Source organism: Myotis yumanensis, unplaced genomic scaffold, assembly GCF_028538775.1.
Source record: "Myotis yumanensis isolate MYYU_CA2020_CCGP unplaced genomic scaffold, mMyoYum1.0.hap1 SCAF_14, whole genome shotgun sequence".
In the NCBI taxonomy this organism is placed as follows: Eukaryota; Metazoa; Chordata; class Mammalia; order Chiroptera; family Vespertilionidae; genus Myotis; species Myotis yumanensis.
In genome coordinates this window covers 9,242,072-9,312,634 of record NW_027223765.1, presented here as the reverse complement: position 1 = coordinate 9,312,634, position 70,563 = coordinate 9,242,072, and the positions used below count along the sequence as shown (strand labels likewise).

The following is a 70,563-nucleotide window of genomic DNA, read 5'->3' as shown; positions in this document are numbered from 1 at the left end:
GAAGGGACAGTGTCGCAGGCGGAGGAAACCGAGTGAGCAAAGACCTCAAGTCTGGAGTTTGCTCAGTGTGTTTCAGGAACAGCACAGAAGACAACCACACCTAGAACAGAGAAGGTGAGAGGAAGGGAAGGTGGTAGGAGACGGATCGGACAGGGGACCAGGAGCCACAGCTTAAGAACAGGTTGGCCACAACGTGAGCCACAGGCCAACTCAGTCAGCAACTGCAGGCGGAGTGCCCCATGCCTCTGGCCAGCCCTCCACGTCCCTGCTGGGCTGAAGGGAAGAGCACAAAGCACTAAGGGCTGCGAAAGACAGTGGCACTTTAATATTCTTCTTTTTCCCCAAAAAAAATTGCTGCACATTTAGAGAATATTAAAAATGCAGGAAAGAGCCATAATGCAAATACAGTAAAGTAAAAATATCAGGTAGCTGGGATTATCAATGTTTCCTCCAGTTTTCCTTCCAGCCATTGTAATAATGCTGCTATAATGTGTTTATAATATATATATGTGTGTGTATATATATATATATATAAACTCAACCAAAAGTTTTCTCAAAGAAAAATAACACTGCATTCTTTTTTAAAAAATATATATTTTTAATGATTTCAGAGAGGAAGGGAGAGATAGAAACATCAATAATGAGAGAGAATCATTGACAGGCTATCTCCTGCATGCCCCCAACTGGGGCATGTGCCCTTGACCGGAATTGAACCTGGGACCCTTCAGCAGTCTGAAGCTCTATCCACTGAGGCAAACCAGCTAGGGCACATTACACTCTTTTAACACCCCTTTGTTCCTTTTATTTGCACTCAAAATAAATTGCATTGGAACCCAACCTCCGTGAGATGAGATGCCACTAGTCCTCACAAAACTTTTGAGTCACTGGAGACGGCTGTGGGAGCTCAGGCAGGTTGCTCACCCTCTCTGAGCCTCCGTTACCTCATCAGAAAATAGATATCACATCCATGGGATCTTTGTGAAGAGTAGAGACGATGTGTGCAAAACACCTGACACATGTGAAGTACAAAATGAATGGTGGCTGCTTAGAGCTATCGGCAAATAGGCAAATTCATTCCATCGACAAATACTGAGCCTTTGCCTGTGTGGGCACTTTCCCTGTTCTGGTAACACTGCAGTAAGCAAGGCAAAAAATAACTTTTATCTTCTTTTCCCAAATTCCAACTGTCCAAAAAGACAGCAGTCAATCTAGGAAGCACAGGCACTATGCAATCCCGCTCTGAATGCCAGAGTCCTCTGCGTGTGCTGGGAAAGTGGGCAGAAAGCAGGTTGCTAGGACACAGGGCTGCCGCGGCACCACTTTTCGGTGAACTGCTTGGCTCCCCAAGATCTGTCTTCTCCCTCTGCTGCCGTCCCTGCTGCACCGGGAAGTCCCTCCTCTGGCTGAAACCCTAGGAGTGTCACCATCATTATATAGACAGTGGCCTGACTCAAAACGCACTCCTGGAAGATCGGGCCTCTCTCAGCCCTCGGGATTCATGACTTCGTGTTCCTGAGCTGTTCACCCGCCACACACTCAGCCCAAAACAGCCCGCCACCACAGACAGCAGACTCTGCTCCTGACATGCAGTGTTTTATTAATAAAAGCACAGGAGGTCACACTGTCCACCCTGATAGCACCACTTCCCAGCAGAAAAGTGATAAAGGTTTCAACAAAAGGGAAGCCTCGTCCTCACAGGAAATTAACCATTTCTGTGGAGACCAAGAACCATTCCAGGTGGCCAGCTGGGGCTGGACTGACAGCCACTATCTCAGGGCAGCCACCTCGCAAGCACCTCTGTGGACAGAAAGACAGACATCGGGCTCAGTGCATTTATCACAGCAGTGCTGCCAGGCAGGTAGCACCCATCCCGCTATTCAGATGGGGAAACCAAGGCCAAGTCCGAAAAATCGCTTACCCACCTGGAAAGAGGACGGGTAGGTTGGAGAACCTATATTTGGGGTGTTTTCACATCTTCCACAACCTGGTCTTACTCATTGTTAGAAATAATGGACAAAAGCTTCCAGTAATGTAACCGGCCAGGATACCTAGCAATGTAGTTCTGTTCAGGAAACTTGGCTGGTTTAGAGGGAGAGCTATTTGGTTGACTCCCTGTTTCTTCTCCGCCCCCCCCCCCCGCCCCCCCAGATTCAGGAATAGCTGGTGCCTGAGCACAACTTCAAACCACAGAGTCATCCTTGGAGTGAGATCAGGGAAATGTTTTTCGAAGGGTAAGAGGCCACATTGACCAGGAAAGTATTTTTTAAATATAAATCTGATCCGGGCACGTTATGCCTGGCAGGCCTCCCCCACTTACTAACCTAACGGGGGTGAACTGTCCCTGGACGTTTTTTCTACAGACCGGTCTTTCACGAACAGGGGCTCACTGCGCAGGAGGCGTGGTTTCGTGGGAGTGAAATTCCCCATCAGGCCCCACCCACCCCAGCCGCACATTCGCACCAGCCCCTTCCACTCAAACTCCAGAGAATACTTGGGCTTTTCCTCCGGGTTTGCTTGCGGTGAGAATACCGAGTGGGTCTATTGTGTTGGAGACATTAAAAACCAGCCAAACTCTCCAGATTTGAGGTTTTAAGAGACACCTTAGAAAGGCAGGAAGAACTAGTGGCCCAGGGTTTTCGGGAGAGGTGGCCTGGGGAACTCGTTCCCCTTCTCCCGGCCTCAGTTTCCCCTTCTTAAAACGAGGGGGGGTCCAGGCTCCCCCCGGCGTGACAAAGGAATGGTATCGGGCCCTCCCGCCGCCCCCCTAGGACGCGGTTCTCCCGGAGCGCCTTCTGGGCTCAGAGCGGAACTCTCCGGGGAGTGAGACAGCCGCTAGCGCGCAGACCTCCCGGACCCGGCCAGCACCACGCCCGGACCAGCCGACGAACCCCCATCCCGGCCCTGCCCACCAGCGGGTCTCAGAGCTCCAGCGCCGCACCCCGATCCCTCGGATGGAACCCCGCCCTCCACTAGTCCCCCAGCCCGGCGGGCGGAGGGCGGGGCGGGGCGGGGCGGGGCCCGCGGGAGGCGGAGCCAAGCCGGGGAATCCTGCTCCCAGCGAGCGCCCGACCCCGTAGAGCAGCCGCGCTGTCCGAGGGCCCCCGCGCCGGGGGCGGCGGGGAACCCCAGAGCGGCCGATCCGGGAAGGATCCCGGAGCCGAGCGAGGCGCTGCCACCGCCTCCGCGCCGTCCCCGCGGTCCGGCAGGTGCCCGGCCACCCTCTCTCCGTCCGGCCGCCCGTTCCCGCGGTCCCGCCGGCAGCTCGCCCTCCGGTCTCCCGCCCGCCATGCAGCCGCCGCCGGCACCGCGCGTGTAAGCGCCCGCCGCAGGCCATGCTGCCCCTCCTCGCCGCGCTGCTGGCCGCCGCCTGCCCGCTGCCGCCCGCTCGCGGCGGGGCCGCGGACGCGCCGGGCCTCCTCGGGGCGCCCCCCAACGCCTCCACCAACGCGTCGTCCGCGGGCGAGCCCGCCGCCCCGCGGCTGCTGGCCTCGGCGGCTCCCGGGCCCCCCGAGCGCGCGGGCCCGGAGGAGGCGGCGGCGCCCTGCAACATCAGCGTGCAGCGGCAGATGCTGAGCTCGCTGCTCGTGCGCTGGGGCCGCCCGCGCGGCTTCCAGTGCGACCTGCTGCTCTTCTCCACCAACGCGCACGGCCGCGCCTTCTTCGCCGCCGCCTTCCACCGCGTCGGGCCGCCGCTGCTCATCGAGCACCTGGGGCTGGCGGCGGGCGGCGCGCAGCAGGACCTGCGCCTCTGCGTGGGCTGCGGCTGGGTGCGCGGCCGCCGGCCCGGCCGCCTCCGGCCCGCCGCCACCGCCGGGGCGCCCACCGCGCTGCCCGCCTACCCCGCGGCCGAGACCCCCGGGCCGCTGTGGCTGCAGGGCGAGCCGCTGCATTTCTGCTGCCTGGACTTCAGCCTGGAGGAGCTGCAGGGCGAGCCGGGCTGGAGACTGAACCGCAAGCCCATCGAGTCCACGCTGGTGGCCTGCTTCATGACCCTGGTCATCGTCGTGTGGAGCGTGGCCGCCCTCATCTGGCCGGTGCCCATCATCGCCGGCTTCCTGCCTAACGGCATGGAGCAGCGCCGGACCACCGCCAGCGCCGCCGCCGCCCCCGCCGCCGTGCCCGCGGGGACCACCGCCGCCGCGGCCGCCGCTGCCGCTGCCGCTGCCGCCGCCGCCGCGGCCGTCACCTCGGGGGCAGCGACCAAGTGACTGGCTCCGCGCCTCCCCGCGTCCGCCCGGCGTCCGTGCTCTCGGGGTGCCTTTCCCGCCGGGAGGCTCGGCCCGAGTGCTTCGTGCTGTCGTGTCCGTTCGTTCTTCGGGGGAGGGGTCGCCAGAGAGGCGCGGGCGCGTTTGCAAAGCCAGGTTTGTGCGGCGCTCTGGCTCCGAAAAGACGCCAGCCCTTGTACCCCCCGAGGGGAGGGGTCCGCCGCTGGGAAGACGGAGCGGAGGGAAATGGGGCCCTTTCCCCTCTCTTGCATCTCCCTGCCCTCCTCCCTCCCACACCCACGTGCCCTATATTCATGGCAGAAAATGACCAAATCCTGTGTATTTGTTTTATATATTTAATAACTGTTTTAAATGAAAGTTTTAGTAAAAAAACAAATCAAATTGCTATTGCTGTAGTAAGAGAAGTTCTTTGTATCCGAACATAGTATTTGAAGTTCGTTTGTTTTTTGATTTATTTAAAAGGGGGAAGCGGCATGGGAATGATTTAACACTGATATATTGTTACCGCTGAAAATGAACTTTATGGACCTTTTCCGAGTTGATCTATCCAGTGACGTGTCCCGGTGGGCGTTTCTTCTTGTACTGTGTTTTTTTGGCTTTTAATACAGACATTTTCCTCCAGAGCTGCGTATGTCGCTTTTTCTTTCTTTGACTTACAAGATGTCCCCCTGAAATGTGGAGGGAGGGACTCTTCAAAAAGTTAGAGAGGGGCTCGTTCCGTCTCCCTTACCCGCCTGGGAGAGGTGGGAGATGGGAACCAGGTGGCCAGCCCTGATGGCAATGGTTTTGCCTGGCACCACACTGGCCCCATCCCCACCCCTCGGCTCACTGACGTTTGCCATGCTGGCATACAGGGTTTTATGTGATGTATCGCTTTACCCACTGACCCAAGCTCAGCAAAGCACCTAGCCAAGGGCCCAAAATGGAAAAACCAGTACCCTATTCTGAGCCGGGTGTCTCACAGAAGTGACTGCTTTTCAAAAGCATGTAGATTTCCTTTTCATAGGTGTAAACTTCAGCATATGGGCACATTTCAAAAGCTGGTCTTAAAACCTGAGATATTATTTTGGCATTAAGAAGATTTTTTTAAGGTAAACTGTTTGAGGACTAAATTGTTAACGATGGCAAGGCTTTCCTCGCTCACAGCGTCCGTGTCACAGTGCCTGCTGGGTCATAGTTCCAGATTCTTCCTGCTTTTCAGAAAGTAAGTGAGAAGTCCTTAAAGCGACTTCATACGAAAACCACTCGAGCAGCCGCTTTACCTCGCTCCCCCTGCCCATGTTGGAGTGAGTACTTGATATAGTTCTAGAGCTTCCGTCCTCAACGTATGGCCCCTGGCATCAGCATCATCCGGGAACTTGTTCGAGATCCAGAACGAGGGCCCCACCCAGGACCTACTGAACCAGGAACCGGTGGAGCCCAGCAGTCAGTTTTAACAAGTCCTCCAATGGATTCTGTTGCATTTCAAACCTGAGAACCTTCAGCATTAGTAGCCGCCTTGTATCTTGAGATACTGCTGTTACATAAAGGAACAGGATTCTTTTTTCATGGGAATCCATCTGAAGGAGAGGCTGGGTCATTGCCCTGCCACTCCAGCTGGCCCTCGGGCTCTGTGGGACCCAGGGCTATCTCTGGCAGAGGCCAGCCTCTCAGAGAGGAGCAGGTGATCGAGCTGGCCCAGACACTGCAGAGGTGCAATGTAACGCAAGTCCCCGAGCCTTGCAATTCCCCGTGTGTTATGCACTGCCCTCTTCTTGACCCTGTGCTAACTAGCAGGAGAAAATCAACAACTGCTCATCTTGGTCAATTTTAATATAAGCATAGCATTTGTAAGTCTGGGAGCCACATTAAAGCATCCCAGTAGGGGGCGTGCAGGAGATCGCCGCTTGATGTTTCTCTCTCACTGTCTCCCTTCCTCGCTCTCTAAAATCAATTTTAAAAAAAAACATATTTAAAAAGAAATGTTCAAATGCATACATTACACAAATTTTCACCCCAGCAGGTGCCTGCTTCTCAGGGCTCTGCTTTCCCTATTCAGGGACTCTTTGGCGGGGGGGCCCTCCATCTGCAGAAGGTAATGGGGGGCTTCTCAGGGCAGGTGGTTTACAAAGGCTGACACGTGGGTCAGAGGCCAGCTGCACAGGATATTGAAACCCATCCGATGGAGATGATGGAGATGGGGGTGAGGGAGATGGGCTATCTTCCCCACCCCAAGTTTATCACCTCCAGACACAAATCAAAGCCAGACCGAACTTCCCACCCCTCCCGGAGAAAGATCCCCGCTCTCCCTCTCGTGTTCGAGGCCCCAGATGTGGCTGATAAGGAACAGAACATAACTTTACAGCATGAACAATGGGATCTGTCTCCTCGAGTCATAAGCACGGAGCCGCCTTGCAGCGTCTGGGTCTATTTGATGTCTTCGGGGCGAAAATGAATTCTGAGATTCAATAAGCAAGGAGGATATTGCGTCTGTACGATGCTGCCCCCAAAGCTGTCACAGCTCCACGCAGCCGGGTAACAGCCACGTTCAGATGCCCAGCTGCAGGGGCAGGTGCCGAGGCCAGACCCAGAGGGAGGAAGGAGATGGGCCCAGAGGTGGGGCCGTCAGCCCAGGACAGGAACCATCAGTGGGTCAAATGTATTCAGCGCCCCTCGCAATAAATGGACTGTGTGAAGGTCTTCTGTGATGGACTTTGTTCCATCAGGATGGGGTTCCCTAGAAGCAGAGCCTGAATGTGGGGATCTCTGAGGAGGAGGGGGGTAGCTGGAGGGGCAGGAGAAGGGGCAAAGCAAGCATGTGCTCTCAGCTGGCATCGCTTCAGCCTGCCCCCACGGAGCTCAACAGCAAGAATTACACCCAGTGTTGCCCCACCTGGAGGGAAAGGGCTGGCCTTTTGTATTCTCGTCTCATTCACTTGGTGTTGGGAGCTGCACAGTCTCTCTCAGCTCCCTTCTTGCTGGGCCCAGATCCCCAGAGAAGGAACAGCTGAGAGATGTTAGCCGCCCACCCTCGGAGCAGTTGGGGGATAGTCCAATCTGCAGGCCTGAGAAGGGAATCTGGGCGGCACCCCAGCATTCACTGCAGACCTCACATTGCTCTTGAGCCCCATTCCCAGCCATGTTTGCGATTTCCACTCATGGAGTCATTCTGCCTGCAGAGTGGAGTGAGGAATGAGACCACGCACGTACAGGTGCTCAACTACTGGTAGTATTCTTACTCCCAGGCATCAATTAGTACTCCTGTGGGCCAGCCGTCTCATTCCATATTCAGAAAATACTTAGGCAGTATCACTATGTGTCACAGTGAGCCCTGCGTACAGAGTGAAAATCAAACAGACCTGAACTTTGCCCTTCATGGAACACACAGCCTATTCTAGCACCTCCGAGGACCAAAATATTAAATCAATGCTTATGGGCAATTGATGGAAACCTGTGTAAGTTATTCTTACTATTAATTACTGTTCTCAGGAGCATTGCCAAAGGGTGTCAGTGACCACTGGTGTTGTCGGTGATCTGAGCAAGGCAAGCCAGTGCTGTGAGAGTGTCGTAATGAAGCTGACTGCCTTTCCCCCTCTTTTTTTAAATGAAGAATTGGGGTGTCCCGCCCAGATTCCCTTCACAGGCCTGCAGACCTCCCCCAGCTGCTGTGAGGGTGAGCCTCCATCGACAGATAAATGGATAAACAAAATGTGGTACAACACACAATGGAATATTATTCAGTCTTTTAAAAGGAGAGAAATTCTGACACATGTGACAACAGGGATGAGCCTTGAAGACATTACGCTAAGTGAAATAAGCCAGTCACAAAAGGGCAAATACTGCATGACTCCACTTACATGAGATACTTAGAATATGCAAATGCATAGAGACAGAAAGTAGAGTAGAGGTTACCAGGGCCTGGGGGAAGGGAGTTACTGCTTAACGGGTGCGGGGTTTCTCTTTGGGATAATGAAAAAGGTTTGGAAATAGAGATAGGGTATGGTTTCAAAACATTGCAAATGTAATTAATGCCACTGAATTGTACACTTAAAAATAGTTAAAATGGAAAATTTTATGTTAAATCTATTTTATCATAAAAATGTATTTTAAAAATAATAATAAAGGAAAGGTTTACCTGGCTCCAACCGAGAACTGAACAGGGGCCAAAAAAGATGGGTTTTGTCCCCTGCCCTGTAGAGTGACCAGAAACAGCTCCTTGCCTGGAACTATGCTGCCCCGCCCCATGTGGGGCAGCCCCGCCCCTTATAGGGAAACCACGCCCCTCCGGCGCAGCTCCGCCCCCTGTGGGGAAGCCCCTCCCACCTCACGCGCTCCCACGCTGCTGGCCTGCTAGCACAGCGTGAACGAGGGTACCTGGGTTTTCTATTCCTGGTCACCGGCCTGACATTCAGGAGGGAGAGCCGAGCAGACCCTCTGTCGACTCTGATGCCGGCAATGGGACCCCGGCTTCAGGCTCCTGGCGGGCCTGCAGCAGGCCCCCGGGGCAGACAAGCGCCAGTGGTCCTTGTGGGCAGGACCGGAAATGAGCGGGAGGGACACGGCCCTTCCCAGTTTGTGCCAGTTCCCTTGTCTTCTCTCTCAAGCAGGTCTGGGTCTTGCAGGAAAAGAATGATGAAGCCATTCCCTCACTCTTTCCTGCCCCCGGGAATTCTTCGTTTATTTTCTTCTTCCAAGATTCCCAAGGCATCTCGGCTTTGGAGGCAGCCTAGGGGCTTGGACGGAGTTCTTGACCGTGCCCAGACTCAGGGCAGAATTTGAAAGATTTAGCCTTAACATTTTACAGAAGGAAACACGTTTCTGCACAGTCATGGTTGAGAGAGAGAGAGAGAGAGAGAGAGAGAGAGAGAGAGAGAAAGAAACTTAGTTCAGGCAGAGGATGAAAACTCTTGACTATCCCAGTACAGGCAGGAGCAGGCGCGGCAGCCCACTGGGAGACCAACACAGGTGTGATGGGACCCATGACTACGAGGAGGGACCCTACTCTAGGTGCCTCTGCTTCCTCATCTATGAAATGGGGGGACATCAAACCCCTGCTGTAGAGCTGTTGGCGCCTAGCACCCCCCACAGCACACAGCCCTCTGTACCCCTCCGGCTTACCGGCCATGCCACACTTAGGTGGAGAGGGGTGGGTTTGGTTGGGGCATTGATGGGTACTATGACTAATACTAATTGTTTATGGAGATGTTCCTAGCATCCCAATCTGTTCTGAGAGCTTTTATTATTGTCAATTTTTTAATCCTCACCCGAGAGAGTGGAAGAGAGGAAGAAAGACAGAGAGAAATATCTATGTGAGAAGTATCTACACGTCGATTGGTTGCCTCCTGCATGTGTCCGATCAGGGCCTTGGGCTGGGGAGGAGCCTGCAACCAAGGTACATGCCCTTGACCCGAATTGAACCAGTGAGCTAAACAGGTGAGGGCTGTTCTGAGAACTTCTAAACATGCATACAGAAGATTTTGGTGGCCGAACCGGTTTGGCTCAGTGGATGGAGCGTCGGCCTGAGGACTCAAGGGTCCCGGGTTCGATTCTGGTCAAGGGCATGTGCCTTGGTTGCGGGCACATCCCCAGTGGGGGGCGTGCAGGAGGCAGCTGGTCGATCTCTCTCATCCGATGTTTCTGGCTCTCTATCCCTCTCCCTTCTTCTCTGTAAAGAATCAATGAAATATATTTTAAAAAAAAAAGAAAAGAAGATTTTGGTGTTCTCCCACCCGTAGCCCCTCTCCACTGACCATTTCTGTGCATATTGGCTCAACTTCCAAATGCCATCATTTCTAAATCTATCTTAGCCCACTCTGCCCAGGCACCGAATAAGCTGAGGAATTAAGGTGCCCCAGGAGGAGCCCTCAATCAGGGCTGATGGGCATCGGTGGAGAAACATCCCAGCTAACAAATGCTAAGAGAGCCTGAGCAGGTGCCCCCAGCGGCAGCACACTTGCCGGGTAGGTCCCTGTTGCTGTCACCTTCCCTTCCCATCTCACGTCCCTCTCCTCCCAGATAAACTACTTACCTCTGAATTTCTCAGGATCTGCTTTGGGAGAACCTAAACTCAGATAATGCATAACCTCGTTTTATTCTTCACAAAGACCACAGAGAAGTAGGCCCTTTGAGCTCCCTGTTACAGATAAGAAACAGAGGCTGAGAGGCACTTGGTAACTTGTCTAAGTTCTCACAGTGCTGAAGCTAGGGCTTGAATTCCAGAGTCCCAGCCACACCCTCGCTCACAGCAAGCCAGCAAGTGTGCCCAAGGCAGTAGCTTGACAGGGAAGTCTGAGGCTGCAGAGCGCAAGTCTTCACCCCACACTTCTCCTCAAGCCCCATTTCCACCCAAATGCCCCCACCTCCACCCATATGCACCAGCCGAGAAAGAGTGGATGAGAGAGAAGATGGGGGAAAAGAGTTCTCCCATCCCGCTGAGTTCCTACCACCAGGTGGCGCCCTTTCCAGGAGGCTCAGGTTGGCTCAGCAGGTGATGGAGATAAGCAAGTTGTATCCCTAACCAGTTTGGCTCAGTGGATAGAGCTTCAGGACTGTGGACTCAAGGGTCCCAGGTTCGATCCCAGTCAAGGGCATGTACCTTGGTTGCGGGCACATCACCAGGGGGGAGTGTGCAGGAGGCAGCTGATTGATGTTTCTAACTCTATCCCTCTCCCTTCCTCTCTGTAAAAATCAATAAAATATATTTTTTAAAAACAATCACACAAAAAAAGCAAGTTGTGTTTATAGGTCTGATCCAGCTATTTGCAAAGAAGAGACAGAGGCCAGCTGTTGGAAGTGGGAGTGGACACAAACACACACACACACACACACACACACACAGCAGTAAAGGGGATCTGGAGGTCTAGGCAGAGTATTATAGATCAAAACAGTGAGAAAGGGAGGCTAAGTGTCAGTGTGACAAATCTTTATCTAAATCAGATCAGTCGTCCCCCACACAACCCAGGACAATTGCAAAGCCGGATTTTAACACTTGGATTGCGGGAAACGAGTTAAGTCGGCTCGCGTGAATTGCGCGTACTCTGCGGGAGCCGTCTTAACTCGGTTCATATAGATTTGCGGTGGAGTGCGGGAAACGTGTAAACTCGGGCCGATTGTAACTGCGTATTACCAAATATTTGTTTGTTTGCCGTTCACAAAGATACCTACCTGCGTATGCGAACTGTTTCATACCCATTGGGGTAATAGGTATCATAAAAATCCCTTGTAAGTAGAGAACACCATGCAGGCTATCGATGGACATGAGAAAGCATACGTTACAGGCAATTGTCGGAAGTGGAAAAAAGAAAAACATTTTGAGAAGGTGTCGCGTATGTTCCGTTCATAAATTGTGCAGTGAGACACGCTACATGTGCAAATTTTGCAATATACTTCTACATAAAGGGGCGTGTTTTGAAAAATATCATACGCTAAAAAACTATTAATTTCTATTTGTTTTGATTTATTATGAAAATTTTATTTTAAACTTTAAAAATATGTGTATATTTTTAGGTAATAAGTATTTTTTGGGTTTTTCGTATTTAGTTTATATATATCGAATTATTTATGTACTGAATAGATTAAAAAATGTCTGTGATTGAATAAATTTTCATTTTTTACACAAGAAACCGAAAATTTCATTTCAATCGAACCCATACTTCAAAAGATATAGGCATTTTAAACTAACTCTGATTTTGCGCGGGAAACCTAAATAATTGCCCGTGCCATCTTATATTTTGGCGGGAAATTCACCCGACACCGTAGTGTTAACAGGCTGGGCTACCATGAAGAACACACAGAGCAAGTGTCATTTAGGGGCAAAGAAGAAGACTACAAAAATCAAATCATATCTGAGTAGTCTGAGCCAAAAATCGGTATGGTCCCTGACCCATTGCCCTTGATCCAGGCTCACCTGGGGGAAGGGGAACCCAGCTCTCTGGGCTGCTTCTGGGGAGAAATAAACACAGCAGTAAGAATGAGGTGACGAAGAGGGGATGTAAATCGCTGTGTGAGCACTTTTGTAACTGCCATTGTCTAAGTGCTGCTCAGTTCAGAAGTCACTGTCATCGTGGGCGTGTTGGATGCAGGGTCAGGCCTACCCAGCGGCTCCTCTGAAAGATGCGAAGACTGGCTACACACAGGGGAGTGGGGCACCAGCCTCACGTTCTGGGGGTCCTTAACATTACCTGGGTATGTCCAAGCTCCCTTACCCCTGGGGCTTGCGGGGAGAACCAGCACCCCCACAGCCTGACCCCTGCTTTTTCTTGCCCTGTTTCTCAGTCCTTCCCCCAAGTCTCCAGATAATCCTTCTTCTTCCTGTGGGGTAGAAACTCCCCTTTTGTCATATCCACATTCTGCCCGCCTCTATGATTCACTAAATCATCACCCAACTTCTCTCCGCTCTGACTTTTGATGGGTGAAAACTCCAGCCTTTGGAGTTCCATAAGAAAACCCTTTTCTCTCTCTGCAAAGTCTAGCCTGCAAGTCCATTGCCTTGCCATGCGATTTGAAGTCGACTTCAAAACTCAAAGCAGAGAAATGACGTCTTAGACTCACACTGCAGCCAGCTCCTCTTGCTTAGGGAGGTCGCCTCCGCCTCCCGGCCCAGGCCACCGGCCCAGGCTGTGGGAGGGAAGATGGATTGTGGAGAAAGAAATACCTGCTAGATGATATTCAAAACGTTAGCCCACTGCAGTATTTAAAATCAGACACACATGCCAACGAAACCAACATATATATTACCTTCTATCGGTCAAGCGAGGGGAATGTTTTTAAAAATCGCCCTGTCCGATGCTGGTGGGGATGTGCCGAGGCAGGCGCTGTGAGAGTGTGGATGTGGGAAAGCGGTCTGGAATCTGATTTGGCCACATGTATCATCACTAAACCCTCCAAGCTGAACAAACCCTTCCCAGGAATGGCTGTTCGCAGGAAACAGACCTTGCCGTTCCCCATTTTCAGGGGAACACTCAGGAATAGGCTCGAGTCTTTCTGTGCCACCCTGCACATGGGGAGTGGGCAGGTGTGTGGCCAGAGTCTCTGACACATTCAGGATGGCAGGGGCAGTGATGATAACACCCCCTCCTCCCATGAGAAGGTCAGAGGGCACCTCCCTGGCAGGGCCTCGCTCTGGGGGTGGCATCACTCAAGGAGGACACTCACAGACCTAGGAGGCCGCCCCTCTCTGTGGGAGCTGGCTGGTTGCCTCCTGCTTTCTGTAACCGTGCCCACCGGTTTCCACGGCGTTCATCATTAGAGACGTGACTCTCCCTCTGCGCATGTCTGCTGCGGCTGTCCCTCCTGTGGTGACACCACGTCACAGGGGCTTCTCAACACAGGCTTCCCCAAAAGACTCTCTCCGCCGCTCCTGGAAAGACTGTGTTCCCATGAACACTCAGGCAGGGAATCAAAATGCAGAGCTGCAACCGTGGGGAAGGCAGGTCTGCCCCCAAATCAGAACAGCTTGCTCCACATTCCTCACCGGCCCTGTGAGGGTCGCCATGGGATAAACCAGCACCTGACATGACACCTGCTGGGCCCGCGAGTGAATTTCCTGGTGTTTGCATGTCATGTTCCTTTGATCTGTGCCTTGAGCTAACACCTATTTCTTGAGCATCAGAGAAGTTCTCGGCTGCTTTCTGTCTGTATGTTTTGCCTATTCCGGACATACAGATGGGACCATACAATATGTGGTCTTTGGGGACTGGTTTCTGTGCCGGAGCACCATGTTTTTGAGGTTCATTCATCCTGTAGCATGCTTCAGTACCTCACTCCATTGCACGGATGGATCCCACTGCTGTCTATCCATCCACTGATGGGCGTGGATGGGATTTTATTTGACCAAACCATTTCTGTAACTTAAAAAAAAGATTTTTATTGATTTTAGAGAGGAAGGGACAGGGGAGAGGGAGAGATAAAACATCAATGATGAGAGAGAATTATCCATCGATTGGCTGCCTCCTGCAAGCCCCACACTGGGGATCAAGCCCACAACTTGGGCATGTGCCCTGACCCGGAATCGAATCATGACCTCTTGGTTCATAGGTCAACACTCAATCACTGAGCCATGCCGGCCAGGCTCTATAAGTGTTTTAGTGATTCACCAGCATCAACATGTGCCATGATTTTATCTATATGTCCAGCTATTCTTAAGAAAGGGAATCTTGCAAACTGGGGCCTACCCTCGGGGTCCTGACCAGCACTCTCCCTGCCCTTCTCTGCCAGTTCCCTCCCTCCTGGCTGGAATCGCAGATGCCTGCCCGCCCCATAGGCACCCCACATCCCTGGCCTGACCCTCAGAGCACAAACCCAGGCTTTTGGGAGAGGGCAAAGGGGGAGAGGTCTTTCTTTCTTCTCTCCTTGCAAGAACAAGGCATAATCAATTCTTCTTTTAAATAATAAGTTTTTATTTACTTATTTATTTATGCATTTTGTTAATCCTCACCCAAAGATATTTTTCCATTGATTTTAAGGGAGAGTGGAAGAGAGAGGGAAAAACAGAAACATCGATGTGAGAGAAACACATCGATTGGTTGCCTCCTGCACAAGTCCCTACCAGGGCCCTGGCTGGGGAGGAGCCTGCAACCAAGTACGTGCCCTTGACCAGAATCGAACCTGGGACCCTTTGGTCTGCAGACCGACACTCTATCCACTGAGCTACACCAGCTAGGGCATAATCAATACTTCACGGACGATGATCCGGCCTCGAAGCCACCAAGCAGCTGCGGGCCACAGACAAGTCACTAACGTCTCTTCCCCAAGACAGGGATTCTGGGAGGGCAGGAACTGTCCTGGCTGGGCCTGGCCAGGGGTCAGCAGCCCCTCATCTGTTCTTCCAACTGTGTCTGTCCCTATGTCGACTCACAGCCAGACTGTGGCCACCCAGCAGCTTCCACAAAAAGACTCCAGCCACTCTCCGCATGTGGTGATCTCTGCACATCTTGCTCAGGTTGGAGGAATGAAACGGAAAGGTCGCTGCACAGCTGAGGACCCTGCACACCCCACTCCTCCCCCCACCCCCACCCCCCGCCCCCCGCCCCCTACTACTTCTCACTCCTGCCTCCCTCTCCACTCCAGGTCTGGCATTGTTAGGGGCAGAAACAGAATACTGGGGACTAGCTATAATTCTAAAGAATATTGATCATGCTCTGTTAACCATGGTCTGATCTGTTCTGATTAGAAAAAGCGCATTCTAACCTGACTGAGAGTTGTACACCCTGGGACACGGGAGCCAACATCGGAATGCAGTCCATCCTCCTTTCCTGAGAACTGCCTATCATTAGGGAAAGATTTGCAACCTTGAGGCTGGAACAATCTAGAACTGGAGGCACCCGCCCTCTGCAACCCCCAGCCCCTATTGCCTGTAATCTGGTCCTGGGGTGCCTGGAGGCGCTCACCCTCTGCGATCCCCAGCCCGCATTACTTGTAACCTGTAATGATTATACCCTGCCTATTTTCCCATGCCTGTAACCCTTACTTTCCACATAATCTTTGTCCTTCTACCCAATATAAGCAGCTGGTGGGGGGGGGGAGGGGGGCGCTACAGAGCAGATTCAACCCCGTCTCTGCTTAATTGGCTCAAGTAGTGACTGGCAGCTCGGACCCCGCGGTTGTCCGTTACAGCATCACTTTGCCCAGCAAAGGTGCATTTTCTCCCAGGCTAGTGGCTGGGAAAGTAAGAATGTGTCCTGGGGGCTCTCTCTCCCCCTGCAGGCCCGACAAGCCCCTTCGCATTTCATCTACACCCCGCTCCCCCCCCCCACGTATACACAACAAGAGCGGCACTTAGCAGCCCTGGCATCCGGCATTAGCTAATTAACACCCTCGCCAGCAGCGACTTGCCACTCAGCAGTAATTACAGACTGAGTGTTATCTCTGCAGAGACCTGCTAGGCACTGTTCGCTCTTTAAATAAGAACAGGAAATTATCTGCCCTCGGGGGTGGAGCGGTGTCTAGAAAATGCCAACAGTGTAGAATTGGGGGTTCTTTAATTCTTCTATATTATGAAATGATACCTTTCTTTTCTTTTTTCTTTTCTTTTCTTTTTCTTTTCTTTTCCTTTCCTTTCCTTTCCTTTCTTTCCCTTCCATTCCCTTTCCTTCCTTCCTTCCTTCCTTCCTTCCTTCCTTCCTTCCTTCCTTCCTTCCTTCCTTCCTTCCTTTCTTTCTTTTGAAATGGTATCTTTTGAAGAGTGCATGTGCGTCTATGGCTAAATTTCCCAAAATGCACCTAGCAGGACCTCAAATGGCTCTTCATCTCCACTCCAGAATGAAGTCCCAAAATCCTGCTCTTCACATTCCTGCAAGGCAGAGGGAGTGACCCGGAGCCAGCAACCCAGAGCTAGGCACATGGAGGTGCCAGGACACAGCCTCCATCCCCATCGGGATTCCGCCAGCATGTCCAACCATCACCCTGCCTGGGAGTTAGAACTGATGCCAAGCACACAGGAGGGAAGACCTTGGGACTCAGCCCCTTGCCCCCACCCTGCCCCACGCGCCCATTCCACAGATGGAGCTCCAGTAGCCTGCCCCACGCCACTTAGCCGAGGCTGAAGAGCAGGCCCTAGAAGTACCTGGGAAGCTTTCTTGAGCCTCAGGCAGACGTCCTCAAAGGCAGATCCCAAATAAGACCTGGTGGCCTGTGTTCTGGGGCGCAGATACCCTGATGGCACCAATCCCCACCCCTGATGCAGGCTGCACTTTAGTTCCTCAGTAAATGGCGGGTACAGGACTGTGGAACGAAAGAGGCCTTGAACCCTTGTGGCTGGGACTCCTGTCTCCACACGCTTCATATTATACTCTCTTTCTAAAAAATAATTTTCATTGATTTCAGAGAAGAAGGGAGAGGGGAGAGAGAGATAGAAACATCAATGATGAGTGAGAATCATTAATTGGCTGCCTCCTGCACACCCACAACCCTGCATGTGCCCTTGACTAGAATTGAACCTGGGACTCTTCAGTCTGCAGGCTGATGCCCTGTCCACTGAGCCAAACCAGCTAGGGCTTATTCTGCTTTTTCTTTCTAGAATCCCCAGCCCCCGGAGGCAGACCTCCACCCTAGAGAATCTGAGACATGGATGAGTCAGGACATTCTCTCCTGCTGACTCACCCTGCCTGCCTCAGACCAGAACCAGCCAACACCCATTCCAAACACACGGCTTACACCCTCCCACCGCCATCCTCAGGCTCATCACCCGGCTCTGCCTTTAGGCCCACGCCCTCTCTGCAGCTTCCCCTCCACTTTAACCCTCCCACAGAAGCACAGAACTGATTGTCCTGGCCCCTGGGAAGCACCTCCAGTTCTGGGGAGTCAGGTAAGTGAATAAGAAAGAGACAATCCACTATTAAGGCCAGGAATTGAAACAAGAGCACCAATGTAATAAAGCCCATGTGTGCTTGCCTGGCCAGGGGCAGGAATTTCTCCATCAGAAATCCTGATTTAGAAAGAGCACTGAATTAACACAAACATTTTGCTCTGAGCCTCCTAGCAGGCAAGGGGAAAAGTGATTTATGCTGCTTTCATTATAAATAAAAGAAAGTACAACTTTATCTTCTCAGGGACCTAAACTGTTAGCAAACTTTTCTAACCAGAGGGAGGCTTACACACACACACACACACACACACACAGTGTATGGGATGGGAGGGAAGCACTTACTCCTAGCTTAGTTGCCTTTTTAAAAAAAAGATGCAGTTTTTCTTTTTAAAAATATATATTTTATTGATTTTTTTTTTTTTTTTACAGAGAGGAAGGGAGAGGGATAGAGAGTTAGAAACATCAATCAGCTGCCTCCTGCACACCCGCTACTGGGGATATGCCCACAACCAAGGTATATGCCCTTGACCGGAATCGAACCTAGGATACTTCAGTCCGCAGGCAGACGCTCTATCCACTGAGCCAAACCGGTTAGGGCAGCTTAGTTGCCTTGACCACTCTATTCTTCTTAATTGTCACTTGGAGAGAGCATTGAATAAGCCTGGGCAGTAGCAGTCATGGCAAGTTTTACAAAATATGCTGAGTTATTTTTCCTGTGGAAGTTTCAAAATCACTGTGGAATTTGCAAAAATGACAATGGAGGACCTCAACCTTACCAGCAGATGTATCAAATTGGAATTTCAGGAGAGAAGGAACCAGGAATTTGCGTTTCTCCTTACATCCCCCTGGGATTCTCAGGCCCCTAAAATGGGAGAACTAAGAACTTCCTTACACGGGGAAACGGCACTCCAGGTTGAACACGGGAAGAACAATGACTGGGTCAGAAGTCACTGTGACCATTTGACAAGGGCTGTCCAGGCATTAAGAGACCTGCAAGTGATCACAGGGACTTTTTACTTTTGTTTTGTTTGTTTAATATATTTTTATTGATTTCAGAGAGGAAGGGAGAGAGAGAAGTAGAAATATCAATGATGAGAGAGCATCATCAATCAGCTGTCTCCTGCACACCCCCTACTGGGGATCGAGCCTGCAAGCCAGGCATGTACCCTGACTGGGAATCAAACAGTGACCTCCTGGTTCATAGATCGACGCTTCACCACTGAGCCACAGTGGCCAGGCGACTTTTTTTATTTTGAATTGATTGTTGTAGTTGATGCTGTTATTGTTATAAAAGTATTAGATGATCAGTGTAGAACATCTGGGAAAGTTGAAAGAAGAGAGTAAAAATCACCCATATTTCACCCACTTAAAGATAATCATTATCGGCCCTAACCGGTTTGGCTCAGTGGATAGACCGTCAGCCTGTGGACCCAAGGGTCACAGGTTCGATTCCGGTCAAGGGCATATACCTTGGTTGCGGGCACATCACCAGCAGGGGGTGTGCAGGAGGCATCTGATCCATGTTTCTCTCTCATCGATGTTTCTAATTCTCTATCCCTCTCCCTTCCTCTCTGTAAAAAAATCAATAAAATATATTTTTAAAAAAAGATAATCATTATCAGTAACATGCTGGTGTATTCCTTTCCTGTGTTTATTTTTCTTTATGTAAGTTTTAGGCTTTTTGCTTGCTTCAGTGCGTGTGTGAATTAACATAATTTGATGATACTCTAAATAAATTGGAGATCACAATTTTCCCTAAGCATTTTCCACTTTATCGCAAACTCCATAAATACCGAGTTTAAGAAATGCCTAATTTCCCATTGGGGAGGTGTATCATCATTCACTCGCCCATTATCCTATTTGAGGACACACACACTGGTGCCAGATTGTTGCTTTTAAAAGCATTTGCCATGAATACATTTGCCAGTTATGACTTCAAAGGCAATTTGTAAGTTGGGTAAACAGTAAAAGCTTGGAAACTCCTAATACAAGAGTTGGCTAATTGGTCTTGCTTGTGGAAATGATTAATTTAAAAACTCGTTCCTAGACTCACGAATGGGATTCCAATAGTCAAGCAAGTTCTTTTGTTCTTTTGTCTTGTTTCACTTTCTGACAATCAAAGAATACTGATTGGGAATCAAGACCCCCTGTTTTCTGATGGCTCTGCCTCTGTGTGACCGTGGGCAAGTCACACACATACACACACACACACACCCCACCCCGGTGGGATGTGATAAACTGAGCCAACTCCATGGGGCTGCCTCCCAGGCTGGCTCGGGTCCCTGCCCACATCTTTGTAAGCATCATAGACATCAAGTCTCCTCAGTCAGCACGTTCCTCTGTCTGCTGGCTCCTGCCCCTCCTGAGGCACACAACCTGAGGATGGAACTCTACAGTCCGCAGCCTGGGGCTGTGCCCTGGAGCAGAAAGTGTGTTCCCTGCACAAGTCATTAAAAACGATGATGTATGGACATGGAAAGATAATCAAAAATCTTGTTATGCTGCCCTGACCGGTTTGGCTCAGTGGATAGAGCGTCGGCCTGCGGACTGAAGGGTCCCAGGTTCGATTTCAGTCAAGGGCATGTGCCTTGGTTGTGGGCACATCCCCAGTGGGAGGTGTGCAGGAGGCAACTGATTAATGTTTCTCTCTCATCAATGTTTCTAGCTCTCTATCCCTCTCCCTTCCTCTCTGCAAAAAATCAATATAATATATATATTTTTAAAATCTTGTTATGCTGAAAGAAAAAAAAAATCCCTGAGGTGCCGAACAAGGTGACAGTGTTATCATTTGTGTAAAAATAAAACAGAGAGCCAGATGCATACCACACACACACACACACACACACACACACACACACGGCACTCAGGACTTGGAAAGCAGCAAAGGGCTACACAGTCACAAAAAGTGTGGGTGCTTCTTGCTCCCCGGACAATTACTTCATTTTAATATAATAATTAAAGCTATTAGTTCAGATAATCACGGGTAAGAGTTGGCTCGCTGAAGAGGTCACCTGGTAAATGACACAGGGCGAGGTTGGACTAAAAAAGCCAGTTTCCCCAAACACTCCCAAGGCCCCCAGGCTGACCCGTGGCTGAGAGCCCCACCCAGTCCCAACCCCTCCACCCTGTCCAGTCCCACCACCACTCCCAGAGAGGGGGAGAGCATGGGGAGGGAAGGGAGTGAGAAAAAGAGAGAAACACGGGACATCTTCTGAACAACCAGAAAGATCGTAGCAAAGTTTTGTTCCCTGTAGTGCAAACTTTCCAAAGTTGAAGTCTTTAAAGGCAGCCTGCCTCTCTCAATGTCTTTCTTCCCTTAGCAGCTCAGAAAGGCAAGAGAGGGTCCTGCCTGGGATGGGACCCGAGGCCCCAGGTCTCAGGAGGGGTTGGCACCAGAGTCCCTGATAGTTCACTCACTGTAAAGAGCTGCTCCAACAACCGGCCCAGGCTTTGGAGCCAACCATGGACCATGCTAAGGCCCAGGGTGGGAAGATAAGAAAGAGCAGATTCATCTTTGGTGACAGAGACATTAGATTGGACAGGGCAGGTGTGGGAAATGGATATGAAACAGACATCCTGAATTATAAGAGGAGGTAGAAACTGTGGGGATACGGAGTGGACAGAGTCCTGCCCAAGGCAACATGACAGGAGGGGACGCTGGAAGATAGTCAGTCTCCAGGCACCTGCACGCCACCACCTTTGAATCTTCCGGCACCATTTCTTTCTTTCTTGTTTTTTTTAAAATGTGTTTTTATTGATTTTACAGAGAGAGAAATGGAGAAAGAAACATCAATGTGAGAGAGAAACATCAATCTGCCGCCTCCTGCATGACCCCTACTGGGGATCAAGCTCAAAACCTGGGCATACGCCCTGACCAGGAATTTAACCGGCAACCCTTTGGTACACAGAACGATGCTCAACCAACTGAGCCACACCGGCCAGGGTGGCACCATTTTAACAGGCTCCTCCCCTTCAGGGGCCAGGATGGCTGGAGGACATGCAGTTCCTTGCTTTCTCCTCGCTACCTGTTGGCTGGGGCCAGTAGCTCCAAGTAGCAAGCCAAGGCCTGCCTGACCTCCTACCTCCTGTTCCCTGGCATCATTAGGGACCGAGCTTGCCAGAGTCTCCATGTCTTTTGTATTCTTGAAAAATGACTCAGGAAACAAGATCAAAATGTTGTCTTTCCAATAATAGCTAATGCTGTAGCATGCTTGCCACTGTGCTCAGTGCTTTACGTGTAATATCCGATCTGATCTTCACAGCAACCCCATCAGGTAGGCACTATTGTTTATCCCCAGGTTACAGGTGAGGAGACAAGCACCGAGAGGTTAGGTGACTTGCCCAAGACCACACAGCGCCAGGCAGTCTGGGAGTGTGTGTCCTTTATCTCATTACTGATAAAGCAGATCAGAGGACTCAGCTTAGACCTGGGGCCAAGGGGCTCATGAATACATCACTTACATTAGACTGTCCTGCCCACCAGTCACAGCTGGTCATGCCAGAAGAGGGTGGGAGCGGACCCCAGAGCACATCTCACAGAGGAGCAGAGGACACCTGCACCCCCAAGAAAGAACGGCCACAACCCCTGAGCAGAGTTCCCCAAAGTGGGTGAGGGGCGAGAGTTCCTCCAGCGCCAGGGCCTCCCCACTGGGCGAACGCTGGAATATGGAAGCACTGAGCTAAGTTCTGGGGGGAGGTCCCCCAGACACATCAATGGGATTCTTGCCAGCCACATAGCCAGAAGGTCTGTATTTCATCAATTCTGAAATGCATTTTTTAAAAACTGTAAACATCTCCGAAATGGGGGTGCCTCTCCCAGTCGCAGCCATGAGCGGTGGTCCTGGCTCGGCTGTGGGGCCAGTACATGCTCGCACTTGGCCATAACTGCTCCTATCACACGACCCTCCGTTGAATGACCTGCACGGTTGGCTGGTCCTATGCATGTGGATGGGGTTTATCATTTAAAATAGCGTCAAAAATTACAATCCGATTCAGGATGGAGACAGAAACTTGGCACGGGCACAGAAAGGCCTGGGAATAGGGCAGTGAGACACCGACTTAGCAAATATGTGTCACTAGAGGAATGACTGCAATTCCATATGTCCTGGCAAAGCTACAACCAGCGCTTACGGAACTTAAGGAAGGACCCAGAAGAAACAGAATTTGCTGATTTGTCACTGAGAAGCGTGCAGAAGAGCGGACCACACACCAAGTGACAGGAGGGAACTGCTGACCCCGGGGTAGATGAAGGAAACGTCCAAGTCACACAACAAAGGCCCCCAATGTGACAGATGCCTGCGCTGCTAAGGCTGCGGGAAGCACATCAGATACCCGCTGTCAGAGGCGTTCTGCTGACACTGAATGAACTTTTAATAAATTCGATTCAACAGAGGAAAGAATAAAACTAAGTTTAGGGGAGAGGAAAATGCTAACTCCACCCTGGTATTCTCCAGCTTGCCTCAGAATAATATTGACATTGGAGAAGTTCCCAGTGGTAAGGAAGCATGGTCCATAGACTCATTCCAGTGGGTTTCTTTTTTTCTTTCTCAGCAGAACATAAAATAATGGTATTTCTTACCATGGGTGATAGCTTTGATTGGCTGAAATCTACTATTTGCAATGAGGGTGGAAAATGACCCGTCTTCATTTAGGAAATATTTTGATAAGGTAAGTCCTGAGGAATTTAAAGGCAACACAGTGGGTATCAAAGCTGCTACTGTCACAGAAAGGAGACAATCGGTGCCTCCTGGTGGAAGTTCACCACCCCACCCCAAGTGGTCCTGCTGGAAAAAGTCAGACACGGATTAGATCAGGCCTCCACATTCAACTGCAAGTTTATAGGAACCATCGAGGGCAAAGGAACATGTTGAATCACAACCAGGCTCCGAGACACATTACGGGACAAGTGACCAGGTTTCTACAACAAATACGTTCTGATAAAGAAGCAAGAGAGATCAGTAATCTATTGCTTAAAATACATTTAAAAGACATGTCATGGACTTAGTGAGTTGCTCTCAGGGTGGGCAGAGCAGGGAAAGGGGAAAACAGAAACTTTATGGTGGAGACTTAGCCAAGTGACGAAGGTGCACGGCCCCCAGTGATGTCGTGGGGGTGTCCCCCACCCCTGATAGGATTCGGTGGCGAGAAGAGCTCTCCTCCTCTGTGCTGTTCTTACCAAAAATCCATAGCTAATCATGAGAAAAGCATCAGACGAACCCAGATTGGGAGACATCCTGCAGGCACTCCAGGCTGTTAAGATCATAAAAAACACACGAAAAGACTGAGAAACTGTCACAGATCCCAGGAAGCTAAGGAGACAGCACGACTAAGTGCAATGTGGTTTCCAAGATGGAATCTTGGAACAGAAAAAGGATATTGGTGAAAACACTGGAAACTTCCAAATCCAGCATAGAGTGTAGTTAATAGTCATACCAGCATTCGCTTCTTAGTTTTGGCAAATGCATCATGGGATGCAAGAGGTTAACCTTAGAGCCACCTGGGTGAAGAGTACATAGGATTTCTCATGCTACCTTTGCAACTTCTCTGTAAGTATAAAATTGTTCCAAAATAAACAGTTGATTTTATTTTAAAAAGCCATGTCAACCTGGGGGGTTTCAGCAGAGCCACGGGGTGGGAGCCAAGCTGCGAAGGGCCGAGTGTGGCAGCACGGTGAGCGGAGGGAGGGCCCGGGGACCTGGCCAGTCTGCTGTGCCGGCAGAGTTAGAACAGGACTTTTTAGGAAGGAGAGCTTGTGGGTTCCTGGACAGACACTGGCTTCCGCTCTGAAGATCATTTGCAGGGTGCCTTGACTGTGTCACCTCCCCTCTGTGACTCCATCCAACAGGAAGTGACACCCAGGTGAGCTCCAGGACCTCCAGCCCAATGACTGTCTGACTCGATTCCCTCTCCTGGGGGAAACCCCTGAAAGCATTAAGACTGTTGCCTCCCAAACTCCAAGCAAGGCTGGCAGGCAGGGGCCTGCGTGGGCAGGGATCATCCGAGGGCGAGGGCGCTCTCCGGGGAAGGGCAGGGTCTGGCTCATTGCACCCTGTGGGCATGTGACTTACAGAGGCTTAGGAAGAGAGTAGAGAGCTGTCTCCAGCTCCACTGTTCCTCCTTTAATCCCCTGGCCCTTTAACTTGACCTCCTAGGTGGCACAATTTGGGAAGGTGATGGAGAGTAGATCCAGAGAGCTCCTGAGTCCCGTGGAACGGGGTTCACTCAGCCCCCATCCACAGCTACTCCTCGAGGCCTTTCCCTATTGGTTTTAATCATCCTACGACTGAAATCGCACCACGTGGTTACCTTTGGGGCAAAGTACTTGGCAAAGTAAGTCATCCCCAGGAACACTTATCTCAGCTCCAGACCACAACAAACTCCTCCATTTCCAGGCTCACAAAAGGGCCTCGCTACCCAAGCCCTTTTCTCTCTCAATCAGTGGCTGGCATTGCAGTGACAATAGGGGCTGACTCTCCTGGCAAACCATCCACTGCCTCTCCCTGCGGCCCAGTGGCCCTGTGCCCCTGAACTTGGTATGTGGCCTACAGAATAGAAGAAGAACCCACGGAAGCCAGAGACAAAAGGCCCCTGGGAGGAGGGAAAGGAGCCGGCATCATTCATTTTTACACCCCAACAACTGACCTGAATGCACATGGCACTTACTCCTCCACTCACACCTGACGAAAGGGGCCCTGTGGACCCGCCCTTCAGGTTCTTCTCTTGGCCATTCTGGCCTCCTGCTTTCATTCATTCATTCATTCATTCATTCAACTCAATCGTTCTTCAAAAATTTAACAAAGCATCTCCGTTTGTGGAAAACCCATCCCGAGCTGTCAAGTCCGGTCTCTAAATTACTCACTGGCCCAGAGGCCGTGGGCGGGTTGTGGAACTCAGCAAGTGTGTTTCAGTGTTAGAAATACTGCAGGTGAGGTGCCTGGAGGAGGCGGCAGGCTGCAGCTGAAGCGGGCTTTAAAGTCCCGCCTCCGCCCAAGTCAGGTAGCAGAGGAGAGAGCACAGAGGAGGAAGCCAGGGCCTGGGGCGACCCACAAACATTCTCCTGCAAAATGGGGAACGCAGTGGCCTCCTCCTTCTTCTTCGGGACAGCGAAGGGAAGGCAGCCTGGCTTCCGCCAAGCGCGACCACCACGCCTTTAGACAAAAAGACCTGATCACTCTCGGCCTAGACAGGAAGGACTAGCCCAGGGAAGGTGACGACAAGTCCCAGCCTCCTCGGAGCGACGGGCAGGTGCTGAAGCAGGAAGCGGGGAGGGGAGAGAGGAGGGGACAGGTCGGGCCAGCTGGAGCTCCTGCGGCGCAGGGCGGGGACCCGGGCCAGCCCGCCTGCGCGCAGGTGAGAGAGCCCAGGCGGGGCGGAGCGCAGCGCTGCCCGTGCCAAGCTCCGGCGCCCGCGGCACCGCCTCGAACCCCGGGCCACAGTCGCTTTCCCCGCCGCGGCCGAGGCGCCCCGGAGCCATGGCCGGCCTGAGCTGCGGGGTCACACTCACACTGCTGGGGGTCCTGCTGCTGGGAGCGGCGCGCCCGCCGGGTGGAGCGGGTAAGTGAGGCGCACCCAGCGGCCAAGTATCCGGCGAGCGGGCGCCAGACGGGGAGGGGACGGAGGGGCGGGGAGGGGACGGAGGATCGCCGAGGACCGAGGGGACGGAGCTGGGGCGGGGGCTGAGCGTCGCTGGGTACGGACGGCGCGGACTCCCTGGGGCCGCCAGCCTCCGGAGCGCGCCGCGTCGGGCTCGAGGGCTGTGCCCTCCTGGGTTCGGGGCGATCTGACCCTGACGCCGGCCGCGGCACGTGGGAGTGTCCCCGAGCCGCGAGCCCGCGGTCCAGGGCGTGAGCTCGACGCCGACCGAGAAAGGAAAGATGAGTGCGTGGCAGCCGAACCGAGCCGGGACCTGCCGAGGTGGCGAGCCGCGCGCGCTCCGCTCGGGGTGTTACCTGGATGAGGGGGTGCGCCGGGGCCGGCAGGGCGTGGGGGCACCCTGCCCCCTCCTACCCCCTCGCCTGGACCAGGGAGAGGTGCAAGGGAACAGGGTCTCGGTGCTCGGATACCCTCCGATCACCTTTTCCCCTGTTCGTAGGCTACTTTCTCGTTTCCCTGAAGTTCAGGAACAGTAAGAAAGTGGTAGCGCCCGGGAGAAGGTGGAAGGCCGCGGAGGCTCCGGTTCCCCGCTCCCCACACCCCCTCCCGTCCCCCGGCCACCCCCCCCCCCGTGCCCCTCTCCCACATCCCCACCCCGGTTCCCCCAACCTCCGGTCCTGGTGCAGTGGCCTTGGGCCGCGGCAGGGGGTCCGCAGGGCCGGGCGTTCCAGCTGCGCGCGGTTCCGGTTGGGGGAGGGACCGCCACTTCCGAGCCGCTGGGCCTCCGACCAGGTGCCCCGGGCGCTGGATCTATTAAACCTGTAAAATAACCTGGTTTCTTGGAAGAGCTTGCTTTGAGGCCTTTCCTGAGATGAGCGCAGGTTATGTGTTTTGTGAAAAGCTGACAGGAAGCGACTGGGGTCTTTGATGACCCCCCTTTGCTGCACCGAAGTGGGTGTTTGTATTCGCCCGCAGGTAAACGAGGGTAAATTAAATTCAGGAATAAAACTGAACGGGGGCATTTCGGTAACTGCCGTCCTTGTAAAGTCCGAGACAGGAAAGCTTCCTGGTTCCTTTCTGCCCAGTAGATAGAGCATGCGAAGGCCGCATTCAAAGCATTGTGGGCATCGTCACTGTAATTTAAGACGGAGTTTTCAAGATTTCCTTTGAAGAAAAAAATCAGTTTTAAGAATAAAGAATAATATAAATGTATGAATGCCCCTGAATATACCGATTACAAAGCAAAGGTCAACAACAAAGAATAGTCACTTAGTGAAGGAAAACGTGCGTGAATGTGTGTGTGAGAAAAATGTGTGCCCACCACTTCCTACAACCTTAATGCACACATTAGCCAGTCCTTCTCCTGGGCAGCTGGCAACAGACCATCAGTAAGGAGAGCCAGGTTCCTCCTCCCCCTTCTCCTGCCCCCGCCCCTTCCCCCCTCCCCCTCCTGGGAGCTGCAGGGAAACTGGGAATTGGTGGAGATGTTTGTGGTTGGCTGTGCTAACAGTTGAGAACTCCTCCAGCAAGAATATGGTGTGAATCAAGGCTCCACTGACAATGGCAGTCTGTCCTGAACCCGCTTCTGTTACCGTCTGATCTCCCCCTGGGAGGCCGCCATCTGGGCTCCCATGGAGTCTTCCTTCCAGGAAGTTCTGACTGTGGGAACCTCGTCTCAGGGCTTGGTGTGCAAACCTGAGGACGTGTAGGAACTGTCCCGTTTCACTTTCTCTTTTGTTTTTAAATAAATATTTTTAAATTGATTTTTAGAGAGAGAGGAAGGGAGAGGGATAGAGAGATAGAAACTCAATGAGAGAGAAACATCATTCATTGGCTGCCTCCTGCACGCCCCCCACTGGGGATGGAGCCGGAAACCTGGGCACGTCCCCTAACTGGGAATTGAATCCGTGACTTCTTGGTTCCTGGGTGGCCGCTCAACCGTTGAGCCACGCTGGCCGGGCCCATTTCACATTCTTTAATCCTCTCTGTGCTCTCAGGAGCTGGCCGGGCGAGGCCACATCCCAGACTTAACCGAGGGCTCTGCCTCTGTGGTTGGAGCAGCCGCCTCGTACATCTGCCTTTGCCTGAAAGTGAAGTTGCACTTTCGGTGGAGCTGGAGAGTGAAGGAAAATTGGCTTCTTGGGAGTTTGGTATCCCACCAGCGCCCCCACTTCCAAGGGTGAATGACTGGTTAAGTAGGAGTCGTGGCCTTGTTAAAACTCAACTTAGTGACTTTCCAAGAACTACCCAGATACTAGAGTCTGGGTCAGTGGTTTCATTCCTGCCACCGTGTGCAGACATCAAACGAGGTGTTCCCCACCCTGGGAGTGTGCTCATCATTCTTCTGTTCAAATGCAGGGCTGCTGGCTGTGGCCCTGTAACTGGCAGGCCTAATGCGTTACTTCCCCACCCCCACCCCCAAAGGTTTGCATGACTTGGAGGCATATGCTGCCATTTCATCTGTGATGACTGTACCACGCCCCACCCCTCACTCTTCTAGGGGTTCTTTCAGGCTTCAGGGTGGAGGAAGGAAGTTGAAAACAATGTTTAAAATGTTTATATAATATATAGTTATTGGGAGGTGTGCAGGAGGCAGCTAATCGATGTTTCTCTCTCATCGATGTTTCTAACTCTCTATCTCTCTCCCTTCCTCTCTGTAAAAAATCAATAAAATATATTATAAAAATATATATATATAGTTATTGTAAAAAATTGGCCATAAATATAACCAAAATGGGAAGAAAAAAGTCATGTGTGAGCAAACCACCTGCTCATATTGATCCACAGTCTGTGTGTGTGTGAAACCAAGTATAGGACCATCCCATTATATGGCTTCAACCATCCCCCTATTGTTGGACATGTAGGTTGCTTTTCGTTTTTCCTACTAAAAAATAGAACATGTCCAACAATAGGGAACTGCTTGTGTCAATTTTGATAGGCCCACTCAATGAAAACATATTAAAAATTATATAGCACAGATTCTGTAAAGATAGGAAATGTCATTTTTGTGTCAAGGTTGCAATAGAGGCTAAGCCAGATCATCCCATTTTGATATATCTGAAAATGTGTTTTTGTGGCTGTATTGTTCTGCACATTGTGGACGGTTTTGTCCGGCTGAAATTCTGGAAACGGAATTGCTGGGATGAAGAGTGGAGAGAACATTAGGGCTTTGGCTGCAGGTTTCCACGCTGCAGCGGAGAGCTTATCTTGTCCTGGTGCACATCCGGGCCAGCAGTGAGTGAATGGGTTTCCCACACTCGCCCAGGCTGCCATCCTTGCCTTACTAGCATCTCCCTCTAGGTCAGCAAGCAGGGTCTGGACAGTGTTAGTGGACATTAGAGCATCTCAGGAGCATCCCAGGAGCCGGTACATGGTCCACCCCCGCCTGCGATTTGGATGCGGGAAGGAGGAAGTGTGCAGAGTTTGCTGGTCAGAAGGATCCATGACTGAGGTCAAGGTGGATGGTGAAGTAAGGGATGACACGACCCCTGGTGTGGGAGACCCCTAGCTACAGCTTTCCACTGGGTGATCAAGAAACGTTCACACCCTCTAATTCTCATTCTAAATTATAAAAATTACCCCACAATCAAATTATTTCAAACCACTTCCTATAACCTTGTAATTAGCCCATTATCTTCTCCTGGCAGCATTCTGGACAACCAGGCGAGGAAAGCCAGGTTCCCCCCCTCACCGCTGTACTGTAGCCTTGATGTATTCAGTACATCAGTTTTTTTCAAATTACTATCTACTGCTTGTCAGCGCTAACACGTGTGAGCATCCACTCTGTGCCAGGCACTGAAGACATCAGTTCCGATGGCCAACTATTCACAGGCTCCTTCACCAACAGTGGCTTTGTGGGCAGTAACTTCCTAACCCCCTTTGTTGACACTCAGGCACCTCCACTTCATCCCGACGCTCTATCTGTTGTATTTGCAATGTAAGTCGCAGCTTCTTCGTGTGATTTTGTTTACAATGTTGTGTTGTGTTTGGAGATGTAAACATGTTTCCTAAAGAGACATTGGCCAAAAATAACTTTGGAAGATGAACCATAAGGTCGACAGTGTTTGAGTAATAACAACAAAGCTTTCTCCTGAGAAAAAGTAAGTGGAGGACGTGACCTTGGGTAGATCTGCTCATCATTCAGCTCTCCATCCTCAACCAGGTGCTCTCAGTAACCTCCCTGTATGGAGAGGCACAGAGAGGTGAGTAACTTGCCCAGGGTTACCCAGCTGGCATGTAGTGACGTTGAGGTGGCAGCCCAGGGAGACTGGCACCTGGCACTGTGCCCTTCGCACAGTGGGACTCCTGGAGAAGCATTGGCTAGCTTTAGAGGCAGTGTCTACACGCCAGACATTTTTTTATTTTAAAAAAATATATCAGGTCGACCAAGATGGCGGCGTAGGTAAACACCGGAGACCGCTGCCGCAAACAACCATTTCAAAAATACAACTAAAAGACTGAACGGACATCACCCAGAACCACAGGAAGGCTGGCTGAAGAGAGACTCTACAACTAGAAGGAAAGAGAACAGCAAATCGACGCTCAGAGGCGGCGCAGTGTGGAAAATACAAAGGTACCGAGGTGCGCGCGAAAGCGGGCTGGTGGCTGAGGGCGCGGTTGTCGTTTTCTGTCGGGACTGAGTCTCAGACTCTGGGCTCCAGATCCGGGCGAGTCTCTAGGGACCCAGACTCAAACGGGAGAAGCGGGATTACCCGGCATCAGTTGGAACCTGAGGGCAGCTTTCTCTCCGAGGTTTGCAGCGGCTGCCGGGGTTCTGAGAAGCAGAGCCTCTGGGAACGGGACTGAGCGTGGCCATAACTGCTCCCTCCGCCCGCCCTGTTGATCCCGCCCCGCCCAAAGCCTGCGCACAGCCATTTGCTGATCGCCTCAGGCAAAGGCTGGATTAGCGCCTCCCCAGAAGACAGAGTTTTCCGCACAGCTGATTCCTATAGCCAGCCGGCCTGAGGGTCAAATCCCCCTAGTGTTAACTACAACAATTAAGGCTTGGCTAGAACAAGACTGCGCACAGAGACCACAAGGGGGTGCACCAAGAAAGCATAAAAGATGCGGAGACAAAAAAACATGACAGAAATGGAGGATATGGAGCTAAGAATCGCAATTTTGAGGGCTTGCCATAAATTTGTGCAGAACCTCACGAAAACTAATGAGACCCTCGATGCTACGATAAAGAAATTAGAAAGTAAGCATACACGGACTGAAATAAAGAATATTATACCCAATAGCAGACCAGAGGAGTACAATAATCAAACCAAAGATTCGACAAAAAACACCCAATTGGAAAAGCAAAATGAAAAAAGAATCCGAAAGTGTGAAGATAGTGTAAGGAGCCTCTGGGACAGCTTTAAGCGGTCTAATATCAGAGTCATTGGAGTGCCAGAAGATGAGAGACAGCAAGATATTGAAAACGTATTTCAAGAAATAATGGCAGAAAACTTCCCCCACCTGGTGAAAGAAATGGACTTACAGGTCCAAGAAGCGCAGAGAACCCCAAACAAAAGGAATCCAAAGAGGACCACACCAAGACACATCATCATTAAAATGCCAAGAGCAAAAGACAAAGAGAAAATCTTAAAAGCAGCAAGAGAAAGAGGCTCAATTACCTACAAGGGAATACCCATACGACTGTCAGCTGATTTCTCAACAGAAACTTTGCAGGCCAGAAGGGAATGGCAAGAAATTTTCAAAGTGCTGAATACCAAGAACCTACAACCAAGATTACTTTATCCAGCAAAGCTATCATTCAGAATTGAAGGTCAGATAAAGAGCTTCACAGATAAGGAAAAGCTAAAGGAGTTCATCACCGCCAAACCAGTATTATATGAAATGCTGAAAGGTATCCTTTAAGAAGAGGAAGAAGAAGAAAAAGGTAAAGATACAAATTATGAACAACAAACATGCATCTATCAACAAATGAATCTAAGAATCAAGTGAATAAATAACCTGATGTACAGAATGAACTGGTGATTATAATAGAATCAGGGACATAGAAAGGGAATGGACTGACTATTCTTGGGGGAAAAAGGGGTGTGGGAGATGCGGGAAGTGACTGGACAAAAATCATGCACCTATGGATGAACACAGTGGGTGGGGAGTGAGGGTGGAGGGTGGGGTGGGAGCTGGAAGGAGGGGAGTTATGGGGGGAAAAAAGAGGAACAAATGTAATAATCTGAACAATAAAGATTTAATAAAAAAAAAAAAAAAAAAAAAATATATATCAACATTTACTGAGTGCTGGGATCATATTTTTCCTAGGGATGTGTATGTGTTTGTTTGTTTTAAATATTCAGGCGATTTAAAAACTGTGTTTAGAAAAAGAATTACCTGTCCATGGTAACAAAAATTCAAATCGTACAAAACGGTGTGTGGGGTAAAAGTGTGTCCCCTTCCACTCTGAGCCCAGGCCTCCTCCCAGAGGGAGCGAGCCATGGTTTCTTGTGCGTTGTGTGGGAGCTAGTCCACACATGTTATTGTTTATAAGTACCTCCCTTCTTTATACAAACAATGGAAGCTTAATTATCGCGCACAGTATGCATCCCATATGCTCCTGGATTTTTTTTCACCCCACACCTTGGGTCACTGCTTCCTTTCGCCTTTTCAGTTGGAACTAACCGTAAGCTTTAGGTGAGGGAAACATTTTGAGTTTCCTTTCAAATATTTACTTTGGTTAAGGGATCAGAAGGCCAGGAGCACAATGTATTGAGAAGACTGAGGGCAGGCGTGGGCTCTGGTGGCTCCTCGTGTTGTCACTGATGAGTGATTAGCTCTTGCTCACTTCTTACACTGATGAGTCTAATAGGTAAGGTGTAACCACTTTAAGCTGCTGTGACACACAAACCCAGATGTGTGTGATGACTCAAACACAATAGACGTTTACTTCTTGCTCACGTAAGGCTGCAAACAGGAGATCTCCTCCAAGCAGAGATCTGGGCTCCTTCCACTTTCTGGTTTCACCATCTTCAACATGTGGCTTCCATGTCCATCAACATCTCATTCATTCCGTGTTCCCCTCTGCCTCACTCCAGAACCTGGGGGCTTCACTGCATAGCACATGCCTGTAAGTTTCTACTGTTCCTTTATTTTTTTAAATTTTTTAAATATGTCTTTATTGATTTTAGAGAGAGGAAGTGAGAGGGAGAGAGTGATAGAAGCATCAATGATGAGAGAAAATCATCAATTGGCTGCCACCTGCACATCCCCTATTGGGGATCGAACCCACAACCCAGGCTTGTGCCCTGACTGGGAATCACCTCTTGGTTCATCAGTCGACACTCAACCACTGAGCCACACTGGCCAGGCTCTGCTGGTCTCTTTAAATGTGTGTCCAGGAGGGAGGGGAAGGGGATGTGGATGGGTTTGCAGGAATGCAGCCCCACTCCCCACAGTTTTCAAGGGAGTAACCAGAAAAGGGTGGAGAAGGGTTTGAGAGACAGTGAAAGCAGGAGAGAGAGAGAGAGAGAGAGAGAGAGAGTGTGTGGCATGACTCTAGTCATGTTATCTTGCTATCTTTCTGTCTAGATCTCGCATGAGCTTAGGAAAAAGGCTGGAAGGAGCTAGTTACACTGGGTGTCTGGCCTCATGGTGTGGCTCAGCAGAGGCCTCCTGTGTGAGGAAAGTTTGCAAGTGGCACTAATGACAAGGACTTTGTGTTGTCCTGCATGTTCTCTCATTATAACCACATCACTCCACAACCTCCCAACTCGGTTGGTTTGGTTTTCTCTAAACAGTAATGCTGAATTGGTGATAGAATGCAGCACAAAATCCGAATTTGCTTTTCTGCAAAAAATTTTCTCAGCCTGGAACTGTGGTTGGCAAACTGAGGCTCGCGAGCCACATGCGGCTCTTTGGCCCCTTGAGTGTGGCTCTTCCTAAGCCTTAGGAGTACCCTAATTAAGTTAATAACAATGTGCCTACCTATATAGTTTAAGTTTAAAAAATTTGGCTCAAAAGAAATTTCAATTGTTGTACTGTTGATATTTGGCTCTGTTGACTAATGAGTTTGCCGACCACTGGCCTAGAACAAGCTTTTAAACATTATTTGCAAATCTACCCTGAAACTAATATAATATTGTATGTCAATCGTAATAGAAAAATAATAATAAATTGTTTTCCAATGAGCTTCTACACACACACTTCCTGTTACCAAGGAACTGACCAGACCAGTTTTGTCTAACTTACATGTCATAGCCAATCACATGTGAGAAATGAATGAAACGCCCCATGGGCTTCTGCAGATCACAGCTCCGCTTGAGAGCAGGTGTCATGAACTGACACGGGGCTGGCGATACGATAAGGGGATAAGGGGCTGGTGAGTGCCAGGCCTGGAAACCTGAGCTGGCTCTTCTGTGGAGCGTGGCAGGGCTGGCCTTTAATCCCAAGGCCCGCCGAGAGCTGAACGATTGCCTAACCCGCCTGGAAGTTGCTGACAGTCTTATCAGGCACTTCGACCCTGGGCTAAATCTGTAGGAGAAAGTTCATTTTTCAAATGGTAGCTAGTTCTGGGATCGGCCACCGCCCACCTCAACCCAGTGAGCCCTGGGACTAACACTTCCAGCCTCCGTGGTCTGTGCCTGCTGCTGGGAATGCAATCCCAGTTCCAGCCAGGAACCTGGGTGCTGGGGAAGGCGTGTCCCTCTGGCACTTTGAAGTCCCACTGGCACTTTGAAAGCCGAGATAAGCATCTCCTGCTCTTGCCCTGGGAGCTGGAGAGCAGAAACAGCCCACATGCTGTTAGAGGCCTGGGTGACGATAGCGCATCCAAACCTTGGATGCTATGCAGCCACTTGGAAGAATGGCAGCTTCTCCGAGGACCAATGTGGCTGATCTTATTGACGTCACCCCTCCTGGGGGCTGTCCTGGGCGAGGGAAGCATGAGTCTGTCTGTCCCAGAGATTTCCTCAAGTGTCTAGCCCTCCTCTGCCGTACTGTTTTCCCCTGGTCCACCTGGTTGGCCAGAGGAATCACTTTATCAACCTGGCCCGCGATCACTTGAGAGAGCTTCATTCAAAGACTTATTCTCCTTGTCAGGTTGTGTGGGTGGACACCGCCCCACCCCCCTCTAAGATAGTTGGAAACAGCCCGACTAGGGTGGCTCAGGGGTTGAGTGTTGACCTCTGAACCAGGAGCTCACGGTTCGATTCCTGGTTGGGGCACATGCCTGGGTTATGGGCTCCATCCCTAATAGCGGGCATGCAGGAGGCAGAGGATCAGTGATTCTCTCTCATCATTGATGTTTCTATCTCCCCAAGACCAGTTTCACCCCTCTCAGCTGCCACGTGGCAAAGGCTGAGGTCACAGGCGGCCACCGCCTCTCACGCCCTGGCTGCAGGGGCCGGAGGCTGCAGTGGGTCCAGTTGTCCTTGTCCAGTTGCCCCAAGGACGGAGCTGGGGCTGAGTCAGCTAAGGGCCACCCTCCAGACGAGGTAAAGGCAGCGTGCAGATTGCTGCCGACGCAGCGGGAGTAAAGGGGGTGGAGGGGGTGGTGATGTCCGAGAGTTTGACCAGGACCTGTCATGCATGAGGAAGAATTCAAGTGGGGGTCCCGAGGGGCAAGACTGCAGACTAAGGGAGGGGCCCGTGCTAGGTAGAGAGCCTTGTTTGGACGACTAGCCTCCATTCTCCCTACGGAACATTTTCATTGATCACAGGAGCGTCTGTTCTGGGGTGAAGGGCAGGGGGGAAGTACAGAGTGGGTGTTAGGAAGAGAAAACACCACGCTTCTCTCCGTGTTGGTGGTATGTGTTGGTAGTGTTGAGTGCCGCGGGCTGAAACAAGTCTCTCTGGCATAAGCCCCTCCCTCGCAGGGGTAGGAGTGCATACTGTGGGCAGGGTCACGTGGGTGGCTGTCCCAGCCCATGCTCTCTGCCTTACCCATGTGCTCTCATTGCAGTACTTGTAGGAGCCCTGCACAGTTCATGTATCTGACCAAATGTTATAGAGGAGACACCTGTGGTTTAGAGAGGTCAGGTGCTTGTCCAAGGTGGCCCAGCGAATGACCGAAGTCACTGTTTAAGAAGCAGGGAGTGGCACCCCCAGCCGATTGAGTGATGGAAGTCAGTAGTCAGATGGCCCCAGAACAGGCCTCTGTCTTCATAGAACCTTCTCTCCGGTGCCACCTCCCCGCTCCCTTATGCATGGATTTTCAAAGCCAAAGCTGAACTCAAGTCCAAGGTGGGTGTCTTCATAGTGACCATTTTCCTGCCCCCCTCCCGACCTTTGACCCGCTCACACTATCCTTTGAGGGATAATGAATAATATAAGGAAGACATTGGCTGTTGTCAACTACTTGGGAAAGCCCATTTTAGACTAAACGTACATTGGGTTTAGCCAGCTCACGGCTTCTGTGCAGACAAGTAAGAACGTTTTCTCTCCTATTGACCCTGACCGCCAAAGAATGCAGTCCTGTCTCAACGTTCCCCGGTAGCTGTGCGTGCCTGTCCCCAAGGCGGACCGTGCATCCGTCGCCAAGGGCGCAAAGGGAAGGTCCCGGGTGCCAGCAGCCAGCAGGCCATGACGATCTTCAGAACCTGCTAATTGTTCATAACCTTTTGCCATCTTTTGAGTTTTCGAGTTACTGTCATCATTTTGATTATTATGTTTAGGTATAAATTTGAGTCTGTGTAGTTTTGCTCCATTTGGGGTTGTTATTCAATGATTAGCAATTAATTCTCAGGTCTAAAAGCGGAGCACACCTACTTATGCTACGTGAAATAAGCAAGACACGAAAGGACAAATACGGAATGATTGCTCTTACGTGAGGCTCCTGGAGGCGTCAGATTCATGGTGGCCAGGGGCTGGGGTCGGGGAACGGGAAGCTACTTTTTCCTGGGGACAGAGCTTCCGTTTGGGAAGATGAAAAATTTCTGGAGATGGATGGTGGTGATGGTTGTACAACAGTGTGAATGTACTCAGTGAACCTCTGTGGTCCTCTTCGAAGCCATCCCTCCAACCAGCGCAGTTCGGTGCGATATGGATTTCAAGTCGGTGTCTTGGTTTGGCCACAGCCCCAAAGAGAGAGGTGTTCATATATTACCACGTTATACAAGTCGATGTGTCCATTTGCTGCAGGCGGGCCCCCAGCCGAGTGGTGGGTCTCTGACCCGCGTGTGTGGGTGATCATAGCAGGGAAGTTACCCGCTGAGGGCATGGGTGGTTCCCAGCAAACCCTTCACCGCTTCAGAAAAATATTCGGAGCACAGCCCTGCAGACAGGTGATCGCCAGTGTGCCCTGTGGACGAGCGCTCGGTTACTTTAGAAAATAAAGAACTTGCATCATCGCCTGTACCTTTCATTCCTAAATAGTTTGGGGATTAAGGGTAGGGAGTGAATGGGTGGCCATAACAGTCCCCTGTTCCGACAAGTCAGGTCGACCAGGAGATCCTTTTAAAGTTGCTCTTTGAACTTTATTTTACTGTCCTCTGGGATCGCTCTAGAGCTGTGGGAGTAGTAACATAGGATTTTAAAGGAAACTGGGCTGCTCACCCCAATTCAAGGAAGAGGAGATTCGGTAGATGGGGATGTGGGGAGTTCTCCGAAACTTAGGTCAGATTTGGTCCGTGCGACGTGAGCCCCGCCTTCTGTAGGATGCTGTTCTGCCAAGAGATGGCACTAACCCTTACACCCAGTGCTTTGTGCCACCAACTCGGCCACCTGCCTCCCATGACCACAGCTAACGTGCCAGTTTCTCTTTCTCAGTTCCCTGCACTGAGTGAGACACTGCCAAAAATATGCACGAAAGAAGAACCGCGCCCCAAACATTTCAAATTCCAGGGAGCTTTATGTTAAAATTCAAAGTACACTTTCCAGTTATTTTGAAATGAGGGGTTTGTCTTAATGTAGTTTGCCCGGCTAACCATTTAAAACGAACATCTGTCCCTTTGGATCCCTTGGCGATCTCCCGGAGAGCCAGCTGCTGAGAAATGTTTTATTCTGGCTTGATTGACTTTGTTGATGGGAACAAACCATTCTCACCCCAAAATTCCTGGCTGTGTGTGGAGTTCCTTGGGCAGGGCCGGCTCTGCTGAATAGTCACGGACCAGGTGCTGGGCTCTAGCGTCAGGCTGCTCGGGCACAGAGCCTGGCCCTGCCTTTATGAATCATTGAGGCCTGGGCAAGTTACTTAGCCTCAGTGTCTTCTTCTGTGAAATGGGGATTAATATTAATGTTACTATTGATATCTGTGGGGATTTAGAAATACTCACCCAATACCTGCACATATAAAGCACTCATTTCGTGTGCATTGTCGTTAGTATGTAGGCAGGCCTGGTGTCTCGATTTCAAAGGCTCCTCACCCAAGAGAGACCCCTGAGTTCTTGAGACAGCAACTTGAGTTGTGGTTCTTTTGTGGATGCGGGAAATGGACTACTTCCAGGCGGGCAGATGGGCCGGCCTCCTGCCGTTGGTCAGACGTTCACTTCCACTTACCAGTCTGTGAAGAGACCTGGCCAACTCAATGCGAAGTGGACTGAGGGTGGCTAAACCACTGCCCAGGTCCCCTGGATTGTAAGACTCCGCATTGGGTGGTGTAACAGTCCGGCACCCCCCTCCCCACAGCAGGTCCCATTAAATAGGTGATGGTGGTGGTGCTGCCCAGGCCCTGATGTCAGCCCACAACTCCGTGCACTCCCTTCCCGTCCGCTGGTTGATTGGAGCAACCTCAGCAGCTTCCATGAGGGCCGCTCAGTGTGGTTCCCTGGGGAGTGGAGAGGGCAGGGTGCTCAAGTCAGACCTGAATATCCCAGCTGCCTCCTGAGCTCAGCAAATGGGAAGTGAGGTCACTTCTGTGAGCCTCCAAGAGTTGCTAATGTCACACGAGTCACCGAGTCACTGCACATAGACAGGCCTTACTAGCCAGTGAGCAGGGTCAGGGCTGGGGAGGTGGACGATTTAAGGAGGCACCCAAACTTGCACAACCCAGACAGTGAGTGCCTCCTTAAAGCTTGCGGGGGGGCGGGGGGGGGGGCGGGGGGCGGGGGGCTTATCTGCCTCTCTGTCCGCCCCACCCAGCCAACCAGCCAGGACCCAGCCAGCCAGGACTGGGGCTTTAGGCTGAGAGCCAAGCTGCTGCTACAGTTGTTTCCCTGCTTCACACCCTGGAATGCTGCCCACCACCAGTGTCAGTGGTTGTAACAGGCTCTCATTCATAATGTCAACAGCAATCACGCTGACCCACCTCCCACCCCACAGCAGCACTCTGAAACCCGGGGCGAGGGAGCCAGACCCAGACCCTTCGCTGTGCTCTCCCCCCTCCCACCCCTGGCAACGGGGGCATGGGGGAGGGGGCTCGGGCTGTCCCCAGTGCGCCCTAGGCGAGTGGAGGAGGGGTTGCAGGCGCCATGTGGGGGAGTGAAGCAAGGGGAGTGAAGCAAGCGCATGGGGTTGGTGGTGTTGGCCAGCCATGGCGATTGGCTCCTGACAATTCCTTTGTTATTCCCAGTTGCTGATAAGGATATTGAGGCTAGAGAAGCTAAGGAACTTGCCCAAGGGGACACAGCTGGTATGTGGTCCAACCAGGAATTGACCCCAGGCCGTCAGAGTCTAAAATCCAAACTCTTAACCACTCCCCGAGGCTGCTGAGATATGCTGGTCCCACTGGGTGAAGCCCAACAGCCAAGCCTCTCCATAGCCTGGCCCTGCCTCTGTTTCCAGCCACCTCTACCCACATTTTCCTTGACTTCCGGCCCAAACAAACTCCCTGGAGGGGCTCCCAGGAAGCCATGTTCTTCATACCCCTGTGCCTTTTTAAAATATATATATTTTTTATTGATCGAGCCTGCAACCTGGGCATATGCCCTGACTGGGAATCGGACCATGACCTCCTCCTGTTTCATAGGTCGACTGAGCCCCGCACGGTCGGGCCATACCCCTGTGTCTTTGCATCTGCTCTTCCCTTCGCCTATCTTTCCTGACACCCATCTCATGATCCCTGGCTGACAAACTCCTATTCATTTTCCAAAATCCATCTTAAGTGATGCCTCCTCTGTGGAGCCTTCCTTGACCACCGTCCCCAGAGTGTTAATAGCTGACCCTCACTGCCTTCAGAGAACCTTGATCCTCCTTGGTGCCTTCAAGTTGCTCTCAGGCGGGTCTGGTGGGACAGAGGGACAAGCAAACAAACGTTCAACTGACATGGTTCAACTGACATGAAGTCGGCAGTTGCTCCTGCAGGGGGTAAAGGCAGGAGAAATTATGTCAATGGCCTAAGGGTGGATCACTGCCCCTTCTGTTGGGCTGTTGGTGTCACTTCCTGGGGCTCCCAGGGTGTGAGCACCCCATGCTTGAAGGGAACATCCACAGTTTAGCCATTTTCCCCGGTGCTCAGTCCGAGAAGCAGAGATCTGCTCCACGGATGGGCCAGCCCAGCCGCAGCTGGTGAACTTGTAGAGAGGGATGTTGGTCTGCAATGCGTCATCCATCTTCCCAAGAGAAGTCAGGGCTGTGTGGGCCAAAATGAATTTCCCGGGAGGCATCTGACTTCCGTGCAGGCTGTGACTGATCTGCCGGGCTGATTCACGATTATGCTGCGTCTACCTCCCGCACCTTCCCGGGCACTCCTGCAGGGCAGCGTGTGCCTTAGTGTGCCTCTGTCTCCTGCTGCCTGGGCTGGTTCCCGTCCCTGGCGGACAGCTGCTCGGCTCACCTTCATTGGACAGAGGGGATGAGACCCGAGCCTCCCAGGAAAGCACACCCAGGTCTGAAGCAGCTGGTTCGGCCCCATCGAAGACATTTTTTTTTTTAATATTTTTATTGATTTTTTACAGAGAGGAAGGGAGAGGGATAGAGAGTTAGAAACATCGATCAGCTGCCTCCTGCACACTCCCTACTGGGGATGTGCCCGCAACCAAGGTACATGCCCTTGACCGGAATCGAACCTGGGACCTTTCAGTCCGCAGGCCGACGCTCTATCCACTGAGCCAAACCGATTTGGCGGCCCATCGAAGAAATTTTAAACCACACTTGTTAGCCTTTTAAGCTGCATTTAACAAGTCTGGGAGCAGATAACTTCCCTGGGGTTTGTCTGGTGGGATCCTCTTTCTTATATTTGTTCCCCTTGCAAAGAAATAGAGTGGCAGGGAGGAGAAATAACGGGGCGTTTGTATAATATCCTGTGGTACAGGGATGAATGAATGGTGATTAATGAGTGGTGGATGAAAGTGATTGGAAATTCCCCCAGAAAAGCTGCTGGGGAGGCAGACGCCAGCGAGGGTGTCCTAATAAGGGGAGGTCGGGAGGGAGGCAGGAGAGGGAAGAGCTGTGACTCATGGGCCCAGTGAGGCGCTTGCTCATGTCCCAGATGCTCTGAGCGCTGCTGCCGTGAGGTGCCGCTGAGATTTCTTTCAGCCGCTGAGACCTCAGAACCACCCCAGAATGGAGCTTTGGCTGGGTTTCTGGGAACCTGGGAAATAGATCTTCTGAAATAGTATAGCAATGAAATGCCACGTTCCCGGGGAAACCAAAGAAAGAGGTTGAAGAAGAGGATTCCCATGGGTTTGTTTTGTATTTAACATGTTTTTATTGATTTCAGAGAAGAAGGGAAAGGGAGAGAGATAGAAATATCAATGATGAGAGAGAATCATCCATGGGCTGCCTCCTGCATGCCCCACACTGGGGATCGAGCCCGCAACCTGGGCATGTGCCCTGACGGGAAATCGAACCTCGACCTCCTGGTTCGTAGGTCAACGCTCAACCACTGAGCTACGTCAGCCGGGCGCCCGTCTGTTTTCTTTAAGTGACAGTGCACTCATCAAGCACTCAGATGCACTGGCCCGACTGGGGGGGGTGGGGTTGGGGGTGCTGACCATCCCTTTGCTGCAGAACATGGTGGGACAGAGGCAGCGGCCGCAGCCCTGTGAGCCCCTGGGTTCCCACCATGGGACCCACTTCTGGACAATCGTCCCTTCGTGTGGGCCGTCGGGCTCATTGGCCACCCAGAGCCCACAGTCAGGACCCAAGTCAGGGAAGGGGTGGCGGCTACCAAGGAGAAAGTGGCTCTTCCCGGTTCATCCGAAAAGACTTGAAGGTCGACAGAGCAAAGGGAATGGGAAAGAGACTGTGCCTGGTCAGAATCCGGGCCCCGTCCTCACCGGGGTGCACGCCTCTGTTTAATAACCAGCGCCCCTCTCTGGCCTGGTCCTGTGTGTTCAGGTCATTGGCTGAACCCCAGCCTGAGGTATTAGCATTATTTTGCTCTGATTGCCAAATTTGCTGACATAATACGTTTATATCTAATTTCTGTGCAAGTTTTCCTCCCCTCCAGTACTGCATGAATGTATGTATGTATGTACCTCTGACGCCGTGTGTACATGGATATACTGGGCCTATGAAGCTCCCAGGGCAGGAGACGGCAGCTCTTTGCAGATAAACATGTCCCTCTACAAACAGTTTCTGGGTGTGGACTTTGGTCTGAAGTCATATTGAGAAGAAACGTGGCAGTTTCTCCGGTTAATTGCTATTGATACAGACGGGGTATCTGAAAACGTACACTCCGAGCCATGTAGGCCGGGGTTCACTATTTTTGATTTTTAGAAAAATGAATAATTCAAACCAGAGACACGTGTCAGTGTCCAGCCCACAAGGGCCCAGTTCTTTCCCACTGGTGAGGAGAGCAGTCATTTTACATCCTCCCCTCTAGGCCCTGAGTCTGGGCGGGGGAGGGGGGAATGTTGGGGGGTTTGAGGGCGGGGGCAGGAAAGGACAAGGAACAAAGATGTCAAAGAGGGCGTCCTCCCTAGACCCCTGAGGGGAGACAGCAGGTCTGCAGACCTGAATGGTCCTGCTCACTCCCTTTCTCTTCCTTCAGAAGCTTTTGTGCTCGGTCTGCCCCGTACAACCAACATCACAATCCTTATAAAGCGGGAGCCCCTACCTCTGGGAGCGAAGCCCTGTCACCTGCTCATGTCTGGAAAACTCTTGACCACGCTGCTCGTCAAACCCGGAGACAGAAAGGAGTTTCGCTTTACCTGCCAGGATCCAGAGACTCACTTTGTCATTGAGGTCGAGAGGAATATTGGTAAGTACACACTCGGGGACTGCTGCCTACCTAGCCAGCCCCTGGTGCTGGGGAGCTGAGGTCTGTTTTGAAACTGCACTTCATTCAGTCCTATACGTGCCTGGTACGGGTTAAGTTCTTTAATCCCCCAAGTGGCCCTCGGAGAAGTTCACAAAGGGACTTGCCTGAGATGGCACAGCCAGTGAGCAGCAGCAAGACCAGAGCCCAGGCTCTCGGGCTCCAGAGTCCTGGCCTGTGACCACTGAGCCACACTGTCGCTGAACAGAGCTGTGGGTCTTCGGGCCTGGGATGATCAGTCGGATGTGCTAAAAATACTGACTTGGCTGATGATGGGTGCGAGTCAAGGGATTGGAGGACGAGAGAGACGGAAGGTTGAGGCGGTGGGTAGAGAAATGGGTCCACAAGGCTCAAGGGCAAAGGTAGCAGCTGTGGAGGCTGAGGGAGCTGGGTTTCATGGGACTTCATCTAAGTTGCTTAACTCCTTTTTGACTTCGTTTTCTAGTCTATAAAATAAGAGTCCTTTACCAACCAAGTGGGTTGTTATGAAGATGAAATAAAATAATGGCTTGAGAGAGTGTGTGATACTCAAGAATGCAACAAACTATAGGTATTTGGTATTGTTATTACTCAGAACTTGAGCTTGGGGTAGGAGATTGACACAAATAACAATCAGGCAAGAAAAACAACAATAAGTGTGTCATTTCCCCATCGTTTTAAGGTGGGTATTCACAACACTAACAACACTATTTGTGATCTCAAAGCCTACTCAGAACATTTCTTTGCCTTTCACGGAAAATAAGTGAATTGGGCAATAGATCATGAAGGGGGGGAAAATGATGAAATAAACCTTAGGAAGAAGGCAGTCAGAAAAAAAAAAAAGGAGAAATTAAAGTCCTTAAAAGCAGTTTTAAAGTTACGTTTGATAACTCAAAATCAAGACCTGATTTTCAATAAAGACCAATTACGTAGACAAATCTCTGCCCGGTCTCCTAAAAAGGAAAGGAAAGAGAAAATACAAATACACAGCATCAAAAGTGTGAATGTGGATTAATGACATATACAAAGGCGATTTCTAAAATTGTAAGAGACAATGTGCAACATTGTGATATTCAGTGTGAAACTCTGAATGGACATGGTGATTTTCAGGAAAAACTTAATGGGCTCATAAAAACGGTAGGAAACTGGAATAAATAAATAGCAATGGAGGAGATGGGGTTTGGCTTAGTTAGAGATAATTTCAGCCCTAGCCGGTTTGGCTCAGTGGATAGAGTGTTGGCCCACGGAATAAAGGGTCCACGGTTCGATTCTGGTCAAGGGCACGTACCTTGGTTGCAGGCTTGACCCTAATCGGATCACGTGCAGGAGGCAATCAGTCGATGTGTCTCTCTTACATCGACGCTTCTCTCACTGTGTCTCTCCCCCTCCCTTCCACTACTACCTCTAAAAAATCAATGGAAAAGTATCCTTGGGTGAGGATTAACAACAACAACAAAAGAGAGATGGTTTCATTAAGGATCTTCTAACACTGTAAGGAGCAGGTAATTTCTGGTATTTAAGCCATTCTAGAGAAAGGTAGGCAAGCTCGTTCTGTAAACATCCAAGGCCCCGTGGGCCAGATGGTCTCTGTCACATCACAACTGCTCAGCTGCGCTATCTCAGCATAAAGTCACCCGTAGAGCCCTAGCCAGTTTGGCTCAGTGGATAGAGCCTCGGCCTGTGGACTGAAGGGTCCGGGGTTCCATTCTGGTCAAGGGCACATGCCCGGGTCGCAGGGCTCGATCCCCAGTAGAGGGTGTGCAGGAGGCAGCCGATAAATGATTCTCTCCCATCATTGATGTTTCTCTTTCTCCCTCCCTCTCCCTTCCTCTCTGAAATCAATTTATATATATATATATATATATATATATATATATATATATATATATATTTAATCAGCCATAGATAATAGATGAACACTTAGGCGGGGAACATTCCAGTGAAACTTTATTTACAGTAACAGGTGTTCGGCTGGATTGACCTCATGGGCTGTAGTTGGCCGACTCCCATTCTGAGCATAGAAAGAGAAGTTTCATACTCATTTCATAAACCCTTACAACCCTGATGTCAACATCTACCAAGAGCATAAAAAGAGAAAACCATCAACCAGTCTGTTATGACTGTACATGCAAAAAAAAAATCTTAGATAAAATATAAAACATGTATTAAAAGAATAAAGCAACAAGAGTAGGGAAGGGTTCGCTGGAAGACTAGGGTAGTTCACCATTAGCAAGTCGGCTAATGGAATGCTTTACTCTGTTAGATGAGAAAAAAAACTGTACGTGATCAGCTTGAGAGATTGTTTTTCACACAACATTCTCAGTCAACCAGACATAGAAGGGTGTTTGCTTAATCCAATGAAGTGTTTCTTTCAGAACCTGGGAGCAAATATCATATGCAACAGTCATTGCCCGTAACCTGGGAAACAACATAAGAGTTCCCACTAAGCATGCTGTTGGTCACTGTTATTCAAAGTTCTAGTTAAAAATTTAGGGATCATCTTAATAAATACGTAGGATACCTAGGAAGCAAAATATGTAAAATTTTACCGAGAGACAAAAGAGAAGACACAAATACATGGAGAGGTGTACTGTATTCCTTAAAAATCTCAGTACTTTGTAACTGTCAGTTCTCCTCCAAATCAATTGACCAGTTTAAGTCGATTACAATTAACATGTCAGAGAAGCTTTCACAGAGCTGAGGAGAATATTGATATGCTTAAGGGTTCCCTGGAGCCCTGGCCGGTGTGGCTCAGTTGGTTGGGGTAGTCCCGTCTGGTTATTGTGACCACTCTTCCCTGTGTGTCCATCCTCAAAGCCGAAGCTCTTAGCAACCAATTGACAAGTGCTTACATGACCTGACTCTCCCAGTGTCCTGTGGCCGGTACAGAGTTGTGGCTGAGAGATGGAGCTTTGTGGCTCCGGGTTCTTGGTATAGAATTAAATCACAATCTCTCAGGTGGTCCAGGCATATGCATTTTTTAATATATATTTTTTATTGATTTCTGAGAGAAAGGGAGAGGGAGAGAGAGACAGAAACATCAGTGATGAGAGAGAATCATTGGTTGGCTGCCTCCTGCATGCCCGCTACTGGAGATCGAGCCATCAGTCCGCAGGCCAAGGCTCTATCCACCGAGCCAAACTGGCTAGAGCAGGCATGTGTTCTTTTAACAAATATTTTCCATTGACTTTTTTTTTGAGAGAGAGAGAGAGAAACATGGATGTGAGAGTGAACCATCTATCGGCTGCCTCTTGGACACCCCCTGCTGGGTATCGAGCCTACAACCCAGGCATGTGCCCTGACCAGGAATCGAACTGGCAGTCTCAGTGCCCTAGCCAACACCCAACCAACTGAACCACACCAGCCAGGGCATGTGTATTTTTTTTAAGTATATCTTCATTGATTTCAGAGAGGAAGGAGGAAGATGAGAGGAAAACATCAATGATGAGAGAGAATCATTGATTGGCTGCCTTCTGCACACCCCACACTGAGGACTGAGCCCGCAACCTGGGCACGTGCCCCGACCGGGAATCGAACTGTGACCTCCTGATTCACAGGTTGATGCTCAACCACTGAGCCATGCCGGCCAGGTGGACATGTGTATTTTTTAAACTTCCTCCAAGTGCATCTGGGCTGAGAATCGCCCCCTTCACAGGTTCGGTGATCCCACAAGGGCACGGAACCCAGTAGGAGCCGCTCCATGTGGCCCTGGGCACGTTGGAGGTGGAGATGCAAAGGGACAAGGCCAGATGTTAAAGGAAAGAAGTGACTTGACGTAAACAATGAAGTTGCAAGAGCTCCTAAAAATAGGTGCTGTCTTTACTGACAGACAAACTAATTTTAGCCACATTCGTCACCTTGTTATCTAACCCTGTTTTATGGGTTAGGTGGTGCCATGTGTTGGCAAGGACTCGGGTTGAGCAAACATAGCCCGGGCTTCTGTCCTGGGATTGTGTGTGTACTGTAAGCGGCATGCCCGTCCCCCCGGCTCGGGGCTGAAAAAGGCGAGGTTTGGCATGGATGACCTCAGAGGTCCAGCTCAGCTCTAAAATCCTCCCATTCTTTCGTTTCGAGTGGGCAGTACTTTCAAATACCCGACTGGAGCAGCAGGTCATTAGCCAGAATTGCCCAGCCGGCATGGCTCAGTGGTTGAGCATCGACCAATGTATGAACCAGGAGGTCATAGCTGGAGTCCCGGTCAGGGCACATGCTGGGTTTGGGGGCTCAGTCCCCAGTAGGGAGCATGCAGGAGACAGCCGATCAATGATTCTCTCTCATCATGGATGTTTCTCTCTCTCTCTCCGTCTTCCTTCCTCTCTGAAATCAATAAAAGTATATTTAAAAACATAAAAAATAAAGTGGCCAGAATCCATCTCCCCTTTCACATTCCCCATGCCCAAGACAACAGCCTGTTGGGTTGCCTGCATGCTGTTACTTCTCCCACGTGCTTTCCCTATTTCTCCCCGACAACAGCGTTTCCCCCTTTGTTTTAGAAGCTTAGGAAACAACGTAGTACATCCTTCATTCATTGTTAGCTTTAAGAAAATCCAACATGGTAATAAAATGTGAGCACTAAAGCCACGAGGCAGAAAGAAACTGTGCCAGGGGTTCCAGCCATTAAGGGGCTTGTGCGTTCTGAGTGTACTCAGTGAGTCGATGAGCCTGTGGATGGGAAAACCAGTTTTAAAAGGCAGAGCTTGACACTGTGCCCACGGTTGTGAAACGGTGGCTCCAGCTCCAGGGCAAAGGGCCTCCCACCGGCTGGACTCCACCGACTTCATGTGAAAACACAAGAGTTAGGAAGTGTCTTGGGTGTGGTTCTCTGGAAACAGCCTGAATGGGAATTTTCGCTTAAGACACTTGTCAGGAGAGTACCCGTGGAAGCACCCTGTGAAGAAGTGAGAAAGGAGTGAGCTAGGGAAGGACTCAGCAAAGATGTTTTTGTTTGAAGTGATATAATTTATTTCTTTTTAAATTTTTTAATATATATTTTTCTTGATTTCAGAGAGGAAGCCAGAGGGAGAGAGAGATAGAAACATCAAGGATGAGAGAGAACCATTGATTGGCTGCCCCCTGCATGCCCCACACTGGGGATCAAGCCAGCAACCTGGGCATGTGCCCTGACCAGGAATCGAACCCTGACCTCCTGGTTCATTGGTCAACCACTGAGCCATGCTGGCCGGGCAAAGATGTTCTTGTTCTGTTTTAAATATGTTTTTATTTTTCGACTAGAGGCCCGATGCACAAAATTCGTGCAAGGGGCTTGGCCCCTGCCCCCGCCCACTGTGGCAACGCCTCTGCCTCAGCCCCAGCCACCGCGGCTTCATCTGGAAGATCATCCAGAAGGATGTCCAGAAGGACATCTGGTCTAATTAGCATATTATGCTTTTATTATAGAGTAGAAGGGCGAGGGAGAGAGAGAGAGACATTGATAAGAGAGAAACATTGATCAGCTGCCTCTTACACAACCCCGACTGGAGATCGACCTCACAACCCAGGCATGTGCCCTGACAGGGAATCGAATCGGTGACCTCTTGGTGCAACTGAGCCACACTGGCTGGGCAAGGATGTGGTTTTAGCTAAAGTGTAGCCTCAGGCTGATGCCGGCAAAGGTGCGGCTTCACCAGGTTGAGGTCAGGCATTTTCACTCTTGCGATGAGCTGAGCGGTGGTTGGCTGTGGGCTGCTGCTCCCTGCTGGGGTAGGCAGCGAAACCCTCGGGTATCCCTGGCCCAGGAGGCACCCGCAGCCGAGGCACTTCAGCGAAGAAGGGGGCTTCTGTGAGCCACTGGCCGTCAACACTATATAACCTGGAGATGGGTGTGTCCACCTCGGGGTACTCCCAGAGGGTCTACTAAAGAGATAAGGAGGAGCAGGGAGAGGCCTGGCAGCATTTATGACCAAGATTGTTTTGTGACTGTTTCAGACTGCACATCAGACCCATGTCCTTTTGGGGAGTTCGAGCTGCAGCCCGTAATATCGCTGTTGCCCCCCCTCAACCGAACTTTCATCTGGGACATCCAAGCTGGCAAGAGCACCAGTCTGGAGCTGGCGTTCTCCAGGCCTCGCCTCAGGCAGATCGGGCAAGGGGAGAGCTGCCCAGACGGAGTCACTTACAGCATCAGCGGCCACATCGGTGCCACCGAGGTCCGGATCGGAACCTTCTGCAGCAGCGGCACCGTGTCCCGGATCAAGATGCAGGAGAGCGTCAAGATAACCTTACACCTGCCGTGGTTCGACAACAGAAGCCACTCCGGCTTCAGCATGTCGAGCCAGTCATCCATAAAACGTGAGCATGCCATGCCTTCCTGCTATTTGCTGAGGTTGAAACATACAAAATCTCTCTCTGGCCGGTTTGGCTCAATGGATAGAGCATCGGCCTGAGGACTGAAGGGTCCCAGGTTCGATTCTGGTCAAGGGCATATATCTCGGTTATAGGCTCGATCCCTGGCCCTGGTGGGGGTCGTGTGCAGGAGGCAACCCGTCAGTGTGTTTCATATCGATGTTTCTTTCTCTCTGTCTCTCCCTCTCCCTTCTACTCTAAATATCAATGGAAAAATATCCCTGGGTCAGGATTAACAACAACAACAAAAACCATACGAAATCTCTCTTGCTCTAGGTCAGAAAGGACCAGGTGTTGGGAATTTTGTATGGTTTGACCTGAATACCTTACAGGGACATCCCACTCTTCCATAAGCGACACAGGCCAGGCCACTCATGCCTGGAGTGGATCCATCCTTTTTTTTTTTTTTTTTTTTTTAAAATATATTTTATTGATTTTTTTACAGAGAGGAAGGAAGAGAGAGAGTTAGAAACATCGATGAGAGAGAAACATCGATCAGCTGCCTCCTGCACATCTCCCACTGGGGATGTGCCCACAACCCAGGTACATGCCCCCGACCAGAATCAAACCCGGGACCCTTCAGTCCGCAGGCCGACACTCTATCCACCGAGCCAAACCGGTCTCAGCTGGATCCACCCTTCTTGAGTAGCCTTGGCGGTGACTCGCTTTTCTTTGTTCTTGGTACATGTTTGTTTTCAAGAAATGAAATGGGATTGGTTCTACAGCCCTATCATGATCGCTCCGTTTCTTTGTCCTGTCTTCTATCTGTTTCACATTTTCTCTAACGGTGTTAGTGCTGTGCTAGGACCGGCTCACAAGAGCTCATTGTTCAGTTGCAGGAAGTTTGTGAGCTGGTATTGAACAGAGCCGTCTTATAAAACAGAATTATATAAACTTACTAAAATGGTGAGTGTAGAAACAAAGGCCATAAACCACTCCAAACTCATTGCCCCCTAGTGATTTCTCTACATTTTCCTGTTGTCTGTGCTCTTGAGGTTAGTTACGCTGATTCTCTCTGCAAGTGGAAATCCTTTATGATGGTGAGCTGCTGTCCATCTCTTTCCAAGTCCACCTTCGGTCATCCCACATTGGTAGCTTGAAATCAGCTCTGGTGGGAAATTTACACCAAGGAAATGGGCAGGCCCTACATATCAGAACTCCCTCCCCCTCCCCCACTGAGTCAGTTGTTAAACATAGACTTGCACACCACTGACGTCTCCTCCTCACACCGCATCCCGACCCACGGCTCAGGACCCAAGAACCTCCTTCCCCTGCCCTAAGCTGTGGACAGTCAGGGCAGGATCTAATCGCCTTGTCTGGGTTTCCCCTCCCAATAGGACTGTGCTTCATCGAATCTGTGTTTGAGGGTGAAGGCTCAGCAACCCTGATGTCTGCCAACTACCCGTTCAGCTTCCCCGAGGACGAGCTCATGACGTGGCAGTTCGTCATCCCTGCGCCCCTGCGGGCCAGCGTCTCCTTCCTCCAGTTCAACAACTCCAACTGCGCCAAGAAGGAGGAGCGGGTTGAGTACTACATCCCGGGCTCCACCACCAACCCCGAGGTGTTCAGGCTGGCGGACAAGCAGCCCGGGAACATGGCTGGGAACTTCAACCTCTCTCTGCAAGGATGTGACCAAGATGCCCAAAATCCAGGGATCCTCCGGCTGAAGTTTCAAGTTTTGGTCCAGCGTCCACATAATGAGAGCAGTGAGTGAGCCCACCTTCCTTTCTCCTCCTCCTCCGACACCTTCTTTCCTTCCTGTTTCTCAGCTGTGGCTTCTGGACCTTTGGACCCTGGAAGAGTCGCAGGAAGTATGTTGCTAGGCAGCGAGGCAGGCTTAGTGGTGAAGGCATGGCATGCCCAGCCATTGAAACACAGTAAGAATCCAACACGCAAACTTACATTTAGGGTGCCAGGTTATTTCTGTTGTTGTTATTGTTTTGTTAATCCTTACTCAATATTTTTTCTATTGCTTTGTTTTTAGAGAGAGTGGGAGGGAGGGAGGGGCGAGGGGGAGAGAGAGAGAGAGAGAGAGAGAGAGAGAGACATTGATGTGAGAGACAAATTGAATGGTTGGCTCCCGCATGCACCCCAACCAGGGCTGGGAATCAAACCCCAGACCCCTCGGTACACGGGCCAGTGCTCTAACCAGTGAGCACACCAGCCAGGGCTGTTGTTTTTTTGTGTTCGTTTTTTTAAAATATATTCCATTGATTTTTTACAGAGAGGAAGAGAGTGGGATAGAGAGTTAGAAACATCAATAAGAGAGAAACACCGATCAGCTGCCTCCTGCACACTCCCCACTGGGGATGTGCCCGCAACCAAGGTACATGCCCTTGACCGGAATCGAACCTGGGACCCTTGAGTCTGCAGGCCGACGCTCTAGCCACTGAGCCAAACCAGTTAGGGCAGAGTTGTTTTTAATTAAGGCCTTGGAAGGTTACCCTCTAGACAGCACGTCTTGACCCTACAGTGGGAGTCTCGATGTCCCCACACCGGCAGCAATGATAATGATCGCTAACACCGTTGAGCGCTCCACACTGCATTAAGCACGCCGCTTATATGTCCCAGCTAATCCTTATGACAACCCAGTAGGGGCGGCAGGAATTACCTTCATCTACTGATGAGGAACCAGAAGGTTCAGACAGGTTGTGGAACGAGGCTCACATCACACAGCTGGCCAGGAGCCGAGCGATCTCAGCACCCGAGCCCGTGCTGTGAGCCACACTGAGCCCCAGGTAGGTGGGTGAGCATGAGGTTATCTTCATCCCACACACAATTACTCAGACGCCTCGAAACTAAAGAAGGGAAGTTGGGGCCAGGACGAGGGTGAGGTGAAGTGCTCAGGATGCCACGTTTAAGGAGGCGCCCACTCCGAGGGGCTCCCTGTGATAGAGGCGTAAGTACAGGTCAGCCCCCAAGAACGAGTGCCTCCTTACATGGTGCATCCTGAGCCCTGGGCCCCTCGCCTGCCGCACCTGAGTCCTGGTCCCGAGGGTTGTGGTGTGGATTTTGAGATAATGTACGAGAGGAGGCCAGCGTGGTTGGGGCTCATCTGTGAACTAGAATCTGTGAAGGAGTGAGTTGTGGCAGGGGGGCCGGGCATTTCTTACCTGATGAGGATGGGTTCTGTCCAGAGGGCTGACTCTCAGCTTGTTTTTCTTACTTATTTCTGGGAAGTAGGCAGAGCCAGGCAGAAAAATTGCGTGGGAGTGGGGAGTGGCATGCTGTTTGTTTGTGAGAGAGACACATCGGTTGGTTGCCTCCCCAACCGGGCCGGGGATCCAGCCTACAACCCAGGTGCGTGTCCTTGAACGGAATCGAAACCACGACCCTTCAGTCCGTGGGCCGACACTCTAACCACTGAGACAAACTGGCCAGGGCGCTGTTTGTGTTTATAGGGCCGATAAACATCTGAAAAGTAACCCTGTAGGGTGCACTCAAGAGGCTGCCTTAGGAAGGCCCCCTTGGCACCCACTTGGGGCCTGACCCACAGTGTTGTAGAAAGAGGATGAGAGTCTTCTGTGGTGGGAAACCAGATTCAGATCACGGTCTGCCCTCTGTGACCCGAGACACCCTGAGCCGGTGGTTTCAGCCTCTCTGGCGCCTCCCCCTTCAGCTATCAATTGATAGCCACACCTCCCCGCCCTCCCTTTTGTGAGGGTGGGACAATGCCACTTGTCAAAATACACAGAAGACACAGTCACAATACGTCTAGTCTTTCCTCAGATTGGTGAGTGTTAAAAGGTGACGTTTCCATTTAAAACGCCCCATCTCTGCACATTTCCATCCCGCTCTGCCTGCTGGTGCCTCGCATGAGGACATTCCTGAGGCAGCAAGGCCATGGGCTGTGTCTGCCCCGCCCCTCCAGTTATCTTGAGATCCAACCGGAATCAGTGTGGAGAGAGGACACGTTAAGTGGCTAACGAATGGAATGCATCTGCAAATGAGAATGCGGAAAGCAGTGCGTTACTGACACTCCCGCCATGAAAGTCCTATCTTGCCCCAGAATCAGGATGCTTTTTTCTCAACAAACTGCACTGTTTCAGCTCAACTGCGAGGGGTCTCATTTCTGCCCACCTGATTATTATATAGTAATGTTCGAAGGAGATGTAACTGTCACACCGCTGTACCGTTTCCCACCCCCCACCCACAGGAATGGCTAAACTAACAAAGGCTGGGGCACCCACCGAGGGTCAGAGTGCTGTCGGGAGTGCCAAACGTTGCAGCGGCCTAGAACCATCTGGTTGTCGCTTCCAGAGTTAAACCCGTGCCTTCCTACTTCTGACCCAGACACTTCGCTCCTCGGTGTTTACCCAAGAAGTGGCACAGTGCATCCACTCACAGTCGTGCAAAGGCATAGGTCCAGCACTCTTAGAAAAATCAAAAACAGGAAACAACCTACATTTCCATCAATAGGAGAATGGGTAAAGGAATGTGGTAGAAATGCGGTCCATGCTTTTTCTTTTTAAATTTCTTTTCGACTTACTGTGATGCTGCCTGAATAATAAAAAGCGTTTCCCACATTCCCCGGGCATGAGAGGTTTTGTGTGGATCTTTGCCCATTTCACGGGGCGGCCGCTGACGCCTGTCTTGTGTGTGTGGTTCCAGATGTAACCTACGAGATTGACTTGAGTAAGGAGCAAGCCATGTCGGTCACCATCGAGCCGAGGCCCGTGAAGCTGAGCCGCCGCTTCGTCCCCGGCTGCTTTGTGTGTCTGGAGTCTCGGACCTGCAGCACCAACCTCACCCTGGCCCATGGCTCCAAGCACAGGATCTCGTTCCTCTGCGACGACCTGACGCGCCTGTGGATGAACGTCGAGAAAACCATAAGTACGCCCGTGGTCGGGGCGCTCCCCCCTCCTCCAGGGCTGCGGGCATCTCTCTGCATCCTGCCCTGTCTTCTTGGCGGGGTCCACGGGGCAGGGTGTAAATAGTATGACCAGAAATGTCCCCCACGGTGCCGGGCGAGCAAGGGCCACCAGGAAGCGAACCAGGAGGGGGAGACCTGCCTCCCCTGGGAGCAGCCGCCTCCGCTGGAACTTGCACCCTTCAGAAGGGCCGTGTCCATGCTCACGTCTCCTCAGACTCCCCCTGTGGAACCCCCTCCTCCTAGTTGTGGCCTTCCCCGTCCTCTCCCCCTGCACACCCCCTGCTTCCATGCTCACTGCCCGCTTGCGGTCTCCCACATGAGACTTCAAGTCTTGAGTCTTGGTTTGTGTCTCTTTTTTGTTGTTGTTATTAATCCTCACCTGAGGATATTTTTTTCCATGGACTTTTAGAGAGAGTGGAAGGAAAGGGTAGAGACAGAGAGAAGCATCGATGTGAGAGAGAGACACATCTATTGGCTGCCTCCCACACGTGCCCCACAACTGGGGATGGGGATCGAGCCTGCAACCGGGTCAGAATCGAACCTGTGACCCTTCAGACGCTCTTTCCTCTGAGCCAAACCGGCTAGAGCTATTGCATTTTATCCCTTTAGCCCCTAGCAGGGCTGGCTATGTGCTAGTCACGTAGTAAATGTGTGACGAAGGTGGGGCAGCCCGACCCACAGTCACCTCCCTGTGGGGCCCCTGTGATCTCTGGCGTGGATGCTCGCAGAGTCTCTGCGGGTGCAGGAGCCGGGGCCACCCCGTAGGAAGTGTCAGAGCTGGAATGCCAGCTGAGACCCCCAGCTCCACGCCCTGCTGTCACCACTGCACAGAACTGCCTCCCGTAGACGGGGAGACTGGGCAACAGGCCTGGGTGGGGAGACCTGTGCCCTGCCCACCTGGCCCTTAGCACCTGAGACACAGAGGTGACAACCTGACAAACAAGAAGAGAAAGTTCAACCCTAAAAACTCCCCAGAAAGTTGGTCTGCCAGGTTAGGAAGAGTGTGAGAGAGCAGCACGGGGAGCTAGAAAAGGGAGCATCGGGAGCCAGAGTGGGGGGCAGCGCGGGAGGAAGGACCAAAGGGAAAAGCCAGGAAGCCTGGGGCCGACTTGAGAGCTGGGGGGATGCTCTTCCTGTCTCCTCCCGGCCTGGGTACCATGAGCCCCTCTTTTCCAGGCTGCACGGACCACCGGTACTGCCACAGGAGGTCCTACTCCCTCCAGGTGCCCAGGGACATCCTCCAGCTGCCCGTGCAGCTGCACGACTTCTCCTGGAAGCTGCTGGTGCCCAAGGACAGGCTCAGCCTGGCACTGGTGCCGGCCCAGAAGCTGCAGCAGCACACGCAGGAGCGGTTCTGCAACAGCAGCTTCGGCTACCTGGTGGCCGGCGCTGGCCCGGGCCAGGACCTCTACTTCGGCTCCTTCTGCGCCGGAGGCTCCATCGAGCAGATCCAGGTGAAGCAGAACGTCTTGGTGACCCTGCGCACCTACGCCTCCAGCTTCCAGCAGGAGCTCTCCAGGCAGGCCCTGACCGCGACCTTCATACCCTACTTCAAAGGTAAGAGCATCGTCTTTCACCTTCTTCCGTCTCCAGGCCTTTCCCATGCGGGCATTCCTCTATTTTGCTTTTGTGATCGTCTTACTCCAGTTGTCAAATTGAAGAGGACAAATAGCTGAGGGGGCTGGTCCTCACACCAGACATTTGCGTCCTAATCCTGACTCCACCGTTAACCTGGAGTGGAAAATTCCAAGGCCCTGTGACAGGGGAGGTGATGGTTAATGGCAGCAAAACATATAATCAGATTCGAGTCTTTCTTGGAAGCGGGCAGAGCATAAGTTAGAACTAACCACATAGTCCCAAGTCCTGGATGTTTAAGGTGGTAACCTAAAAACCCATATGCGGGCATTTTTATGATTCTGATTTGAGAATTCGGAACGCAGCATGGAGAGCGCCGGAAAGGCATGCTGGGAGAGAGAAGGATCTAGAACTCCAGGGTACCGTTTTCCTGGGAGAGGACGGTGAGCTTCTGTGTCCCAGGCAGGAAATGAGGTCTCAGTCGGTCATGAGGGTGACTCTACAACTCTTCATGGCTGATTTTAAAAGTCACAGTCGCCATCACAGATTGCCCAACGTGAGAGGCAATTGGAATACTGACCAAGGGCTTTCTCTGAGGTTTGCTTCACACTTTTGTTCTCAGGCATGAGTGTGAGGAAGAAGAACCTTGCGGCCCTAAGATTAAGGTCCATCTAGGTTGCTGGAGATTTTTAAGATCATCAGAGAAACTCCTCCTGGGGAGTTTGTGAAAGTAACACACTCATCAGTGCGGGGTTATCTCCCCGGGGGTCAGGACTAGATGAGTTGACGTGTCAGAGGCACTGTCTGCTTTGCAATTCCAGAAATCTTCTGAGGACCTGATGGGATTTTTTGTTCGTTCGTTTGTTTTGTTATTGATTTTTAGAGGGACTAGAAGGGAGAGAGAAACATTGATGTGAGAGAGAAACAGCGACTGGTTGCCTGCCGCACAAGCCCCCATTGGGGATCGAATCCACAACCTAGGCCCGTGCCCAGACAGGGAATGGAACCCACAGCCTTTTTGGTATACGGGACAGAGCTCCACCCAACTGAGCCATCCAGCTGGGTCAGGACTTGAGGTTTTAATCTCAGGAACAGAAATCGGTATATACCCTCCCACCGTGGGGCACAGGTGAATGTTAGCGATGCTGAGGGCATTCCTGAAAGGAAGCCGAGATAACCACCAGTCTGGCAAACTGGCCTGTTTTTTGCTTTTTGATTTGACTGAGACTCTAATCTTGTGCTGACCCATACAGTAGCCATGGGTCACCTGTGACAACTTAAATGTAAATTAATAGTAAAGAAAGCTGGAAATGTGGTTCCTCGGTCACATCGAGCACGTGTCAGGTCTTCAGCAGAAACGTGTGGCCGTGGCTACTCCCGTGGACGGTGCAGATGAGAACAGAATGCCCTGTCGGACAGCTCTGGTCACGACACTCTACTATCTTCTCCACCGCCACTTCTTCTTCTCTCCCTTCCAATGGAAACATCTGTGTTCCTTCTCTTCCCTCTCCTGCAGAGGAAGGTATTTTCACAGTGACCCCGGATATGAAAAGCAAGGTCTACCTGATGACCCCTAACTGGGAGCGGGGCCTGCCGTCCCTGGCCTCGGTGTCCTGGAACATCAGCGTGCCCAGCGACCAGGTGGCCTACCTGAACTTCCTGAAGGAGCGGACCGGCCTGGTGTGCCAGACGGGGCGCGCGTTCTTGATCATCCAGGAGCAGCGGACCAAGCCCGAGCAGATCTTCAGCCTGGAGGAGGTGCTCCCCAAGTCCATCTCCCACCATCACAACTTCTGGGTCAACATCTCCAACTGTAGCCCTGTGAGGGGCAAGCAGTTGGACCTGCTCTTCCAGGTGTCGCTTACCTGGAGGACGCTAGGTAAGGGCCTTTGAGGTTTTTCAGGGATGGTAATGGTGTAAATTGGTAGCTGAGTGGGGAAGGAGCAAGCCTGGGAGGTGAGTCAGAAAACATAGCTTTGAGTCCTGGCTGTCTGTGTATCCGTCAGCTATTGCATCAGTAATGCTGCGTAACAAAACACCCCGGGACTCAGTGGCTTAAAAACAGCCATTATTATTGCTCAGATGGTGGCTGGGCAGTTCTGATCTGAGCTGGACGTATGCATCCGTGGGCAGCATGTGGGTACAGGGGGCTAAGGAATGGGTGGTGGTCATCTTTGGAGGCTATGTACTCAAGTCCATCACAGACCTAACCCCACACGTCTCCCCTCCTCTGTGTCTCTGCTCATAGACATGACTGTCATCCTCATTGCCGTGGTGGGAGGCGGCGCCTTGCTGCTGTGTGCCCTCGGACTCATCATTTGCCTTGTGAAAAAGAAGTAGGTGGAATTTCTCCATCTTCAGCCGATCTGACGGCCCCTTAGATCACAGTGACCTATCACTAATTATGGACCTTTTTGCTTGCTTCCCATTTCCCTCCCAAAGATTAATGTTAAATCATATTGCCAGATATGAAGTATACTTAGAGGGGAAGAATATCCCATACCTAGCCGGGGGGGGGGGGGGGGGGTGCACGGGGGCGGGGAGAGAGACAGGACAAAAAGCCAAAATACAGGTATGATGATATATGAGCCTGCAGTTTTTATGCAACCACCTCAGCACAAGTCCCCTGGGCCCATTAGACTGTGAGCATTTCGGGGGTAATGGCCACATGGGCCCCGCCAGTCCAGCCCTGCAAACCCCCTCCCTCCATCACCTGAGCTAGAGACAGAAGCTGGTCCTTTTAAATATTCACTGAGAACAGTAGTTTCAGGTTCAAAGACTAAGCGATTTGTGGGACGTGGGGGAGACACAGTCTCTTCTCCCGCAGCCCAGGGGGTGCAGGGATCTGAGTTCCAGCAGGGAAGGGCAATGGTGCACATCTAAGACCGTTGTCTTCCTGACTTCTGTCTTGCTCCCTCTCTCAGTAGGAAAAAGAAGATGAACAAGGGCCCAGCCGTAGGTATCTATAATGGCAACATCAATACCCAGATACCGATGCAGCCAAAAAAGTTTCCGAACGTACAAAAGGACCATGATGCCCATGTGTACGCCGTCATCGATGACACCATGGTGTACGGGCATCTGCTGCAGGATTCTAACGGGTCCTTCGTCCAGCCCGAGGTGGACACCTACCAGCCCTTCCAGGGCCCCACAGAGGACTGCCCTCCCCCCTTCCTCCTCCCATATTCCAAAGTCCCAACTGTAAAGTTGACCACAAAGGAGTCATCCCCTGACTTCAATCCGGAGTCTGACAGTGAACCGTACACCTTCTCCCATCCCAGCAAGCGGAACGGAAGTGACGGGAACACAGACATTCCCTTGCTGGATGCCCACGAGCCAGCGGAGACTGGGGAATAACTTGGACCCATCCCAAAGACTTTGCATAAAGCAGGGTGCTGAGGCGCCCTGTAGGGTGCTCACCAGAAATCCCAAAGAAGAGGAATTGTATGGAAGGAACAGCAGGAGGCTTTCCTGGACACCACCAACTTCTGATTTCCAAGTGGACTCATTCCGACGATGAAGACGTTGAAAATGATGAATTCTGGTCTGGATACAGTCATCATGGCTCATGTCCTTCTAAACTCAGGTTGCGTTAGAAACCAGCCCGTAATGAGAGAGAAGTGTGAGCCACCCCAGGACAAGGTTGCAACAAGCCCCGGATTGGGGTTTGGACCTCTTTGTGAGGCGGGGGAGGGGGGGGGGGCATTCTTCTGCCTACACACCCTCCCAACACTGCAGGAGAGACTACATAACAAGTCAGCCCACGGGTGTGCTTCGTTTAGCCAGCAGAATCTTTTTTTGGAATTGATTATTAACATTTAAAAATGATAAAATGTTTACATAACAATCCAGATCCTTAGATCTGGCCGAGCTGGGCCTCACATTCTCGGGAATAGCCACGTTGAGAAAGAGCTCAACTCTAGCTGGGGCATCTGGTCTACCAGCTCACCACAGTTCCCCCACTCCCTGTCACCTCCCACGCTGAGGTTCATTGTTTCTATTGATCAGCTTCCCCCCACAGTTGCTTCTCTCATAATGAAAGGAAACATTTGGGACCTGTATCTCGTATCAAATGAGAAGACAGGCCTCGAGGCTGGCGTGAGTTTCAGGAAAGGTTTCTTACTCACAGGCCACACCCCTCATTTACTGTCATTGCCAGCGGGCTCCTGTGGGTGCCTGCCTCTGCGGGCCCCTGCCCACACCTGGGAGGACACAGTGTGCCACGGCTTGTCAGCACAGCCCCAGGTTCAATACTCCTGGGGCAAAACCTCCTTTGAAAAAATGAGTACACTTCCTCGAGTTCAGTGAATTCACCTTGGGCTTGTTCAAGCGGCAGCTGGACTTGTTCATGTGCTCCTTTGCCTCCATGAAAAGGAGTTTTGTAATCTCCCTAGTGGTGTGCATTCTAAGGCCTCTTGAACGCTTTCCAAAAGGAAGAGTTTGTTGTGTTTGTGTGTGTGTGTGTGTGTGTTTCATTGTGCCCTCAGCGCTACTCGGCCTATGGCACCTTTCTCTTCTGAAAGGCTGGCTCCTGCGCAGTCCCCTGTCCCCCATTCCTCCCCTCCAATCCCCCGGCCTGGGCCTCCCAACCTGAGATGCTGACAATCCCTGTCATGAAAGGCTGGAGCAAAACTGTGGCTTCCTTCCCTCCACTGAAATCGCATCGTTGTTTAAAATCACCAGTGGAGCCCTGGCCCTCCATTCCCTACCTTCCCTTCCCTCCTGGTTCGCTGGGTTAGTGCTCTGCCTTCTGCCCCAAAGTGTGGCTGGCCATCTTTGGTGTGGCTGTCATCACACACATCCCCTTGAATGACAAGGGGCCCCCTTGGCCATTTCCTTCTAACAGAGAGCGCCACAATGCAGGCCGACTCGCTGTCTTCCGAGACCTCGGGTGGATCTCACGTGTTCTGAAGATACGCCTCCTGGGAGGGTCCCGCCCGATGTACTTACGGCTCCTTAAACCCCAATGCTTAACTGGGAATAATTTATTTGTTATAGATAACTTTTTAAGTAGCATTGTATTTCCTACACTTTTTTAAATAAACAAATGAACAATAACAACAAAAGGGCATCAGGTTGTTTAAATGCTTTGGCTGTTTGTCCCTGGTTCCCTGGGGCAGGCTCACATGGGCTCAGCATATGCCAGTACAGGAAGCTGGGCTGTGGCTGCCTGTGGGTCACTCAGAGGCCAGAGCTTGTCCTGTCCTGTTCCTGTTGAGGCCACGGTGAGCAGCTCTGTGTGGCCACTCCCCAAACCTGACCCCCATAGAGGCCTGGGGCCACCCTCGGTGCTGACTGCACTTGAGCTGTAAGCCCAGTGCAGGTCACCGGCCACCAGAGCAGAAGTAAAGGGAGGGTGGTGGGAGAGGGGAGCTCCAGGTGGGCCCCCACCACCCACCAGGCCCTGGGAGAGGAGGATGGATGTTGCTGTATGACCACCCCAAACCTCAGCTCATGAATGTGATGTGAGTTAAGGTTCCTCATCCTTGGACCGCGTTAAGGGGCTTCACAGTGGGGTGGCTGGCTTCTAAGAGCGAGTGTTCCCAGCTTTAGGGAGTCGGAGCTACCAGTATTTAGTCTATGGGGGTCTTTGGTCTGTGGGCGCATCAGTCGGCCTGCCCAGACTTAATTGGAGGAAGCAAATCCGCCACGTCTCAGTGGGAGAGGGGTGAAAGAATTTGCAGCTCAGCTGCCTAGCTTTAAAATTAATTTGTAAGTATTTTTATTGATTTCAGAAAGGGGGAGAGAGATCACCTGCCTCCTGCACACCCCACACTGGGGATCGAGCCCACAACCCGGGCATGTGCCCTGACCGGGAATCGAACCGTAACCTCCTGGTTCATAGGTCGACCCTCAACCATTGAGCCACACCGCTGGGCTGCAGCTGCCTTTAATACACTACAGCGGGGCTGGGAAGATCAGAGCCCAGTGTCTAAGGCCTTGGACAGCACTGACCATGTTCGCGTCTGGGCCACATCCCCCCTCTTACTGCCCCTTGTCCCGGATCCTGTACTTGATCCCCAAGCTTCAGTCTTTGGGCTTCTGGCCTTTTATCTCTGCTCACTGCCCCATGGGGTTCCACTAAGGCTATATGTCCTGGCTGATAGCTACCTGGGCGCCAGCTGCACGTTTTCACTACCTGGAGGGTTTCCCACTCATCCCCCAGGTACCCCCACCTATGCCACCTCTGGGCTTTGTGGAGGCAGCTCCTCCCCAAGTCAGGAGTGTGCGCTGCCCAGCCCTCCCCCCAGCTCCTCCGGCCTTCAGACCATGCCTCTGAGAGGGACTCCTGCCCCCAAGAAGAGGGGGTCATACTTTACACCTGCGTGGTTTCCTTTCTGTCCAACCGTGTCACATCAAAGTACCCTCAGCCAAGCAAACAGCTCTCCGCCCCAGGGCCAGCTGCTCTCTGTTTGGGGGTCCCCGGCTGCTTTGGGGTTTCAGAGGTGTGAGCCTCCACCTCAGCCCCGCTGGCCCCCTCCTTGCCTCTGGCCGATCCCGTGAGTTACAAGGTGGAGCCCCTACAGCCTCTTCCCCAGCCTGGGAGGAAAGTGTTAACCGAAACAGAGTAATAAGGAACAAAGTGCATTTATTGGAGTCAAGGTTTGTGCTCTGAAGAGAACAAAACGGATTTATAAAGGCAAACCCCACAGTGTGGTTTCCAAGCTCCTGCCTTCTCCTTCCCCCTCATCTTTCCCCACAGGCGGCATCTCCTAAACTCTGAGGGTCCCAGGAGACTTGCAACCAGGGAGCAATGGGTGGCAGCAGCTCGCCCCAGGCTAAACCCATGAACCTGACCCCAAGGCCCCTTTTCTCTGGCTTCCCATGAGCCAAAGCAGCCTTGTCTCGCTCCTGTGGCTGCTTCTATCCTAAGCCTTTCTTGCTTCACCGTCCCCAGCTTTAATAAACTTACTCTCAAAGTCACCTGGATTCGCATTGTGAGCTCTCTCCTGTACAAGGTCAGGAACCCACACACCACCTGCCGGCCATAAGCAGGCCTGATCCACACCCACCGGTCCCCTTGCCAGTAACAAAGGGACCGGACTGTGCTCGGACCCTAATCCTAGGGACTGGGGTGGTGAGGGGGTCCGGCTGCTCCCTGGAGCTCGGGGAGAAATGCCTGCCAGTGGGAAGGGCTACTCAGAAAATCATTTTATGGTTGTTTTGTAATTGGAGGGGGAAATATATTTTTAGCCGTAATCCATGTCTACAGCCCCTTGGGGGTGAGTGGAGGAGCCACTGGGCCTGGGACTTGGACTCAGCGGGGACTTTGGACCTGAGCTGGCTCCCTGGGTCTCAGGAGACCAGCAGGGGCCAATTCTATTCACAATCCTTTCTTTTCACAAGGCACTAATTGCCTGGCTGCCAGCCACCTGCAGGGCCACCCGTAGCCTGTTGGGAGCTGGTTTGCAGGCTGAGCAGGAGGCAGAGGCGGAATCCTTTGCTATTTCTGGGTTAAGTCTCTTTCCCCACCTTCCACCTCAGGACAGACCTTCAACCCTCTACCAGCACTGCTCCCCCACCCACACCCCTGGGGGCTGCAGCCACCCAGGGCCAGCCTGCAGGCTAATTGTCATGAGTCTTTGATCTTAATAATTGTCACCTAACATACCTTCTCTTTATTTTATGTTTTAAAATATATTTTTATTGATTTCAGAGAGGAAGGGAGAGGGAAAGTTAGAAACATCAGTGACGAGAGAGAATCATTGATCAGCTGCCTCCTGCACGCCCCGCACTGGGGATCAAGCCAGCAATCTGGGCATGTGCTCTGACCTGGAATTGAACCGTGACCTCCTGGTTCCTAGGTCGACCCTCAACCACTGAGCCACACCCGCCGGGTTATACCTTTTCTTTGAGTTGCAAGACAAATATCTCAGTTGGTCCCACAGGCAGCATTGTGCCTGGCACGTACCAACTCAACAAATTCTAAATCGAGTTGGTCCTTATAACCCCAACCCGCCTGAGAATAGTACAGCAGGATTTATCTTCCTTCTTCTCATTTAAATCAAGAAACACGAAGACGTGTGACTTCTGCCTAAGGCCCTGCAGCAAGAACCTGGCAGGCTGATGGGGCCAACTCCAGCCGCCTGCTTCCCAAAGTGAGTTGATGAGATGCTGCCGCGGCTGCGGATCTTTCACTCGGTATTTCGTGCTCCCGACGGCACAGGCCCCCAGAGCTTTAGGGCAGCCTTCGCTGGGACCTTTGTGTAGGGATTACTATGACTCAATCAGGCCTGTTCCCCCTCTTTTGCTTAGAAGCTTCTCCTATAAGGAAAACCACCAATGAGTCAAAAAAAATCTGAAGTTGCCAAAGGAGAATGAATCAGTCTTTTGATTCTAAGAGCCCCAATTTCCCGGGAAGCTGAGCATTCTGGAGCAATGGGTCTTTCCTTTTCAGAAAGACACTCATTGGGACCCACAAAAGGGAGGCGGCCCCTGTGGCCCGGCCCACGTCACAGATCTAAACCTAAGTCAGCCTGCACTTACGGGAAACGCCTCATTGTTGAGGAAACCTAGCATACCCCCATCATAATCCTCCAGCTCAGCGTTAGCTAGCTCACCTTACCCCAGAGAACAGGACCTGCTCGCCCTATAAGGACACCCCCACCTCCTAGCCAACATGCCCTTGTTTCCACGGGCCTCTCCAACACTCTGTGTGGCGAGCCGGCACGGCCATGGCATACTCAGCCCCAGGGCGCCTTATGTGCCATGCCAGCTCAGCCTGGTTCAGTGACCCTGAGTGGGGGCCGTGGAGGATTGAGAACAGACAGACAAGAGAATGAAAGCCGGGTCTCGGTGGGACGCTGCTTCTCTGATGGAGAGACAGCGCCAGGGCCCACAAGCTGTGTCTTTATATTATAGCAGATGCCACGAGGCAAAGTAGGGGCGTGATCAAGATGTTTATAACATTCTCGTGGGTTTCAATCCTACTCAACTACATGCACCTGAACTCTATCACTCCCACATCACTCAGGCACGTGGGGCCACGTGTTCGGACCGTAGGTTCAAGCTTACAACTAACTACAGCTGTTGGCTACAATTGTGCTGGGAGGGCTCTGCCCTCCAAGCTGGGACTTGCACGTGGCCATGAGAGGACTGTGCCCTCTCCTCAGTCCGAGGCTTGAACCTGTCCAAAACACTCTGGAAAACTCGTTCCTGCCCTGAATCCCTCAGGAAGAGTCCTCTGCTGCTAGTGAGCCACTACACTCCCCACCCAGTCCATGGATTGTTTTCCCTCGAGTAAAGGACATCAAACCCGGTACTAAATTGTACTAATTTTGTCACTTGATAACACCAAAGAGGGAGCTGCAAGAAATACCTCGTCCATCAGACTGTACTGAGGAGAAGCCTCGGGGAAGAGAGGAGTCCTATGACAACAGTGCCATCACGGCAACAGCTCCACTGGCCCCTGTCCCTTTGGTCCGATCAGGGTTGGTTGGTATGTTGCAAGAGTACGATCAATCCCGTTAAGAGAAATGATCCAAAACCTGAAAGTCAGGCAAAAAGACAGCCGCTGTCCTTTCCGAGTCTCCCAGAGCATCGTCTAACAACCTCCCTTCCAGCTCAGTCGGAGCTCGAGGGAAATGAGACTTTTGGTGGGCTTACCGTTGACCGGTAACTAGACTCGGTCAGGGTACATGTTCTTTTGTAGAAAATTGACACGTTGCAAATGATTTTGTCGGGTAGAGATGCAAATGCGCTCTGTCCCACAGAAAAGAGAATATGGTTTTACAGCTTGGAGGACATGAGCCAGTTTTGTGTCTTAACATTGCCCTCTTAGTCTACCATCATTTTCCCCACTGGGTATACTTTTACTATAGATGATGATCTTCAGAAAAATAAATAAGCCTTGCGGGCTAAGTGTTTTTTTCTAAAACAAGCTACCGCCTTCAAGAGAAAGAGAACAACATGATTCTGAAGCGCTCAGCAATTCTGCTCCCCACGGTCACCCACTCAGAGCTCCTGATGGGCTCCCCGCACTGTTGCCAGGAAGGAATGGGACAGAAGAAGACGTCATTGGCGGTCGGCTGCAGGAGACACAGCAGGGACTTCCCCATCCTGTTGGAAGGCCAATCTGTTCCAAAGAAAGGATTGGAGGGAGGGGAGACAACCAAGACCGGCTCAGGGAAGGGCTGGGGACACTGAGGGATGAAGGATGCCCCCATGTAGGGCATCCCCCAAAGGTTTAGAGAGAGTCTTGTCTCCGCATCCAGTAGCAGAGGCCGAGTTCCTTAAACTGGGGCTGTGCTAGCTGAAGACCTGCTTACCCTCCAGCACTAGCGTGTAAGCCCTCTGAATGCAGATACCTGGATGTTGTGTGGTCCTCTGTGTCCCCAGCAACATCAGCACTGGGATGCTAAGGGATGTCTACCGAAGACCCAGTCTGTTGAGAACTGACCACATAAGGACATGAGGGAACTTTCTGGGTGATGGAAATGTTCTGTGTCGTGATGGAGGTGGTAGGTTCTGTTGGGGGTAAACATTTGTCAAAACTGATCCACTGTACACTAAGAATGGTTACATTTCCTTGTATGTAAATTACACTTCAATAAAACTGATAGAAGAAAAAAACACTAACCAGGATTTCCTGTATTTTTTAAACAGTCTGATTCATTCTAAGCAGTGACTGGTTTGCAGAGGCTAGACTTCGATCCCCTGCCATTTTCAGTTTCTACTTGAAATGCAAACACTGGTAAAGCAAATACTTCAGCAGACCAGTGGCGGCAGAAGCCCTTCCTCACATAATCACCTTTAAGAACAAAAAGTAACATGGATTCATAAGTCGGTATTAACTGACCAACTGGACCTTCATTTCAGCTGGCAAAAGGCAAAGGCTTTTGAAAATTTAGACGTAGAAAGAATGTTCAAGGTTATCTAGTGACCAACCCACTCATTTTACAGATGAGGAAACCGAGGCCCAGCTGAAGAAAGGATGATGGGGAAATGTGTCCGTCAGAGGTGATCCTTACAGTCAGGGGTTAGATCTCTCCAGAAATCTTCCTCGCCACCTCTTGAAAGGCAACCCAGTGACATTTCTGCAAATAATCTCTTTGAGAAACACTGGCAACAGAGATACATCCAATATGTGAAGATAAAAATGCCTCATACCTTTTAAATAACGTCTAGTGTCAAGTCACTCTGGTATGCCCGGGATGCAGTTGTGTTTTCAATTATGTTTCCCATAAATAACATGGATAACAAGCTCCTGTAATAAAGTCTTTGTCTTTGGTGTTTAAAAAACAGTCATTCTAATTTATTTTCTCCAGGCCAGAGACATGATTTTTAAGAGAAAAATTTACACTTGCTACAGATGCTACAAGCACAGATAGATCAAGATGTTTCTGTCGTCAGATCCTTGCCAAGGGTTGAGCGATAATGGTACACAGCATCACATCTGCTTTGGTCTGTGAGTGTGGGCAGCACTAAACAGTGTGGTATTTGTTCTGTGGGGCGTCCAATTCAGTTCCGTTATGTCAATTCACTCTTCTTGAATACCTACTGTGTGCAAGACATTGTGCTAAGGCTAGTTGGAGAGGTTGCCATGGAAAGTGCTGCGAGGGAGGGTTCATTCATGGGTGGGAGGGTAGGAGGGTTCAGACCCGGGTGGGAGGGGAGGAGGGCAGAGATTGCAGACCTTAGGTGGTGGCAACCACTCATTCATTCAGCAAGCCGGGCATGCTTTCTCGAGCTGCCATGACACTTTTAAACAAGTAGAAGCATGAATGTGGGGCTGTGCCTGGAGGGGCAGTAATAAAATGTGATGAAGGCTCTTTGCCAATTTGTATTCAGTTTTCCCAATTCTGAGCTTTTGTTCCTAGCCCTGTTCCCTAGGCAACAGACCGCATTGCAAGTTATTTAGCAAACAAGCTACATTAATCTCTAAACCAATTAAAACATATTGCAATGATTTATCACTATTATTCTTTAACTAATAACTCTCGTTTTGGATACTGGGAAAGAAAGCCACCCACTCTATCACGTCAGCAGCTAGAAGGTTAGAGATTGTGAGCCGGTAAGAGACAGGCTCACCTCAAGGTTTAATCTGGATTCCAAAGCTCTGCAGAGAGAACTACTGTTTCTTTAAGAATAGCAACCTGCCAAAACCGGTTTGGCTCAGTGAATAGAGTGTCGGCCTGCGGACTGAAGGGTGCCAGGTTCGATTCCGGTCGAGGGCATGTGCCTGGGTTGCGGGCACATCCCCAGTAGGGAGTGTGCAGAAGGCGGCTGATGGATGTTTCTCTCTCGTCGATGTTTCTAACTCTCTATATCTCTCCCTTCTTCTCTGTAAAAAAATCAATAAAATATATTTAAAAAATAAAATAAAAATAAAAAAAAGAATAGCAACCTAATGTTCTCTCACCTGAAAGGGAGAGGGAACCATCCAGGAATACAAAGAAGCAAACATGCTCAGTTGGGTTGGGTGACACTCTGGGATATTTCCATTGCTTTTTTTCTTTTCTTTTCTTTCTTTCTTTTTTTTTTTTTTTTGTAAGATAGAGTGGAAGGGAGGGGAAGGAGGAGGGGACAAGAAAGAAAGATGTCTGAGAGACACATCTATTGCTTGCCTCCCGCACATGCCCCAATCAGGTGCATGCCCTTGACCAGGAATGGAACCCACGACCCCAAGGTGCACAGGCTGGCACTCTAACCATTGAGCCACCCCAGCCAGGGCCACTCTGGGTCGTCCATGATCCGTCTCATCATACCCAGTGTTTGGGGCAGAGAGGGCAGGCACGTCTAGGATGCTTTAGTTCATCTCACGTTTCTGAATTGACTTTTTCCAGGTCCCCCTTCCCCAGTTCTTTGAGGACCCAAAGCGCCAGGAAGAGGGTTTTGAAGGTAATGGCTGTGTCAGGGACGAGCTTCTGCAGGACACACACTGTCCCTGACCCCTGAGTGAGCCACCCTAAGGTGTGGGGTTAGTGGTAACAAGAGGAAAGGAACAGGGGGTCAATGAGCTGTACCTCCTTGGTCGGTCAAATTCTTCCAGCAAATTCCCATGAAAGGGCCCCTACCACAGGGACCATTAAATAAAGGGCGCCTCCTTCCCAGACCTCTCCGAGGGCGCCCCCCCCCCCCCAAATGACAGCAGCAGAAACCCCCACCAAGGGTCCTGGGTTACCTCGGCCCCAATCCTTCCAGACCTTTCTCCTGTATAAGGTCAAGCTTTTTATTTTATTTTTTTAAAATATATTTTATTGATTTTTTACAGAGAGGAAGTGAGAGGAATAGAGAGTTAGAAACATCGATGAGAGAGAAACATCGATTCACCTGCCTCCTGCACACCCCCTACTGGGGATGTGCCCGCAACCAAGGTACATGCCCTTGACCAGAATCGAACCTGGGACCCTTTAGTCCGCAGGCCTATGCTCTATCCACTGAGCCAAACCGGTTAGGGCCAAGGTCAAGCTCTTATCCTGGCGCATGTGAAGCAAGAGCCGGAGTCCCCCTGTCCCCCCCCTCTCCCCTGCCTGTCCCCTCTCCCCTGCCTGTCCCCTCTCCCCTGCCTGTCCCCTCTCCCCCGCCTGTCCCCCACTGCCAAGCCACGCGGTTTCAAACGGCCCAAGGGGAGGACAACTGAGAAGCGCAGAGGGTGAGAAAGAGCCTTGAGGCTTGGAGAAGGGGGAGCCCGCCCCCCAGGGCCAGGCCAGGGCGCGGGGGGAGGGGCCCACCGCAGAGTCTGGGACCTGGAGGGGCAGTTGGTGCGGTTGGCGCGGTTGGTCTCGCGCTGGGAGCCAGGACCCCTCCGCCGGGACGCCCCCCCCCCCCACCCCCTTCACAGCAGCGGAGAAACAGGGTCGGTGCTAGGCCAGGGTGCAGCCTGCAGAGGCGGCTGGGGCCCCCCGGCCTCGCCCGCGCCCCGAGGAGCCTCCCACACAAGCCTGGGGGTAGAAGTGAAGCACCTCAGGCCGCATCGGGGCGCAAAATCAACCCCATTAAAACCAGGTCGGAGGTCCCCGGCGTGAGAGAAAAGAAACCGCTGGGACCCCGATGGAGCGCAGCCCGTTGACCCCGGGAGACCCCCGAGGGCTGGTCAGGCTAGCGCCTGGCGGACACCTCACCGCGGAGGCCAGGAGGTGTGTTCTCCGGCTTTGGCCCACGTTTTCCTTTGGAGCATGATTTCCCCTGCTGGGTCCCCCTAAAGCAGACAGCTAGACATGTTAGCAGTGTGACGGCGACAGCATGGCTGAAAGGTCACCAGTCAAGGGCATTCCGCACGCCTCCCCGCTGCTCTGGCCCACCTGGCCCAGGTCAGCTCAGGAGCCCTTCCAGCCTCCTTTTCGCTTCTTTGTGTTCCTGGGTGGCTTTGGTATGGGTTTCCTCTCCCCTTCAGGCGAGAAAATACTAGGTTGCTATTCTTTTTTCTTTTTTTAAAAAAATATATTGATTTCAGAGAGGAAAGGAGAGGGAGAGAGGTAGAACATAGAACATCAGTGATGAAAGAGAATCATTGATTGGCTGCCTCCTACACCCCCCCCTACACCCCCCCTTGGCTCCCCCACACACACACTGGGGATCAAGCCTGTAACCTGGGCATGTGCCCTGACCGGGAATCAAACCGTGACCTCCTGGTTCATAGGTCCACACTGAACCACTGAGCCACCCCAGC

The 70,563-nt window shown here is 51.4% G+C and overlaps 2 protein-coding genes across 3 annotated transcripts; both read left to right on the top strand.

The window, feature by feature from the left end:
- Positions 1-3,071: 3,071 nt before the first annotated feature.
- On the top strand, positions 3,072-4,849 carry TMEM158 (transmembrane protein 158). The gene has a single exon (XM_070391068.1). It carries the CDS (start codon positions 3,333-3,335, stop codon positions 4,206-4,208), a length of 876 nt encoding a protein of 291 aa, XP_070247169.1. The 5' UTR covers positions 3,072-3,332; the 3' UTR covers positions 4,209-4,849.
- Positions 4,850-25,881: 21,032 nt separating this feature from the next.
- CDCP1 (CUB domain containing protein 1) lies at positions 25,882-63,182 on the top strand. 2 transcript variants are annotated; one of them, XM_070391663.1, is made up of 9 exons: positions 25,882-26,061; positions 42,920-43,126; positions 49,088-49,450; positions 50,842-51,210; positions 54,116-54,337; positions 55,554-55,934; positions 57,469-57,831; positions 58,201-58,288; positions 58,877-63,182. In XM_070391663.1, the coding sequence occupies exons 1-9, from the start codon at positions 25,980-25,982 to the stop codon at positions 59,307-59,309; spliced, it is 2,508 nt and encodes an 835-aa protein (XP_070247764.1). In that variant the 5' UTR covers positions 25,882-25,979; the 3' UTR covers positions 59,310-63,182. The 2 variants fall into 2 exon arrangements, with proteins under 2 accessions (XP_070247764.1, XP_070247763.1); XM_070391662.1 differs by having other exon boundaries at positions 42,917-43,126.
- The last annotated feature ends 7,381 nt before the right edge of the window (positions 63,183-70,563 follow it).

Bases quoted from the DNA above. Each gene is read 5' to 3' on its own strand.
- CDCP1 (XM_070391662.1), top strand. From the start codon at position 25,980: ATGGCCGGCCTGAGCTGCGGGGTCACACTCACACTGCTGGGGGTCCTG. The intron at 26,062-42,916 runs GTAAGTGAGGCG...CTCTTCCTTCAG, and splicing joins GCGCCCGCCGGGTGGAGCGG to AAGCTTTTGTGCTCGGTCTG. The intron at 43,127-49,087 runs GTAAGTACACAC...TGACTGTTTCAG, and splicing joins TGAGGTCGAGAGGAATATTG to ACTGCACATCAGACCCATGT.
- TMEM158 (XM_070391068.1), top strand. From the start codon at position 3,333: ATGCTGCCCCTCCTCGCCGCGCTGCTGGCCGCCGCCTGCCCGCTGCCG.